General features: G+C 45.4%; 1 protein-coding gene across 1 annotated transcript; it reads left to right on the forward strand.

Annotated features, from left to right (window-relative positions):
• Positions 1 to 34,235: 34,235 nt before the first annotated feature.
• PDZK1IP1 (PDZK1 interacting protein 1) lies at positions 34,236 to 58,928 on the forward strand. Its single transcript, XM_033915369.1, has 4 exons — positions 34,236 to 34,385; positions 46,256 to 46,376; positions 51,095 to 51,193; positions 58,508 to 58,928. The coding sequence occupies exons 1-4, from the start codon at positions 34,319 to 34,321 to the stop codon at positions 58,581 to 58,583; spliced, it is 363 nt and encodes a 120-aa protein (XP_033771260.1). The 5' UTR covers positions 34,236 to 34,318; the 3' UTR covers positions 58,584 to 58,928.
• Positions 58,929 to 72,089: the final 13,161 nt, after the last annotated feature.

Here is a 72,089-nt window from a genome sequence, read left to right on the forward strand (position 1 = left end):
AAAGAGTAGTAACATTCCATTCAGAATCCTAAAGAGTAACAAAAGATTCCGGAACCCCAAAGAGTAGCAACATTCCATTCAGAATCCTAAAGAGTAACAAAAGATTCCGGAACCCCAAAGAGTAGCAACATTCCATTCAGAATCCTAAAGAGTAACAAAAGATTCCGGAACCCCAAAGAGCAGCAACATTCCATTCAGAATCCTAAAGAGTTACAAAAGATTCCGGAACCCCAAAGAGTAGCAACATTCCATTCAGAATCCTAAAGAGTAACAAAAGATTCCGGAACCCCAAAGAGTAGCAACATTCCATTCAGAATCCTAAAGAGTAACAAAAGATTCCGGAACCCCAAAGAGTAGCAACATTCCATTCAGAATCCTAAAAAGTTACAAAAGATTCTGGAACCCCAAAGAGTAGCAACATTCCATTCAGAATCCTAAAAAGTTACAAAAGATTCCGGAACCCCAAAGAGTAGCAACATTCCATTCAGAATCCTAAAGAGTAACAAAAGATTCCGGAACCCCAAAGAGTAGCAACATTCCATTCAGAATCCTAAAGAGTAACAAAAGATTCCGGAACCCCAAAAAGTAGCAACATTCCATTCAGAATCCTAAAAAGTTACAAAAGATTCCGGAACCCCAAAGAGTAGCAACATTCCATTCAGAATCCTAAAGAGTAACAAAAGATTCCGGAACCCCAAAGAGTAGCAATATTCCATTCAGAATCCTAAAGAGTAACAAAAGATTCCGGAACCCCAAAGAGTAGCAACATTCCATTCAGAATCCTAAAGAGTAACAAAAGATTCCGGAACTCCAAAGAGCAGCAACATTCCATTCAGAATCCTAAAGAGTAACAAAAGATTCTGGAACCCCAAAAAGTAGCAACATTCCATTCAGAATCCTAAAAAGTTACAAAAGATTCCGGAACCCCAAAGAGTAGCAACATTCCATTCAGAATCCTAAAGAGTAACAAAAGATTCCGGAACCCCAAAGAGTAGCAATATTCCATTCAGAATCCTAAAGAGTAACAAAAGATTCCGGAACCCCAAAGAGTAGCAACATTCCATTCAGAATCCTAAAGAGTAACAAAAGATTCCGGAACCCCAAAGAGTAGCAACATTCCATTCAGAATCCTAAAAAGTTACAAAAGATTCTGGAACCCCAAAGAGTAGCAACATTCCATTCAGAATCCTAAAAAGTTACAAAAGATTCCGGAACCCCAAAGAGTAGCAACATTCCATTCAGAATCCTAAAGAGTAACAAAAGATTCCGGAACCCCAAAGAGTAGCAACATTCCATTCAGAATCCTAAAGAGTAACAAAAGATTCCGGAACCCCAAAGAGTAGCAACATTCCATTCAGAATCCTAAAGAGTAACAAAAGATTCTGGAACTCCAAAGAGTAGCAACATTCCATTCAGCAAGTTTTATCTGACGCTTAAAATATTGGGCGCTGGAATCCTAAAGAGTAACAAAAGATTCCAGAACCCCAATAGTAGCATGCTACTGATCCAGGGCAAGCAGTGGCTTCCCCCATATCTATCTCAATATCAGACTATGCAATTTTCCTCCAGGAACTTGTCCAAACCTTTCTTAAAACCAGCTACGCTATCCGCTCTTACCACATCCTCTGGCAATGCGTTCCAAAGCTTTACTATTCTCTGAGTGAAAAAATATTTCCTCCTATTGGTTTTAAAAGTATTTCCCTGTACCTTCATCAAGTGTCCCCTACTCTTTGTAATTTTTGACAGTCATAACTTTATTAATGCATAATCATAAAAAAATCACCCTAGAAAGCACCTGAGATTTTAGCATTCATTGTTCACTTCTCTCTGCTTTGACTGCCAGCTAGGGAGCGTGCAAAATCCGGACACCCTAAACCCTCCCATCTCCGCCCCAGTCTGCTGCCTCCTGCCCAACATGATTGAGAGGAGGCTTTTGAAAACCTGGACAAAGTGCCGAGTTTGAAAAGCCGTCCGGACCCCATGTTCAGGGAAATCTGGCTGCCTGGTAACCCTAGCCATGTTGCCCTTTCCAGCTAGGCCCAGCACCAGTCCGTTCTGTGTCTGCCGTCAATTTATCAGTCCACCTTCTTTGCATGCCAACTAGGTGGACAGTTCATTGCCTGTAGGCATAGCAGGTTCTCACCCTGTGGGACCAATCTCTGTCCCATGGCAGAATGCTTCGGTGCTTCTACAGTTGTGACGATGAGGTACATTTAGATGCTCTAAGTTTCAAGTTTAATGAGATTTTTGTTTAATCGCTTAATCTTGTTTCTAAGCGATGAACATAATAAAATTACAATATTTAGGGAACAATACAATACTTAACAATGAAATAAGTCCAAGAGGACTTGTGACAAACTTAACATACCCATAAACACAAGGAAAGAAAGGAAAGTGAAATACAAAATCATTAAAGAAAGCAAAACAATCATGGAAAAAACATAAGGCAGGGAAAACAGAAAATAGCCATAATATTAAACAATAAAAATAAAATTGACCAGAGAACTTGCATCCTACACAGATAGGGCTGGCAGGGGGGGGAGCAATCCTGCATTTGGGGGAAAAGAGGGCAAGTCCTAACCCCAGTAGCTCTTGAAAACTGAATTTTGTGCCCTTCGTGACTTGTTCTGCCCCTTCTCCATCCCTTAGCTAATCAGCCTCGGGATTCCCCTCTGATGTCATCCAAGAGGCGGAGCCTGAGCCAGGCTCTCTTAGTGGCAGCTGCCATGTTACTGGTGGAATGATTGCTAAGGAGCTCGCGACGTGAACATAGGTAGATTGCGCACTTTAGTGCACCCTAGTAATACCAAGCGTACAACCCCCTAGTGGTGATATGATGCAATAACATTACAATTTCATCATTATAATGAACCCTTCCATTGACAAAACAGGAGCGCCGTTTTTAGCGCCAGCCGTGATGGTAACTGATCTGATGCTCATAGGAATTCTAGGAGTAGTGGAGCCGTTACCACCACAGCCAGTGCTAAAAACCGTGCTATGGTTTTGTAAAAAGGTATAGAAACATAGAAACATAGAAAAGTGATGGCAGAAAAGGGCCAAAACCCATCAAGCCTGCCCACTCTATTGACCCTCCCCCCTAGTTACCCTTTGAGAGATCACATTCTGATGACCCATCCCCTTAACTCTACCCTCTTAGAGATCTGACATAAGCATCCCATCTATGCTTAAAATCTGGCACGCTGGTGGCCTCGATCATCTCCACTGGAAGCCCATTCCAATTGTCAACCACTCTTTCGGTGAAGAAGTACTTCCTGGTGTCGCCATGAAACTTCCCGCCCTTGATTTTTAGTGGATGCCCTCTTGTGGCCGAGGGTCCTCTAAGAAAGAAAATATCATCTTCTACCTTGATACGACCAGTGATATATTTAAACGTCTCAATCATGTCTCCCCTCTCCCTACGTTCTTCGAGAGAGTATAACCACAATTTATTCAGCCTTTCTTCGTACGAGAGATCCTTGAGCCCCGAGACCATCCTGGTGGCCATTCGCTGAACCGACTCAACTCTCATCACATCCTTACGGTAATGTGGCCTCCAGAATTGTACACAGTACTCCAGATGAGGCCTCACCGTGGTTCTGTACAATGCTATAATCATGGTTAGATGTTTCAATAGGTTTCCCCTTCAAATATTGTAGTTCATCCTTTTTCCCCAATTGTGTGCAGTTAGTATACGTGTTTTATTAATGTCTACTAATCCAATATTGGTTTGTATAATATTTTAACTCTAATTTGTCTTGTTTCTTTTAAAGATATCTTTTTATTATTGCTGTACACCGCCTAGAAATTGGAATAAGCGGTATAAAAAATGTTTTAATAAACTTGAAACTTGAATTCACACCAATATAGAGGTGAAACATTTAAGTATTTCTATTTATTTGTTGCAACTAAAAAAAAAAAAAAGTGTGGTAGCCATTTTAGTGCAGGCTAAATGCTAACCTACGCGAACACGTCCATAGGATATCATAGATGCGTTAGCACGCCTTAGCGTTTAGCGCACGCTAAAACAGCTACCGCACCTTAGTAAAAGGACCCCCAAATAAGTATGTCCAACAACTGTTGCTATCAGATATTGTTTAAATAAGGTAAATTCAATTTAAATATAAATGAATAGCAAAGCTAATTTACCATTCACATATGATCAAATTTACGTTGATTGCATCATCTTAGTTAGTGATATACTTCAAACAAACACATCGTGCCTTTCAACTTAATACCAACTTTGATCTAAGATATCTAAAACCATAGGTAAGTATTTGACCAGGTGACTCTTTTCAAATCAGAATGTTTATGAGTCCCAAAGTTCAATAAAATGCAAAAAGTGTATATCTGTGTGCACACAAAAATAAAGTATTAAAAAGAACTGTTTTCACCAGTATCACCACTTTCTTGTGCTGGGTACTGCTGAATTGTTATCCTGTCACCTGTCTGGAACCAGCAGCTTTTCTGAAGATCTGCTTCTATCCTATCTGTAAACAAATAAAAGGAAAAAAAACCCTAATCTCCCTGGATGAATGCAGGCTAGTCAGTGCCATGTATTGCGAACTACATGTGCAAAAGAATAGATAATTCTTTTATCCCTATACTGACACCCCAAAAAAATGCTTCTGATATGAAATCAGCTCACAGAGTTTCAACACATACATTCACACAATATCTGAGCCGTTCTATAAGCTCAAAACATTAGGTTTTTACACATATGATTACCCCAATAATTGGTACACTTTCGTGTACAAGTGTTAGGCACTATTTGATAAGAACATAAGAATTGCCGCTGCTGGGTCAGACCAGTGGTCCATTGGGCCCAGCAGTCCGCTCACAAGGCAGCCCTTAGCCAAAGACCAGCACCCTAACTGAGACTAGCCCTACCTGCGTAAGTTCTGGTTCAGCAGGAACTTGTTTAACTTTGTCTTGAATCCCTGGAGGGTGTTTTCCCCTATAACAGCCTCCGGAAGAGCGTTCCAGTTTTCTATTACTCTCTGGGTGAAGAAGAACTTCCTTACGTTTGTACGGAATCTATGCCCTTTTAACTTTAGAGAGTGCCCTCTCGTTCTCTCTGCCTTGGAGAGGGTGAACAACCTGTCTTTATCTACCAAGTCTATTCCCTTCATTATCTTGCATCTAATCACTTACTCCCAGATTATATATAAGATGCCTAAATTTGGGTGTGTTGTCAAGAATGACATGTAACTTAGTTGCTTAACAAGCCAGTTATTGATAGCTGGGTGCTTACACTAATTATTGAAGTTTATCGGCAACAATTTGGTTTTGTGCATGTAACTGACCACACACTCTTCTGCAACTCTGGGCACCGAAATCCCATGGAGGGGCATAATAAAAACATCTATCTAAGTTCAATTTGGGCGTATGGTACTAAATGCCCAGTTGGCAGTGGGAAAATGCCCATTTTTTTAAAAAAAAAGTCTAGAATATATATATTTTTTAATTATCTATCTGGACATCCAGACTGCCAGGATGTCTGTGTTTAGATCACATTTTTGACCAAAATTTTGTCCAAGTCCCAAACGCCCAGAACAAGACCATTTGGACATGGGAGGGGCCAATCTTGTAATGGACATGGCAACAGAGCACTGGGGCACCTTACAGGGCACTGCTGTGAACTTCACAAAAAGGGTGCCAGATAAACATCTCAACAGAACTCCCTTATAGGTTATGGTGAGCCTGTCTACCACCCCAGTAGCCCTTATGGCTGCAGCTGGCACCTATATGGCAGTAGAGTAGGATTTGGTGGGGGTTTGGGTGGGCTCACATTTCCCACCATGAATTTAGTGGTTAGAGCGGCTTATGGGCCTGGGTCGTCTTCTCTATGGTTCACTAGCCCACCCCCCAGGCTACTTAAGACACCTGTGTGCAGCTCTACTAGGCTTTCCAATACCTGGTGCTGATGTTCTGGAGACAAGTATGCACTTTTTTATTCTGATCTTTACAGGGGAGTGAGGGGTCAGTGAACACTGGGGGAGTGTGTGTGGGCCTTTACTTTGTCTCTGTAGTGGTTATCTGGTCACTTTGGATCCCTTTTTGGCACTTTGTCTAACTCACGACGTTTAAGTTTCATCCAGGATGTCTAGTACAACATTCGATTGTCCCTGCAGGATGACTAAGTCTAGATCGGCCCCCATCCCGCCCAAATACTCCTCCAGATATGCCCCTTTCAGCTCTGGGCGCACAGCGGCATTCAGAGGCATAAAAAGTCCTGCGACACGTCCAGGAAGTTGGTTATATTATCGGCACGGACAACCTGTCTTTTAGGTCGTTCAAGTGCCGACTTGGGCGTATTTTTAAAATGTGTCTTAAGTTTTGATTATGAGCCCCATAGTGCATGACCCAAAAGGGGGCGTGTCCTTGGGAGGGGCATGAGCGTGTCAGGGGTGCTCCAAACAATTGTGTGCAGTGTTACAGAATACTGGCTCAGACCACCCAACTTGGGCACCAGCATTTACACCTGGTTTCAGCAAGTTTTATCTGACGCTTAAAATATTGGGTGCTGGAATTGGCACTATGTGCGATTCTAGAAAGCATGCATGCACTTTATAGAATTTCCCTTAGAACAAAAGAACTGCCTTCGGTCCATCAAGTCTGGCGATCCACATACGCGGAGGCCCAGCCAGGTGTACACCTGGCGTCATTTTAGTCACCCATATCCCTCTATGCCTCTCATAAGGAGATGTGCGTCTAGTTTGCTTTTAAATCCTAGAACGGTGGATTGCGCAATAACCTCCTCTGGGAGAGCATTCCAGGTGTCCACCACTCGTTGCATGAAGCAGAACTTCCTGATATTTGTCCTGGACTTGTCCCCCCTTAGCTTCAGTCCGTGTCCTCTTGTCTGTGTCACATTGGACATTGTAAATAATTTTTTTTTTCCTGCTCTATTTTGTCGATTCCTTTCAGTATTTTGAAAGTCTCCATCAGATCCCCTCGCAGTCTCCTTTTCTCAAGGGAGAACAATCCCAGTCTCTTAATGCAAATTTTTCCAGCACCCGTTTTTGAGCACAATTTATAGAATCGGTATGCAACTGTTAGAAGGACATGCATATGGGTGAAGCGTTAGAGAATGACACCATCCCTGCAGGATCTCAATATAGTGTAAGTCAGTGTCTCTTAAACTGTGTGCCACGGCACAGTGGTTTGTCCCGAAGAGATTCCAGGTGTGCATTGAGAGATCTCAGAATTTTGCTTTATTTTTAAACATTCCCTTCATAAGTATATACTAGAATAGATGACATGTGTGTCGCGTACGCAAGAGTCTCACCCCCTCTTCTACGAAACTGCGATAGCAGTTTCTAGCGCAGAGAACCGCACTGAATGGCCCGCTCCCGACATTCATAGGAACGCAACCAGCATCGGGAGCAGAGAAGGCCATTCAGCGTGGCTATCGCAGTTTCGTAGAAGAGGTGAGGGGGTCAATGTTATAAGTGTCTGTGTGCGTAAGGATACAACTGCCCAAACAAGCATCATTCTTTGACGTGATTGGTCCTTGAAAACTAATGGCAAGTCATTTTAGTTTTTGTTTTTAATGCAGTAGTTATCCTAACTTGAGCAAGAAAGCAATCAAGGCTTTGTTACCGTTTGGATCTTCTTATCTTTGTGAACTTGGATTTTCAGTTCTGACAGAAATTAAATCGAAAAAAAGAGAACCACTGCAGATGGTGGATGATGAAATGCGTGTCTGCTTGTCGACTATCGAGCTGCATTTTGAGTTCATGTTCACTCAACAACAAGCCCATCCATCGCATTGATTAGCAATTCGATTCTATCTACTTCAGTTCCACCATTGTTACAATTACATTACATTACATTACATTAGTGACTTCTATTCCGCCTGTACCTTGCAGTTCTAGGCGGATTACAACAGAAGAAAACCGGACATTTCCAGGAGAAATTACACACTAGAGGCTGGTTACATAGTTGAGTCTTAGAGGAGAGGTTACAAGAAGGGTAGCGAGCAGAGGAGAAATAACAATATAAGTAGAAATCAAGAGACAACTGGCCGGATATAGAATTATAACAATTTAGGGGCTGGTTTCGTAGTTGAAACTTTGAGGAGAAAATGCAAGCTGAGTATCAATTTGAGGGGGAGTTATTTTGAGGGGGGGTGGGGGGAAGGACATGGGGAGAGTTAGGATAGCTGGATGTGTTTTTTGAATAGCCGGGTTTTGATTTCCTTTCGGAATGATTTGTAGTCACTTGTTGCTGTCAGCAAGTTAGTAATGGAGAGGTCTAGCTTAAAGAGCTTTAAATAATTAATTTTTTTACTGGTTTTGCAATTTTATAATTTCAGTTATAATGTGCCATGAAAAACATTTGCTCCATTTACTGTGCCGGAGCTGAAAAAGAGACGGATCATCTACACCAAAAATTCTTGGGTGGATAATTGGTACTGATGGGCTCTTTTTTTTTAACTGACTAAACTGATAGAGAAACAATAAAGCTACTTCAAAACACTTTTAACCTTTGACGGTGTTCAGAATCCAAGGTGGAATTTAAGAACTCGGAGTGGGGACTGGACCCCTAACGAGACTCTTATGGTATCTATCATTGCACCATAGTGACTGTGAAAGGTAATTTGAAGTGCTTAATAAATTATTTCATAGTATTCAATCGTTGATAATTTGCAAGGTATAATCCAGCTTTAAAGTGACTTTCAACTAGTGAACTTCAGTTAAGTTACTATTTTTGAAGTTCACTAGTTGAAAGTCACTTTAAAGCTGGATTATACCTTGCAAATTATCAACGATTGAATACTATGAATTAATTTATTAAGCACTTCAAATTACCTTTCACAGTCACTATGGTGCAATTATAGATACCATAAGAGTCTCGTTAGGGGTCCAGTCCCCACTCCGAGTTCTTAAATTCCACCTTGGATTCTGAGCACCGTCAAAGGTTAAAAGTGTTTTGAAGTAGCTTTATTGTTTCTCTATCAGTTTAGTCAGTTGCCACTGTTCTTTAGGAACAATTTTTGTTTCTTTGACTATCACCCAGTCGTTTATATTGGGATTCAGCTCTTTTTTTTTAAGCCATACCAGCAATTCCCGTGCAGCAAATTCGATGATGCCCTTAGGAACTGAATGGGCATCAATGCATTTGTTACACAGGAATCGCTGGCGTGGCTTTGTAAAAGGAGCCCTATGACTTTAAGATAACCTATATGTGTCTGCTTTTAGCTAATATTTTTTTTTTTTTTTTGGTGCACTGAGTTGGTGCATGGTGGAAATGGAGCAGACAGTTCTGAATATATTCCTTTCTGAATTTGTCTAAATGTACTTGAACTTGAGGGCAATGCAGTCTTCATCAGCAAGTTTTCATCACGGAAAAAATGCTTGAGTACCTGAATAAATCCATGCAAACCGTCCTGAGCTCCCTTGAAAGAACAGTATAGAAAATTGAATGAATAAATACATTAAATAAATAAGACTTTTTCTACAGTTAACATGAGAAATATCTCTTTACCAGAGTTTCTTTCATTATGTAACATCTGTGGAACAATCCATCTAAAAGAAGCATAGAGGCAGCATAATCGAGCAGAAGAGGAGGTTGTCATGGGCATCTGACAGTCACTCACAAAAGAGGCTGGAAGTGATTTAATGAAACGTTAACTGTTAATGAAACCTTTTACCAGCTTCTCCCATCAGCACCACCTGGTGGCAACTCTCTGTATAGCACATCTTCCATTTATTTACAAGAGAGCTCTTTCAGGATATAGAGAGGCCTTGTAAACATTTATTTCAAAATAGACTAGTTCTGTTCATATCCTTGCTATACCAACTTTTGCCTGTAGCAACAAAACGGTTTACAAAGTAAATAAATGACAAGTAGTAACATAATAGTGAAGAACGTTTAAACAATTGGATCAACATGGAGGAGATAAAATTAAGATAACGATGAAGAAATAATCATGAAAGACAAAGGGGGGGATAAGCTAACAAGGGATAAACAAGGAGGGAAGAGAAATATTCAGACAATCAAAATGACGGATGCAGAAGAGAAGGTGACTTTGCCACAGGATGAATTTTCTAGTGGCTGAGGGTCCCTGTAGGAACAACGATCCTACAGCTTCACAAACATTTGATCACTGGGGGATCGTAGCACAGGGAATGTTTTGCAGAGTTTTGCATCTGACATTTGTACAGCTCGTCACGGAGCAGCATAACTCTCTAAGAGCCAGATTCACAAAACGCACCGATCGTATCCCGACCAGTTTGCGATCGTTCCCCGCCCCCGCCCCGATTCACTAACCTTTGCCCGATCCATCTCCCCCCCCCCCGATCCAATCCGCCCATGCAAATGGGGGGGAAATTGCCTGCATAAGTTGGAAGACATTGACTCACTAAACAGAAGAAGAAACACCGATTGGGTTTGCCGATCCAAAATGAAGCGACTGCTGAGGACTAGTCGCTTACGGTCCTTGACGACTCTCCTGCTCTCTGCCGCCCTGAAATCCCAGTACCAAGGTTACAAAACAATCCTCAAAATAAAAAATAAAACTGTACATTACTCCCCATATATTCTGAAAAAAGCGCAGTGCAGTGCGAGCCCGTGGTTTTAACCCGCGGGTTAAAAGCGTGTTCTGTTCCATAATCTGGCTAAAGCGTGTTCTGTTCCATTCAATTGAAATGTCCACTCAAGTAAACTGCAGCCACCCCTCCCCCTTTGCTTTGACCTCGCTTGTGCGGAGAGCAAGCGCACGCGTGGATCGCATCTACAGCCAACCAGGATGGTCTGCGCATGCGCCGCGATCGCTCTGCTGCGATCCGTGGGATCGCGGTGGGGCGTGCGTCTGATCAGATAATTTGCGTGCGGACTCTGTAGGGAATCGCTCGCCAGGCAAAACTCGGCCACGAATCGCCCGACAACAATCCATACCGATGAGTTTAGTGAATCTAATCTAGGCCTGAGAGGTTCACCTTTGCTTTTCTATGAAGTCGAGTAGAAATGACATTAGTGTAGCCTTTTCTTTCTTTCCTGGCACTTGACATGCTGCTAAGCAAGAGAAATGGGAGATCTCCAGTCTTCGAGATATTGTAATCACCTACCATATGATGTAAACTGAATCCGTAAGAACACTGATCATGGAAAAGAAACGACAGTGCTGGGGTCCTGAGGAAACCTTATATGTTTATAAGTTCTTTTTTTGTGGGAAAGTTTTCACACTAAGAAGACATTGAGCGTAGTGGTTTTTTTGAATATTTAAAAGGTTTTATGATATTTTGGAATAAAATTTAAGTATTAGGAAGGTGGAGGTTGAAGCATATGAGTCAGGAGGTTGAATTCATATGATATGGGCAAGTGACTTAATCCCCTCATTGCCCCAGGTACATTAGATGATTGTGAGCCCGCTGGGACAGAGAGGGAAAACTGCTTGAGTACCTGAATAAAAAATGCACGTAAACTGTTCTGAGCTCCCCTGGGAAAACGGTATAAAAAATTAAAGAAAATAAAATAAAATAAATAAATAAAAATATTTATAAGGATTGGTGAAACATAGAAACATGATGGCAGATAAAGGCCAAATGGCCCATCTACAGCATCCACTATCTCCTCCTCTCCCTACTGGCTACGGCTCTTAACATTTGCATCTCCTCTTCCTATAGGCTAAGGCTCTTTACACCTGCACCTCTCCCTATTGGCTAAGGCTCTTAACATTTGCATCTCCTCTTCCTATAGGCTAAGGCTCTTTACACCTGCATTGTGAGGTCATAGAGCTTTATAGCAATAGAAACATAGAAACATGATGGCAGATAAAGGCCAAATGGCCCATCCAGAGCATCCACTATCTCCTCCTCTCCCTATTGGCTAAGGCTCTTAACATTTGCATCTCCTCTTCCTATAGGCTAAGGCTGTTTACACCTGCATTGTGATGTCAGAAAACTTTATGGTTATAGAAACATTGTAACATGATGGCAGATAAAGGCCAAATGGCCCATCCAGAGCATCCACTATCTCCTCCTCTCCCTACTGGCTAAGGCTCTTAACATTTGCATCTCCTCTTCCTATAGGCTAAGGCTTTTAACACTTGCATTGTGAGGTCATAGAACTTTATGGTTATAGAAACATGTCAGGTCCGGTCCACAGGAATATTGGGACCAGCAGTTTACGTTTTTTGTTTTTGTTATTTTAATAAATTTCATAGAGTTTCCATCTAAAGAATATACATAAAAACAATTTTTCACTTGGGATTAGAGGTGGGCATATCATATATATTGGATAATCAGATCATAGGACCTCTTATGATCCATATATCATTTCAGATCCGCATCCTGAATTGAATGTTGTAATCATTTATGCTTCAATCCTCCTTCCCACCACTTAAATGCATTATCCACAAGTTCTGAACATTTTTTACTTCTTTTTTTTTTTTTTTTAATTATACAATATATAAGACAAAAAAAACCATTTTTATATATATTCTTTAGATGGAAACGCTATGAAATTGTCATCCAGAGAGATTTTTTGACAATCCTCATAAAGAATTTAAGTAAAATAGAATTTAAGGCAGTGGCTATTTTTAGCACTTTGAAAGAAATTCTTCGAGTTAAGGTTTATAAATTTGATTGTACGCATCGTGTTACCCGCATCTCCTCACAATCAATAAGTGTGTGCTAACAAGCCCTGCCATGCCCAATCGCCCCTTAGAGAAAATTCTGAAAAATATTTTTAGCACGTTATGTATGCATGCACCGACAAAGACAGGAGCGCACACCCTGCATTAAGGGCTAGATTCTCTAAACTCACCGATCACGGCCCGACCAGCTTGCGAGCCTTCTCCGACCCCGACCCGATTCACTAACCTTCTACCCGATCTGATCTGCACATGCAAATGAGGGGAAATGGCATTCATAAGTAGGAAGCCAGCGATTCACTAAACAGAAGATGGAACACCGATTGGGCTTACCGACTACTGAGGACCAGTCGCTCGCATCCCTGCCGACTCTCCCGCTCTCTGCCGCCCTGAAATCCCGGTAACATAAACAAAACCATCAAAACAAAACATCTCCCCTGTGCAAAAAGAGCCCTGCTCTCTGCCTCTCTGTGAGCCCCGTGGTTTTAACCCAGGGTTTAACCCGCGGGTTTAAAGCGGGGCCGCGCTATGGCGTGCTCTGTTCTGTGTTGTTCCAGTCTGGCTGCAAAGCGTGCTCTGTTCCATTGATTCTCGTGGGGCCAGCGAGTGCAGCCACCGCTCCCCCCCCCCCTTCCGTTTTGACCTCAAGCTCGTGCGGAGAGCAGGCGCGGATCACATCTACAGGCAAAGAGGATGGTCTGCGCATGCGTCCAGATTGCTCTGCAGTGATCCGTGGGGGGGTCGCCGTGGGGCGTACGTCCGACCACTTCATTTGCCCGAGGACGCTGTAGTGAATCGGTCGCCCAGATCGGTGAGCTTTAGTGAATCTAGGCCTAAGTATGTTTGATGCGTGCTAAGCTTACTGGCGTTTAATAAAAGGACTCCCGGGAAGCAGAGAGAGAGGCCTTGTGGTCCAGCAACAGATAAACAATAACTTTACGTAGCATGTGATTAGGTAGATGGCTGGGCTTTGGAAAGATTTTGTAATTCCACTTTGTAATATGCCCTGGATAATTGCCTGTAATTTGTCAAAGGCACCTAATTTATTTTAGGCCACTGGGGACTGCCAATAAAAATACGGTGGCATCCTTCAATGGAAAGCCTCGGTAATTTGTAATTCATAGCCGCTCTCTCTCCCGAATTATTGATCTCAGGCACCAGAGTCTCTCCGGGGGACTCACTTTTTCCTCTCTCTCCTTCATGTCTATTCACACAAACCAGTAAAAGAGCAGGCTGGTTCCCAGGGACCATGTGACCCAAAGCTCTTTCTGCCCTCTATTCAGACCATCCTCTCCCTTGGGATATTTATATATTCAATTTTCTATACCGTTTTCCCGGGGGGGGGGGGGGGGACGTCCAAACGGTTTACATGAATTTATTCAGGTACTGAAGCATTTTCCCTCCCCAGCAGCCTCCAGCTCAGCAGTGAGGATCAAGAAGCGTTTCTCATTTCAGATCCGACGCGCTCCTGTTCAGATACTGGGAATATGGGATCACTGCCTGCTCCAGCTGCCTTTTCACTGAGGAACTCATAATACCAAACACAACCCCCCTCCCCCCCCCACAGATTTCCATTCGAATCCTGGATGTACCTGCTGTTACATCTGTCTGCTTGGTGTCCAGCCAAAACAGTGACCTAATGCGTTTTATTTATTTTTGGTTGTTTTTTTTTATTTTTTATTTAATTGCTGCTGTTGTTTCTAAGTGCACCTTTGTGCCTTCTTTGCAGAACAAAGTGAAAGAAGTGGTGCCAAATTCTGCCCTCTGTTATGGTAATGATCGTCGCCACCAGGCAGATGCAGCCTGGCAAATAGGACCACTTGACAGAACACACAGGCAGAAAGAGGCATCCTTTTTGTGGGGTACTTGCTAGGGTGTGAGTGCACTTGTAAGAAAACCACAGTCTGTTACCCGGGGGGGGGGGGGGGGGGGGGGGGAGAGCTACTGAATGGCCGTACAGGCGATTCGCACCATTTCATTGGTTCCTCAGAGCCTCATTTTCTTAAAAAAAATGTTACAAACATGTTCGTACATCCATCAAGCTCTATCTCAAAGGTTTTGCACTTCAGTGGCTACGCTGAATGGGAGTTTGCACTGATAGGCTGTAGCGTGTGGTGTCTTACAGCTTAATAGGAAAATACAATACTGTATGTTGCAGTAGGCTCGGATCGTAAAACCCCAAGCCTGTGCCAAACATGAGCACATGAGATACAGGGCTTATAAAAAGTCTTCACACCCGTGTACGTTTTTTTCCCCCCAGTCTGCTTTCTAAAAAAACCCACACACACAATTCAAAATGTATTAAAAAGAACTTTGTTTCACTGACCTTCACAGCATAACCGCTATATACATACTTAAAATAATTAAATAAATATAAGAGGTCTATAAAATAATGAGTGGCATGAAAAGGGTAGATGTGAATCATTTGTTCACTCTTTCCAAAAATACTAGAACTAAGCGGCATGTGATGAAGCTACTAAGTAGTAGATTTAAAACAAACCGGAGAAAATATTTCTTTACACAATGTGTAATTAAACTCTGAAATTTGTTGCCGGAGAATGTGGTAAAATCAGTTAGCTTAGCGGGGTTTAAAAAAGGTCTGGATAATTTCCTTAAAGAGAAGTCCATAGGCCATTACTGGGATGGTTTGGGGGAATCCACTGCTTATTCCTAGGATAAGCAGCGTAAAATCTGTTTTATTACTTGGGATCTAGGTACATGGGACCTGGGTTGGCCACTGTTGGAAACAGGATACTGGGCTTGATGGACCTTTGGTCTGTCCCAGTACGGCAATTCTTATGTTCTTATGTGAGCCAGGTATAGGACAATGAAGCCATTGTGACATCACTGATGAGTTTGGCTTTTAGGCATTGGTGGAATGAGGCATTATGACATCACAATATAAGCTCTGGAATGTTGCTATTCTTTGGAGTTCTGTCTGGTACTTAGGACCTGGGTTGGCCACTGTTGGAACCAGGATACTGGGCTTGATGGACCTTTGGTCTGTCCCAGTACAGCAATTCTTATATCCTTATAACTGGACTCTTTCAGGATGATGGAACCCTCATAAAAGTACTCAAAAAGCGATGAAGAATAAGACACAAACCGGTGGGGAGAATGGCTCAGGGAATTCTTTCCAACCCTTCAGCTTGTGTTGTGTATGTGTGTGTGTGTAGTTGCATTTGTGGTGCTTCTGAATGGTTGCTGTCTATGTGTGTGTCTCTGACACAATAAGGAAAGGGGAGGAACAGTTTGAATCGAGTGATTCTCAAATATTTTGTTTAGGGCTCTTTTACTAGGGTTAGCAAACGTCTGGATTTCCCCGGACGTTGAGGACAAGTCTGGGGGTCTGGACAGCTTTTCAAAACCCAGCACTTTGTCCGGGTTTTGAAAAGCAACCTGTCAAAATCGTGTTGGGAGGGGGCAACGCGGTGATGTCACGTGCACACGTCATTGCGTCGTGTCCGCGGATGCCATCTGGGAGCTAGGCCGGGGGGGGGGGGGGGAAGGGGTGTGAAGCAGGTGGAATGGGACAGAACTGGGTGGGCCTGTGTAGAAAGAATTGCCACTCTGTGCACCCCTAATTTTCTCTGTCTCTCGAGTGACCCCCCAACCCCCACGTACTTCTTGAAATGTTTCCGCAACCAGGAAATGATGTCAGAAGGGAGCAGAAGCCGGCGTAAGCAGGAAGTAGAAGATGCTGCTCGCACCAGTACATGGGATGGAGAGGAGGTGAGGCGCTGGTACGAATCATCCTCGATCCCCAGTAGCTAACTTAGATGTGGACTGGCCATTCACATTCACAAGAGCCATACTTTGCTTTTGGTTTTACTAAATGTCCTGCCTGTCTGACCATATTAGACTGTAAGCTCTTCTGAGAAGGGACCAACATGTAAAGCGCTGTGTACCTCCTTTCAGCACTATAGAAATGAGAAATAGTATATACATGAGGATATACAAGGGCCTGCTGAAAAGTTCTCAGTCCAACCAAGAAAAGAATGATGTGGAGCCATGAAACTTACAAGTATATATAAGAACCTAAGAATAGGTCCATCAAGCCCAGTAGCCCGTTCTCACGGTGGCCAATCCAGGTCACTAGTACCTGGCCAAAACCCAAGGAGTAGCAATATTCCATTCGGAATCCTAAAGAGTAACAAAAGATTCCGGAACCCCAAAAAGTAGCAACATTCCATTCAGAATGCTAAAGAGTTACAAAAGAATCCGGAACCCCAAAGAGTAGCAACATTCCATTCAGAATCCTAAAGAGTAACAAAAGATTCCGGAACCCCAAAGAGTAGAAACATTCCATTCAGAATCTTAAAGAGTTACAAAAGATTCCGGAACCCCAAAGAGTAGCAACATCCATTCAGAATCTTAAAGAGTTACAAAAGATTCCGGAACCCCAAAGAGTAGCAACATCCATTCAGAATCTTAAAGAGTTACAAAAAAATCCGGAACCCCAAAGAGTAGCAACATTCCATTCAGAATCCTAAAGAGTAACAAAAGATTCCGGAACCCCAAAGAGTAGAAACATTCCATTCAGAATCTTAAAGAGTTACAAAAGATTCCGGAACCCCAAAGAGTAGCAACATCCATTCAGAATCTTAAAGAGTTACAAAAGATTCCGGAACCCCAAAGAGTAGCAACATTCCATTCAGAATCTTAAAGAGTTACAAAAAAATCCGGAACCCCAAAGAGTAGCAACATTCCATGCTACCGATCCAGGGCAAGCAGAGGCTTCCCCCATGTCTTTCTCAATAACACACTATGGACTTTTCCTCCTGGAAATTGTCCAAACCTTTCTTAAAACCAGCTACGCTATCCGCTCTTACCAGAGAGGGTAATTTGTGTTCACCCCCAATTGATTTCAAAATTTGGCTTCTCTGAGTTCATGATTCCCCTCTGTCTGTGTGATCTTGTGCAAGTCACTTTATCTCTGGGTCTCTGGGTCTCAGCTGAAAATAAGACATTTATCTTGATCTGATTTTCCTGGTTGACCGTTTGTACGAAGTTGGCTTAATGTACCCCTGCATTTTGGACCTATTCACCCCCAGCAGGTTAACACCGTACCAGCCCTTTTCCTTCTCCCCGGTGGCAGCCCCAGAGCTGTCTCTCACTGAACACCGGAATGGCTTCAATAGCTGTACAAAGGTTAGAAGAAAGTGCCAGTGATCGCTATTCAGGACAAAGTTATGATCCCTTTACCCTAACGGGCTTTGTTTAGCCAGGCTAAAAAAATGAATGAACAGGAAGCTGAACAAATCAGTCTCTCTCTTCCTTCCCTTGTCATTCTTGTCATATGCCAGACCACAGATCTGGGGTCCTTCAAATATCTCCAAGTCACTGAGGACTTGCTGAGCTAGTGTGGATTTTGCCTTCATTGTGCCTGATTTTTAAAATTGTCCCAGGGGTATTATAAACAGAGCCAGTGTAAGATGTTCTAGGCAATCTTTCAATATTGCTTCCCCCTCCCCACTCCCTGGGTTCCTTCCTCTTCTCCTCCCAGCAGTCCAACATTTTACCACTTCTGAAGTTCTGCTTATGCAGCAGTACCAGAATCTTGAAAACTGTAAACCGTTTAGGAATGCTTTTGCTAAATTGTAGATCAAAGACTAAAGAAACTTGTGCTCTACCTTTCAAGAAGGTCTTCAGGTTCCAGAACATAGAAGCATAGAAATATAGACATGACGGCAGATAAGACCAAATGGTCCAGTAGTGTAACAACAGGGGGGCCCTTGGGGTCTTGGGTCCCCCACTTTTGGCTCAGGCCTCGTCCAAAACTGCAGCCCCTGTTCATTGGCTGGTGGGGATGCCGAAGCCTCAATAGCCAAAGTGATGCCTGGCGGCAGGAGGAAACAGGCATCCCTCCCGCTGCCGGTAGGGGGTGTCGGGGGCTGTTACTTGGCAGCAGAAGAGAGTGGTCATCCCTCCTGCTGCTGGGGGGGGTATGTGTGTTGGGGGCTGTTGCTTGGCGGCAAGAGGGAGAAGGCATCCCTCCCACTGCCGGTGGATGGGGGGCTGTTGCTTGGTAGTGGGAGGGAGTGGGCATCCCTCCTGCTGCTGGAGGGTGTTGGGAGGCCATTGCTTGATAGTGGGAGGGAGTGGGCATCCCTCCTGCTGCTGGGAGGTGTTGGAAGGCCATTGCTTGGTAGTGGGAGGGAGTGGGCATCCCTCCTGCTGGTTGGAGGGTGTTGGGAGGCCATTGCTTGGTAGTGGGAGGGAGTGGGCATCCCTCCTGCTGCTGGGAGGTGTTGGAAGGCCATTGCTTGGTAGTGGGAGGGAGTGGGCATCCCTCCTGCTGCTGGGAGGTGTTGGAAGGCCATTGCTTGGTAGTGGGAGGGAGTGGGCATCCCTCCTGCTGGTTGGAGGGTGTTGGGAGGCCATTGCTTGGTAGTGGGAGGGAGTGGGCATCCCTCCTGCTGCTGGAGGGTGTTGGGAGGCCATTGCTTGATAGTGGGAGGGAGTGGGCATCCCTCCTGCTGGTTGGAGGGTGTTGGGAGGCCATTGCTTGGTAGTGGGAGGGAGTGGGCATCCCTCCTGCTGCTGGAGGGTGTTGGGGGGCTGTTGCTTGGTAGCGGGAGAGAGTGGCATCCTACCAAAGGGATTCTGTGAGTAGTGGCTCAGTGAGCTCAATACTTTGAACTAAATAATTGTAAATAGAATCCTCACTTGCTTTCCTCCCTGATTTAACTCACGCTTTTTGTCTGTAATAGCGCGAGGTGTATTCATTCAGGTACAGACAGTGGAGTAGTGAGGTTAAGTGGTGCCCCTCCCCCGCTCTCTTCTCCACTTTGTAACCCTCAAAAAGACAAAATAGTATCTGCTGTATGGAGCGCGATTGATAGGGCGCCATTGTCTTGCGAGCACTTGGTGCGTGCATTTGACAGGGCGCGATTGACGGGATGCAATTGTCCTGTGTGTATTTGTCGGGTCACAAAATAATGGAGACCTCACAGCATTTGGAAGGGACAAGGGTGATGCTGAAGAATCCACCATAGTTCTCGTTTAAATACCGATAAGCCTATTTGCATGGCAGAATCGGAGACCGCTAGCAAGCTCAGAAAAGACCGCGGTGAGCCTTTTTGATAATTCCGCCGCTAAAATACATGGACGCTAAATAGGCCTGCCCAGTTCCACCCATCCCCGCCCCCTGCTCTCATCGGGCAGGCCATCTGCGCATGCGCGGATGCCCTCCTGCAGGATGTGATGTGGAGGAAAGCTTTTCAAAACCTGGAGAAAGTGCCGGGTTTTGAAAAGCTGTCCGGACCCCTGGACGTGTCCTTAAAAGGAGGACATAGCCAGGGAAATCCGGACGTCTGGTAAGCCTACCCCAGAATCGCCTAATTGGCCGCCTGGAGATATCCGGCCCTGGCCTACGCCCAAGCTCTAGTGTGAATCAGTGAGTAACTGTAACTATTCCCCTCCCCCCCTCCCCCGTTGCTGCTGTTGCAAGCAAGTGCATACAGCTTTATTATTCTATTTTTTGTGAGCCTCGGTGTTCAGGTGGGCGACCCCTGACCCAACGAGCTGGCCGGAGCCCTGTGCCTTGTGACGGGGATGAGCCCGGGATTACACTTACCATGTTTCCCTGAAAATAAGACCTACTCCGAAAATAAGCCCTAGCATGATTTTAAGGGTAGGTCCTAATATAAGCCCTACCCTAGTTCGATCGACCCCCAAAGCCCCTCCCAAATGTCCGTGATGCTCCCCGATTTGCCGGCGGCAGCACTTTCTCCCCCCTCCCCCCCTCATGTGCAGCATCCTTCCATCCCTCCTTCCCATCCCACACAGCAGAACCCTGCCAACCCTCTCACCACGAGGCCAACATACCTCCGTTCCAAACAGCAACGGCGGCAGCACTGAACAGGCTGCTTCGTGACCTTCCCCCTGCCGCGTCACTGATGATGTCAGAAATGTTATGACATCTGAAATTCAGTTTGTTTAACGATGATCTGTAATTTGTTTATTTGTTAACCATTTAAAGCTCTATTTTATAGGGAAGATGTGGCATACAAGAACAATGCTTAGATTAGATCTAACGCAACACAATGAAATTGCTTTCGGGGTTCTGCTGCATGGGGGGATGGGAGGGAGGGATAGAAAGATGCTGCACAAGGGGATGGGTGAAAGATGATCGTTGTACACACACACACACACAAAAAAAGACATCCCCGAAAATAAGCTCTAGCACGTTTTTTGGACCCAAAATTAATATGACAGTGTCTTATTTTCAGGGAAACGTGGTATAATCTGAGTTTGTACCTACAGCAATGGAAGGTTGTGATGTGCCCAAGATCACACGGAGTCAGAGCAGGATTTGAACCTGTTTATCAGTCCAATACTGTTTCTACTAGGTTTCTTCTCTACTTAGGGGAGTGTGTGGTGCAGTGGTTAGAGCCACAGCCTGAACACCCTGAGGTTGGGGAGTTCAAATCCCACACTGCTCCTTGTAATCCCCCATTGCTCCAGGTACATTAGACAGAGTGTGAGCCCACCAGGACAGACAGGAAAAAATGCTTGAGTGCCTGAATGTAAACCACTTAGGCTACAAGTGGCATATAAATACTTAAATTAATAAAATACAGTAAAACCTTGGTTTGCGAGCATAATTCTTTCCAGAAACATGCATGTAATCCAAAACAGTCACTTCAAAGCAAATTTCCCCATAGGAAATAATGGAAACTCAGCTGATTCATTCCACAACTGAAAAGCTTTAATAAAAAATACTATACATACTCGTATTGCAAGACCTCGCTCATTTAGAACAGTCACTACACTCTTGCAGCGTCAGAGAGAGAAGAACCATCGGCTCAGTTGTGATGATGATGTGACGCGTGTATACCGTATGTACTCGCATTGCAAGACCTTGCTTGTATATCAAATTAAAATGTAATCAAATGTTTTGCTTGTCTTGCAAACCAAGTTACTTGCAATCTAAGGTTTTTCCTGTATTTGAAAAGAACAAGGCAAAAATCCAAACTTCTCCAGGCAAATCTAAGCACTTTCTAGGGGATGTAGCTAGGAATATGCCCCTTGGCTGCACCCCTTAGTTAGGGTTGGGAGGTTGCCAATGACATCACACATTGCTCACCAGGATCACACCACACTGCTTTTGATCATCCTCATATTCAGGAAGGCAGAGTCACAGTTTCTCCCAGCAATGGGCATGGCCAAACCTTTCATTGCGCACGTGGTCCCATTTTTCAGTTCCAACTTTCAGCCTCTACAGACTTATGCAAATGAGGTCCCACAGTGAATCTCTGCTTGAGTACCTGAATAATTTGTAGTTTGCAGAGAACTGTAGGATATGCAGAATATAAATAAAATATGGACCCAAATACAAAATAGGTGTTGGTCAGGACTCACATGCTAATGGCCACACGCTAATGGGAAGTTTAGCATGTGGCCATTAATAGAGTACATTGATATTACGCCCATTTTAGAGCTGCGCTAAAAGTCGTCTCAGCATGCGGGAAACCCACACGCTAATTATTGTGCAGGCCACCTTTTAGCGCAGCTTAGTAAAAGGGCCCCTTAATTAATTACTATACGAATATAACACTGGCAAGAGAGTTAAGCCAGAGGAAAGCAGAAACCAAAGTCTGGGACCAACACAATTAGAAAAATAAAATGACCAGACAACAATGGTAGATAAAGGAATTTTATGTTCTATTGATTGATTGATTGATTAGAATATGTCAGGTTTTGGAATGCACGTCTGCCAAACTGGTGTATCATATGGGTTGGAACCCATATGAAAATTGGCTTCAGTTTCATTCTTTAGTGTCTTACAATATTAGAGCTGGAGCCTATCTAAGAGCAATGGTTCCCAAATCTGTCACAAGAGACTCTTGGGGAATGGGACAGGAAGAGGGCTCAACTGATATACATGAATAATAATAATAATAATAATAACTTTATTCTTCTATACCGCCCTAGTCGTGTGACTTGAAGAGAGCTGGACAGTCAGCGAGTTACAATATGTAGATAGTCAGTGAATTATAGTATGCAGAATCTTAAAAAGCAGCGAATTACAATATACAGATTGTTAAAAATTGTTAAAAATCTCAGACTTATACGCAGGAGTGGACATATTAGAAATAATAGAATTTGATTTAGTGTTTAGGTGATATTTCTGTCGAATGAGATGTATTTGCATGCATTGACCCTATTGTATGCAAATGTCTCTCACTTAAATTTGTTAGGGATGCAGTGAACAATCAACTGAAAGGGTTCCCAAGGGCAAATTTAGGTTCGCTTGTCTGGGGGAATCTCCTAAACCAGATACCAATTCAAACCACTAGGCTACCATTTAAGGCTACATAAGAATGCTATCATATAATGTTATGTTCATCAGGTTTTCTATTCTGCCTTTACCTATTCAGTTCAAGAAGTTACAATGGACATTCAATAGAGTTGATTTTTCTTATTACATAGAGCTTTCTGGACCCCTGTTCGTCTACACAAATTAGACAGTTCCAAGTCTAAAAGATTCTGGCATTGTCATCTTGAAGCTGGGACTTTGGATCATTTACTTTACTCTGTCCTTTGATACTGCAGTTTTGGAGGTCTATTTGGGACCAAGTAAATAATATGTTAGAGAATCCGGTGGCTTTTTATCTTATGATACTCTTTTATTTGGTACACTTATGAGAGCTAAAAGCCAATTATCAATGAGAAATAACAAACTTCTATTAGTAATGACAGGGGTTGCCATGCAGCTTATTTTAAGAAATTGGAAAAACTGGGATAACTTGAACTATACATTCTGGTGGGAATCCCTGGGTTATACATATAAAATGGAGCGTTGCATGGCCGTGCAACAGGGACGATTTAAGAATTTTATGGATGTTTGGGAGCCATTGGCTAAATACTGTAAAGAGAAATAATGAATTTTATTTTAGAGACGAGTAAACATACACATCCTGGGGGGAAAGGGGGGTAAGGGAAGGGAGTAGAATTGGAATTGATCCGGGGATTTTATGAATAGTTTCCTGAAGGTTTGATATATTTGTTTTTTAGATGGGAGGTTGGGGGAAATTTCTTTGTGTAGTAATATTTGTAAGTTTTGTTCCGCTTATTATATAATGTACAAATATGTGGATCATTTATTGCGCATTTGTAGTTTGAAAATCTACAAATATGTGGATCATTTATTGCGCATTTGTAGTTTGAAAATCAATAAAGATTTAAAAAAAATAAAATAAAATAGAGTTGCTAGTACAGGTAGATCAGTACAATTACTAATACAGTTATGTGATAGTTAGAAAGTTCAAATAGGTCATCGTTATGTCCCAGGAGTCACATTAGACCAGGGGTCTCAAAGTCCCTCCTTGAGGGCCGCAATCCAGTCGGGTTTTCAGGATTTCCCCAATGAATATGCATGAGATCTATGTGCATGCACTGCTTTCAATGCATATTCATTGGGGAAATCCTGAAAACCCGACTGGAATATGGCTCTCGAGGACCGGAGTTCCCTACTCCTGCTCTAGGGTATACATCAGGGGTAGGGAACTCCGGTACTCGAGAGCCGTATTCCAGTCGGGTTTTCAGGATTTCCCCAATGAATATGCATGAGATCTATGTGCATGCACTGCTTTCAATGCATATTCATTGGGGAAATCCTGAAAACTCGACTGGATTGCGGCCCTCAAGGAGGGACTTTGAGATCCCTGCATTAGACAGTTTAGAAATGGGCTTTTACAATTACCATTTCAGTTACTTCAGGGCTGGCTCCCTATCTTGGTAAAGAAAGGCTTTAAAAAGTTTTCTGAACCTGAGACCGTGGTCACAAGATCGTAGCGTCAGTGGTAGTTGGTTCCAGCATTTTGCTAATTGATATTGGATGGATCAGGCCATTTGCCTGGTAGACTTCCTATTGTCTTCTTTATGTTAACTTTCACATGCAGGTATCAGTTCCACATGATCCTGACCAGTTTTCCAATTTCTGGAGGCTCCCTGAAAACTCAAAGAACCCTCCAGCTATCAAACTGTGCATGTTCTTACCCTGGTACCTCTACCATAGTCTGCCGCCTGAGGACTTGCTATAGAGGAGAATCTAGCGTGGAACACCAGGATGGTCTCGGGGCTCAAGGATCTCCCGTATGAAGTAAGGATGAATAAATTGCAGCTGTACTCTCTCGAGGAACGAAGAGAGAGAGGAGACATGATTGAGACGTTTAAATATATCACAGGCAAGATCAAGGTGGAAGAGGATATCTTCTGTCTTATAGGACCCTCGTCCACCAGAGGGCATCCGCTGAAAATCAGGGGAGGGAAATTTCATAGTGATTCCAGAAAGTATTTCTTCACAGAACGGGTGGTCGATCGCTGGAACGAACTCCCACTGCAGATGATTGAGGCCAACAACGTGTCAGAATTTAAAAGTAAATGGGATTTTCACGTAGGATCTCTAAATATGTAAAGGGGGTGGGTCTGTAAAATCAAAGGGGTGGGTCATGAGAGTGGGCAGAATTGATGAGCTATGGCCCTTTTCTGCCGTCATCTTCTATGTTTCTATGTTACACCAGGGGTGTCAAAGTCCCTCCTTGAGGGCTGCAATCCAGTCGGGTTTTCAGGATTTCCCCATTGAATATGCATGAGATCTATTTGCATGCACTGCTTTCATTGTATGCTAATGAATCTCATGCATATTCGTTGGGGGGAATCCTGAAAACCCGACTGGATTGCGGCCCTCGAGGAGGGACTTTGACACCCCTGCTTCTTTGTGATGCAAAATATAGGACATTCTGCACCAAACCAAAACATCAAATGATTATTTTTCCAGGTCACCTTCAGCAAATCACTAACTCTAACATGGACCACCGCGAAGATGCGCAGAAAACCCTAATCTACAAGAGCATTAGAATGTGGGAAACAATAAACTTAGATGAATCCCATTATCGGGCCTTGTCACTTTACAAAGTCATCTGAATTCATTTTCCCCCGAGGGCCTAGGGCCCTGGCCGCCGGGCCTTGCCTATTCTCTCCAGCTAATGAAGCCTTTCCAGCTCCTGCTACCAAATTCTTATTAAGAGCCCATTTTGGAGGTTAGAGGGTGAAACAGTCCCTGCTCCTGGGAAAGAGGTCTATGAATTTCTAATTTTAAATCCATGTTTGACAGGGATTAGCATCTGAATGGAAAGGTGGGGGGAGGAGGGGGGAAACATGATTTCAATTAGCGGAAGGCAACAACTTAACATCTGATTACAATTATTCTCGTATTTGGAGATAGTCTGTCGGACCGTCCCAATTAGCCCTGGTGTCTGTATCTCTCTTAAATGCTTTCAGGATGAATGATGGGAAGGAGGGTTTTCATTTCTGGCTCTAACTCCCCAGGGGCAAACTCCTGGCTGGGGAGACTGATAATGTGTGGGAATAGGAATACCAGGGATTCCCTCCATTCCCTGTGCACCTAGGATCCACACTGCAGAGGTGAAAAGGGTTTCAGAGGTTGTTGCAATCCCATGATTTTTTTTTTAAATTTAATTCATTAAGAAATGGCAGATGAAACATTAACATAATGGCACAATTAAAGCCAAAAAGTCCTGAAGGCAACCACATACCATTCTTTTAGAACATAAGAATAGCCTGACTGGGTCAGATCAAGCCCAGTAGCCTGTTCTCACGGTGGCCAATCCAGGTCCCTAGTGCCTGGCCAAAACCGAAGGTGTAGCAATATTCCATGTGGCTTCCCCCATGTCCTCCTCAATACAGACTATGGACTTTTCCTCCAGGAACTTGTCCAAACCTTATTTGACAAGTTTATCTGATCCTTCAATTCCGCTCTTCTCTCACCTCTTCGCACCCTACCACCCCTTTCTCTCAACTGACTCCCACTCCTTCCCAATCCTTTCTGATCTGATGTAACCCCGCTGTCCTTACAGCATCTCTTGTACACCGTCTTCAACTGAAAAGGTATGACGGCATATAAATAAAGCTATTATTATTATTACTCTACAAACATCTAGACCATGGACGTTTTTTAAAAATCTTTTTACTGAAATATTTCAAACAATTTTTTCTCAAAATGATTAAAATCATGATGTGTCATTGTGTTAATTTATTAGGGCTCCTTTTACAAAGCTGCGGTAACGATTTCCGGTTCCTATGGGCTGCATCGCATTTGCTGCGCCACTACTCACGACTGCGGCTTTGTAAAAGGGGCAATTATTATGTTAAAATTTTTATGAAAGTATACCCAAAGACATAGGCCCGGATACTTGAACCGGCGCTGATGTTTTGCGCATCAGTAGGCTGTTTCAAATTAATAACGCCATTCAAATGACATTTTTAACCAAGTGTTTTAAGGTGCCTACCAGTGCCTAAAACAATCGGTGCCAGAATTGTGCCTATGGAGTCATTTAGGCCAGTGTTTTTCAACCGCTGTTCCGCGGCACACTAGTGTGCCGCGAGATGTTGCCTGGTGTGCCGTACGGTCAGGGCCGCCATCAGGGCAGTACCACCAGTCTAGGGAGAGGGGCGGTCCGCCCCACGTGGACATGAGAGAGCTGGACGGGGGACCCGCGAAGTTCAATACATCTCGAGCCGCGAAGCTCGTCTTCTGTTCCTGCCTGCCCTGCAGCTAACATATAGCCGATCGCAAGCGTTCCCCGATGTCAGCGCTGACGTCGGAGGGAGGGCTTAAGCCAAGCCTGCCCTCCGACGTCAGTGCTGACGTCGGAGAATACTTCCGTTCGGCTATTTGTGCGCGGCAGGGCAGGCAGGAAGCAGAAGACAAGCCTCGCGGCTTGAGCTTCGTTTTGCTGAGAAAGTTGCAAAGATGGGCTGGGAGGCAAACACGGAACACAAAAGGGGGGAGGGAGTGCGTTTTGGACACAAGGCATGAACTTGGGAGAGAGGAAGGGAGGGAAAGAGATGCTGAGGTGGGGGAGGGAATGGGTTTTTGGACACAGAAGGCATGGACTTTGGAGAGAGGAAGGGAGGGAAAGAGATACTGAGGTGGGGGAGGGAATGCGTTTTTGGACACAGAAGAAATGGACTTGGGAGAGAGGAAGGGAGGGAAAGAGATGCTGAGGTGGGGGAGGGAATGCGTTTTTGGACACAGAAGAAATGGACTTGGGAGAGAGGAAGGGAGGGAAAGAGATGCTGAGGTGGGGGAGGGAATGCGTTTTTGGACACAGAAGAAATGGACTTGGGAGAGAGGAAGGGAGGGAAAGAGATGCTGAGGTGGGGGAGGGAATGCGTTTTTGGACACAGAAGAAATGGACTTGGGAGAGAGGAAGGGAGGGAAAGAGATGCTGAGGTGGGGGAGGGAATGCGTTTTTGGACACAGAAGAAATGGACTTGGGAGAGAGGAAGGGAGGGAAAGAGATGCTGAGGTGGGGGAGGGAATGAGTGTTTGGACACAGAAGGCATGGACTTTGGAGAGAGGAAGGGAGGGAAAGAGATGGTTGTGTACACGGGGAATAGAAGAAAGGAGAATTTTTGGTCATAGGGAGGGAGTGAGGTACAGATAGTGGTATACCAGGGTGGGGGGGGCGGTCTGCCCCACCCCGGGTTTACGTCCCAAGGGGGTGCACAGCTGGCCACCCTCCAGTGTTGTCCCTAGGCCGGCAAACTGCGGCTCTTTAGCCACTTGAGTGCCACCGCCGCAGCATTATAAAATACTTTCTTTGTGTTTATTTGATTCCTATTCAAGAGAATTACTTTATATATAGTCAATATAGGCACAGAGTTAAATTTTTTAACATTTTCTAATGGTGGTGTGCCTCGTGATTTTTTTCATGAAACAAGTGTGCCTTTGCCCAAAAAAGGTTGAAAAACACTGATTTAGGCTGCTGAATGACACTGTGGGCGTGGCTAGTGCCAGACGTGGCATTAGGCAGCCTACAGCATCTCCTTAGGCGCAATTCACTTTATAGATAGGTGCTGGCAATGTAGGCCAGGAAAACCCTGTTGTGTGATTGGCGTGCAATCATTGGCTGCTTTTAAGGTGGCCGCTGACCCAGTTACAGAATCCAGGCCATGTTGACCAGCCCAGAAATCAAACATAAAATGCCTGCAGTGGCGTAGTGAGGGTAAGATGCGCCCCACCCCTCCCTCATTTCCACCCGTTCCTTCCCCTATCGCCCTGCCGCGTGTGCGACCCCTTCCCCCATACCTCTAGCTGCTCGCCGCCGTAACAGCTCCAGCGCACTCCTCGTGACCCCCAGCGGCTCTCCCACTGACGCCACTTCCCACGCGTGGCACCCGGAAGTGCTGCTGGCGGGAGAGCTGACGAGGTTGCGAGAAACACGTTGAAGTTGTTTCTTGTGCTGGCAAGCATCTAGAGGTTACGGGGGAAGGGAAGGTGGGACGCACGCATGGCGAGGGGAGGAGTGGGAAGAGGCGAAGGGAACGGAGAGGAGGAGGGGGGCCGGTGCTCCCACCAGCATTGCGCCTAGGGTGGACCGCCCCTTCACCCCCCCCCCCCACTTACTACACCACTGAATGCAAGCCATCACAGATACAAGACAGATGATAGAGGCAGGATGCTGGGCTCAATGGACCTTGGTTTGATTCAAAAACAAAAGAAACGGTGGAAAAGATGTTCGTGACGCAGGCGTTTATTTAGTGCATTGAAAGTTGCAATAATAATCCAGATATGCATAAGAGAATCTCGGACAGAACGAGAACTAGAAGGCCTTGAGCATGTGCAGATGCTCAAGGCCCAGCACAAGCAACAGGGAGGATCTGCGGGCACCGGCACCGGCATGTCCTGTGCGTTGGTGCTGGTGCCAGAGCAGGGTAAGTGACTGTGTTTGGGTGGGTGAGTGAGTGAGTGGGGGATGCCGGTCAAGGGGGGATGTTGGATTGCAGGGGGGGTGGAGCAGCGCAGGTGACCTCAGGGTGGGGGATAAAGTGGAGCAGCGCCGGTGGCCTCGGGGGGGGGGGAGGGGGGAGGAGGGGAGGTGGAATGAATCAAGCAAGTTTCCATTACTTCCTATGGGGAAACTCGCTTTGATATACAAGCAATTTGGTTTACGAGCATGCTTCTGGAACGAATTATGCTCGGAAACCAAGGTTCCACTGTGTACACTTCCCCCTCCCTATTCATGGTTTCAATGTTTGCGGTTTTAATTATCTACTTTTTTTCCCCCAGGCCCCTCCCCTCAGATTTGTTCAATGGCATCGAAAAAGAATGGCCCCGGGACTTGGAGGGAGGCAATTAGAGGCGGCGAGGGGGGGCGATCAGAGGTGGAGGGAGGTGATCAGAGGCGGTGAGGGGGGGCGATCGGAGGCAGAGGGAGGTGATCAGAGGCGGCGACGGGGAGGGCGATTGGAGGCGGAGGGAGGTAATCAGAGGCAGCGATGGGGGGGCGATCGGAGGCAGAGGGAGGTGATCAGAGGCAGTGGGGGGGGCGATCGGAGGCAGAGGGAGGTGATCAGAGGCAGCGACGGGGAGGGCGATTGGAGGCGGAGAGAGGTAATCAGAGGCAGCGATGGGGGGGGCGATCGGAGGCGGAGGGAGGTGATCAGAGGTGGCGAGAGGGGCCATCGGAGGTGGAGGGAGGTGATCAGAGTCGGCGATGGGGGGAGGGCGATCGGAGGCGGAGGAAGGTGATCAGAGGCGGTGAGGGAGGGCAATCAGAGGCGATCAGAGGCGGCGGGGAATTGATCGGAGGCAGCGGGGGGGGGGTGTGTGCGATTAGAGGTGGCGACGGAGGAGGGGGGGGGCGATCGGAGATGATCAGAGGCGGCGGGGAGTTGATCGGAGGCGGCAGGGGGGGCGATCAGAGGTGGCATGGGGCGATCATAGCATGGACCTTACCTGGTGGTCTAGCAGTGACAAGGGGCAGGAGCGCTCTTCCTACACTCCTGCCCCATGCAGAGCCGTGCTGCGAGCTCCTGTTGTAGTCTCGCGAGACCACGGGAACTCAGCAGCACGGTTCTGCACGGGGCAGGAGTTTAGGAAGACCGCTCCTGCCCTGTGTCACCACCAGGTAAGGTCCGGGGGTGGGTCAAAGCCGACCAAAAGTTATTCATGATTTTTCCCTATTCACAGGTCAGCTCTGCCCCTAACCCCCGCGAATAGGGAGGGAGAAGTGTACATTCTATTTACTGGATCAATTAAGGGCTTTCTTAGATATGAAGAAATTGGTGACTGGAACTGTTTAGCTAGATCAGCATTCGAGATATTGGGACCTTCTGTTAAGCCAATACCGCTTTACTTAATACGTTGTATAATTGAAGTTCTCCTCTTTCTCTTTTGGGAAATCTTCTTTAAGTTTGTGGTCTAAGAAGGGAAAATATTCCTAACTTTGTAAATGTATTAATCTCTTTAATTTCCTTTTTCTTTCCACATTTCTGGAACAAGAGTATTCTTGTGTATTTGTACAAAATCAATAAAATATTTATTTATTTATTTTTTTTTAAATGAAGGCGCTGGTGTCATACTTAGTGAAGTGCTTAGGGGTGCGTAAGGACGCCAGCGTGGGTGCGGTTTGTGCCGGAAGTGGCCTTAAGCATCCTTACGTGCCCCCTAGATGCTTCTGTAAGTGTAACACTGGCGCCTTAAATGTACGCTTCGAAAATGCTGGCGTTCATTTAAGGCGCCAGTGTAAAAACAAAGCGAAATTCTATAATCAGTGCCGCATCGTGGTTGACATGCTATCGGTGGCCGATTATAGAATTCCCTCCTATGTTATACCTCTGGGCCACAAGGCAAGTAGCCCCATATTCTAAAAAGTGCACTTAAAGATAGGCACCTACGTTGGCATGCCTAGCCGATGTAGGACCCTACCTTGAGCAATAGGCCAAATCGGAACTGATAATCGGCGTTCGACACCTCTTAATTGGAACTTAGTGGAGTTAATTGAAAGTTAGACACCTAACTTGGCATAGGCGTGATTCTACAACAGTTAGGTGCCTAGCGTAAAGCGTATAATTAAGGTTCATAGTCAGTGGCGCGCAAGACACCAGCGCACCGACAATCCAGCGCTGACAAAAGCGCGCCGCCGAAAAACTTATTTTTAAAGAGCTACGACGGGGGATGTGACTTTAATGCATAGTGTTTGCGCTGCCGTTGGAGGGAGTGTGGGGTGTGCAACCCCTCCCCCCCACATTGTAGAGAAAACGGAACTTTTTCCGATTTTTTTCAGGAAAAGTTCAGTTTTCTCTACAATGTGGGGAGTTGCACCCCCCACGCTCCCCCCCCCCAACGGCAGCATGAATAATATGCATTAAAGTGGGGTTCCCCCCCACACCCTCCCCCGTCGTAGCTCTTTAAAAACAAGTTTTTTGGCGGCTTTCGGCGGCGCGCTTCTTTCTTGCGCTGGATTGTCAGCGCACTGGTGTCTGGCGCGTGATTATCCCGTCACCACAATTAAAGGTAGGCACAATTAGGAGCGGATTGTGGGTGCATTTTTGAGTTGGCTGCTTAACTTGGTGCAGGCATTATGTATGCTATAATGGGCATCTAACTTTTACAGACTCGAGCTTAGTACCACACGTTGGCCCTGATTTTTTTGAGTGTCATATAAAGAACTGAAAGAAATCTTGGTGAACCTAGAAGATGTACTAAGCCAAATGAACAAGTTAAAGAGTGATAAATCACTGGACCAGATGGTAAACATCCCAGGGTACTGAAAGAACTCAAACATGAAATTGCTGGTCTCCTGTAGTTAAAATCAAGGGTAGTACCTGAAGAGTGGAGGGTAACCAATGTTATGCTGAATTTTAAAAAAGGTTCCAGGGGAGATAGAACATAATGGCAGATAAAGGCCAATTGGCCCATCTAGTCTGCCCATCCGCTATAACTATTATCTCTTTCTCTCTCTGAGAGATCCCACGTGCTTATCCCAGGCCCTCTTGAATTCAGACAGTCTCTGTCTCCACCACCTCTTCCGGGAGACTGTTCCAGGCATCTACCACCCTTTCTGTAAAAAAGTATTTCCTTAGGTTAGCAGTCAAAGACCCTCCTCAAGGGCCACAATCCAGTCGGGTTTTCAGGATTTCCCCAATGAATATGTATGAGATCTATTTGCATGCACTGCTTTCATTGAATGCTAATAGATCTCATGCATATTCATTGGGGGAAATCCTGAAAACCCGACTGGATTGCGGCCCTCGAAGGCCTGCTCCAGAGCCTCTCACCTCTTAACTTCATCCTATGCCCTCTCATTGCAGAGTTTCCTTTCAAATGAAAGCGACTCGACTCCTGCACATTTACATGACATAGGTATTTAAATGTCTCTATCATATCTCCCCTCTCCCGCTTTTCCTCCAAAATATACAGCAGAGCTGCTCAAGTCCAGTCCTCGAGATCTACTAGCAGGCCAGGTTTTCAGGATCTCCACAATGAATAGGCATGAGAGAGATTTGCATATCAAGAAAGCAATGCAGGCAAAGCTCTCTCATGCTCTCTCAGGTGGATATCCTGAAAACCTGGCTTGCCAGTAGATCTCAAGGATTGGACTTCGGCAGCCCTGATATACAGATTGTGATCTTTAAGTCTGTCCCCATACACCTTATGATGAATACCACACACCATTTTAGTAGCCTTCCTCTGGACCGGCTCCATCCTTTTTATATCTTTTTGAAGGTGAGGCCTCCAGAATTGTACACAATATTCTTAGTTAGTGGGTCCCAACCCTGTCCTGGAGGACCACCAGCCAGTTGGATTTTGGGGATAATCCTAATGAATATGCATGAGAGAGATTTGCATATAATGGAGGTGAAAGACATGAATATGCATGAGAGAGATTTGCATATAATGGAGGTGAAAGACATGCAAATCTGCTCCATGCATATTCATTAGGGCTATCCTGAAAACCTGACTGGTCCTCCAGGACCGGGTTGGGAACTACTGTTCTAAGTGAGGTCTCACCAGTGTCTTTAGCAGGGATCTCAAAGTCCCTCCTTGAGGGCTGCAATCCAGTCGGGTTTTCAGGATTTCCCCAATGAATATGCATTGAAAGCAGTGCAATGCACATAGATCTCATGCATATTCATTGGGGAAATCCTGAAAACCCGACTGGATTGCGGCCCTCAAGGAGGGAGTTTGAGACCCCTGGTCTTTAGTCACTCCTTCTCTTTTAAACTGAGAGAGCTCTGTGTGACCATATGGCTCCAGAAAAAAGCCATAAAAACGGATTGAGACATCCGGGTTTTACTTCCATTGAAAGCAATGGAAGTAAGGAGAACAGATTGAGACATCTTGGTTGCTTTCAATGGAAGTAAAACGCGGATGTCTCAATCCGTCCCCTTTTTTTCTGGAGCCATATGGTCACACTACAAGTTGGGACAACTTTGCTCTCACTAAGAAGCTTAGGTCCCTTCTTATCTTTTAGGATAGTTCTGAAAACTACTCTCTTCGCCAAACATTATGGAAATTAACTATTCCTACATCTCCCAAACCAGTTTCTTCTCTGTCTTGTTATTTGATCCTAGTCGTGGTCCATATGGACGACCCGGTTTATAAAACGAAGTTTTAGTTTGGTTTCACCAAATCATCTCCTTCAGAGAGTTCCAAGGCAGGAGCTGCATTGTCACTTTGGCCAAGGACGTGTAAGAAACTGGTTGGGACTCAGCCAGCGAATTTGCATTTTTTCAATGACTACAGCTCGCCATAGAGGAGTTTGGTAATTCCCCGGCGTTGTTCCAAGGGAAAGGAGGCGGGTTGTGGCTTTGTTGCTCTCAGATTTCACTCGGTGCAAGGGAAGGTCCCACTTCCTGGCAGCTTATTCTGCTCTGATTCAGCTCAGGAAGGCGTCTAACATGTTCATCCCTCCAGTCTCTCTGCTGGGGGTTTTGCTAATTTTGGGATCTGTCAGCTGCCAGCAAGGTAAATGGGATATTTCTTGGGGGGGGGGGGGGGGGGTATCAGTCTTAATAGATTAAGTAACATAGTAACATAGTAGATGACGGCAGATAAAGACCCGAATGGTCCATCCAGTCTGCCCAACCTGATTCAATTTAAATTTTTTTTTTTTCTTCTTAGCTATTTCTGGCCGAGAATCCAAAGCTTTACCCGGTACTGTGCTTGGGTTCCAACTGCCAAAATCTCTGTTAAGACTTACTCCAGCCCATCTACACCCTCCCCAGCCATTGAAGCCCTCCCCAGCCCATCCTCCACCAAACGGCCATACACAGACCTGTTTGTTTGGTTGGTTTTTTTGCCCGAACACTTGCAGGTAGTTAAACTTTCTGTTTCGTTGAAGAGTCGAGATTAAACTATCTGATTGTTAGGCTGCGATTAAAAAAACCGGTGTTAGGAAATGCACAAGGACTTTTTTTTTTCTGAGTTTGGCCACAAGCCTGCCAGGTTCTCAGAGTTTGGGTGGATTTTTTTTTTTTTTTTAACAAAACGTTTATTCAGCGTTTATCTGCCTATGGAGTAATGCCCTCTAAATCTCGGCCGCATGAAAAGGTGCCAGGGTGGTGGGGGCGTTAGGAATGGATGAAGGTAACGCGCAGGGATATTTTTCGCACGTATTTACTTAGACCAACGCGCTTGCGGCGGGTGCAGCTTCCGCCATTTTTAAACAACGCGATGAATGATAAACTTGAAAACTAGCACATCACCGAGGCAATCTGATAAAATTAAAAAAGAAGCATTGTTACCCATCTCTGCAAGAGAAAGAAGAACAATCTTAGGTCTACAAATGAGCATTCTCGGTCCACAGTGGGAAGAATCCGAGCTCGAAATGCAGAAGGGGTTTGAAGCTTTGATCCTGGGTAGTCTCAGAAAATTAAAAAAGGGAAAAAAATCTGTCTCGGGATATCAGCTGGCCCGGCCTTTAGGTAGGACTAGGCAATCGCCTAGGGCAGTAGCTTCTGTGGGGTGGCAAAGACCAGCTGGAGGCAGAGGCAAAACGAAGTGGGGATTTTTCTAATACCCATTAACCAGATTTATTCTGGGAGGTGGGTGCTGTGCTCATCATGGATGTTAAGGTAACCAGGGAGCTAAAAAGTTAATTGGAAGGCGGTTGCCTAGGGTGCTTACTACACTTGCACTGGTCCTGGATACTAAACCCCTTCCTTGAGGTCATTCAGGGTCCATACTCAGGGAAGGATTAATTCGTCGAGGGCCCCTAGGCACCCAAGTACACTGGGCTCCCCTGCCCCGCCCTACCCTACCATGCGCCCAGGCGGAAAGAGGAAGCTACGTCGGAGGGAAGCTTTGGGCAAGCAGCACCGCTTGCACAATTATAGTTCCCGTTGCCTTTCTTACCCGCGTTGCTTGCTTGTCTTACTTTCCGTCGATGCGGGGGACCGCATTGCCGATTGGGTGGGGGGGGGGCTCGTGTTGCCGATCGATACTGGAGGGGTCCATCGCCGTTTGGAAAAACAATGTTGATGCCCTCCTTCATCGGGCCCCCCTGACCATTTCGGGCCCTAGGCACGTGCCTACTTGTCCTATTGCTTAATCCTGCCCTGTCCATACTGACTCACTGCAGCTGGATTAGCTTTGTCTCTGTGGCAGAAAGTTCTCAAGCCAGAGCGGCCTACAGAGAATGTAGTATTTCCCAACTTCTCCTGATGTTTATAGGAAAGTGAAGCGTGACGGTTGCTCTGCTACAGGGGTGTCCTTGAGAGCTGCTACCTAGTCGGATTTTCAGGACCGCTCCAATGAATAGACATAAGATCTTATTTGCATGTACCAGCAGCAGTGTAGCATGGGTAGGAGCCACCTGGGAGGGGAATGGTGGCTGGCATCACCGTGTCATGCACCCCTCTACCTTGTACACCTCTTCCAATCTTCATCAGCAGCAAGTAGCTGGCTCAGCTCTTTCTCTGATGCATTTCATGGTCCTCCGAGCAGGAAGTGATGTCGGAAGGAGAGCTGAAGCCGCAGGTAGGAGACGCTGCCAGCAGAGATCTGAAGAGGTGCCGTTACTCCCGCCAAGATGGCGCATGGGGCTGTCCACGCCCGCCTCCCCTCACTATATCGTTGTGTACTAACTCCAAAGTATGCAAATAGATCTCATGCATATTCATTGTGGACACCAAGGGAGTAGCTACGGGTCGGCCCAGGCCCACCCGATCCCAGTGACTACCAGTCTGTGACACTCTGCACAGCTGCATTCAGTCATGCATTGCAGCCTCTGAGCTCAGCAAGCAAGCAGCACAGCAGCCTTCCTGCCTACTCGGGACTGGGAGTTGGGCTTTGGGGCAGGAACCTGCTCTGGCGATTTGGTGAGAGGAAGCAAACACATTCCTCATCTCTCCACGGGCAATCGTGCATGTTTTTTTTTTCTCTCCCACCTCCTATGGTCCAGTGTGTTTCTCTCTTCCCTCCTCCCCGTGGTCTGGCATCTCTTTCATTCCCCCCCCCCCCTACATGGTGCCGCTGCAGTTCTCCCACATCAGCTCTCAAAGTAGCCTTGCCTTTTGTTAGACCTGGAAGTTTTCTCTCTGCAGAGACTGACAGGAAGTTATAAGAACAGCCTTACTGGGTCAGACCAATGGTCCATCAAGCCCAGTAGCCTATTCTCACGGTGGCCAATCCAGGCCCCTAGTAACTGGCCAAATCCCAAGGGCTAGCAACATTCCAGCATCTCAAAGAATAGCAAGATTCCGGAACCCCAATGAGAGCAACATGCCAGAGCTGAGATTGTGATGTCATAATGCCTCATTCCACAGTGCCTCAGAGCCAACCTCATCAGTGATGTCACAATAGCTTATTTTTTCTATACTTGGCTTATGTAAGAATATAAGAAGTGCCTCTGATGGGTCAGACCAGAGGTCCATCAAGCCCAGCAATCCGCTCACGCGGCAGCCAAACAGGTCCAGGACCTGTATAGCCTTACTGGGTCAGACCAATGGTCCATCAAGCCCAGTAGCCCGTTCTCACAGTGGCCAATCCAGGTCACTGGTACCTAGCCAAAACCCAAAGAGTAGCAACATTCCAGCATCTCAAAGAATTCCGGAACCCCAATGAGAGCGACTTTGCCAGAGCTGAGACTGTGATGTCATAATGCCTCATTCCATAGTACCTCAGAGCCAACCTCATCAGTGATGTCACAATGGCTTAATTGTCCTATACTTGGCTTATGTAAGAACATTGGAAAAAGAATATAAGAATTACTGCTGCTGGGTCAGACCAGTGGTCCATTGTGCCCAGCAGTCCGCTCACGCGGTGGCCCTTAGGTCAAAGACCAGTGCCTTAACTGAGACTAGCCTTAACTGAGACTAGCCTTACCTGAGTACGTTCTGGTTCAGCAGGAACTTGTCTAACTTTGTCTTGAATCCATGGAGGGTGTTTCCCTTATTTGAATCCCTGGAGGGTGTTTTCCCCTATAATAGCCTCCAGAAGAGTATTCCAGATTTCTACCACTTTCTGGGTGAAGAAGAACTTCCTTACGTTTGTACGGAATCAATCCCTTTTTAACTTTAGAGAGTGCCCTCTCGTTCTCCCTATCTTGGAGAGGGTGAACAACCTGTCTTTATCTACTAAGTCTTTTCCCTTCATTATCTTGAATGTTTCGATCATGTCCCCTCTCAGTGTCCTCTTTTCAAGGGAGAAGAGGCCCAGTTTCTCTAATCTCTCACTGTACGGCAACTCCTCCAGCCCCTTAACCAGTTTAGTTGCTCTTCTCTGGACCCTTTCGAGTAGTACCGTGTCCTTTGTGTATGGCGACCAATGCTGGACACAGTATTCCAGGTGAGGGCGTACCATGGCTCGGTACAGCGGCATGATAACCTTCTCTGATCTGTTTGTGATCCCCTTCTTACTCATTCCTAGCATTCTGTTCGCCATTTTCGCTGCCGCCACACATTGTGCGGACAGATTCATTGACTTGTTGACCAGTATTCCCAAGTCTCTTTCCTGGGGTCTCTCTCCGAGTACTGCACCGGACATCCTGTATTCGTGTATAAGATTTTTGTTACCGACATGTATCACCTTACACTTATCCACGTTAAACTAGAGAATGACACGGTGGTTGTTACCCGCGGCTAGCCGCGGGTAACCCGCCAAAACGGTGACCAAAAAACAGGTCACGGCGAGTTTAGGGACAAGGCCATTCACCGCCCCATGGAGTGGTGAATGGTAGCACGGGGCGGTGAACAAGTAGTGAACGCGCGGTGAACGAGGGTTCGATCCGGTTTATATATTAATAATACTTAATTTTCCATTAGACATAACTTTATCTAATGTCTGAATACCTGCTTGCATCCAATTCTTCCAGGAGATCCCAGCACTGCCTACTTGGATCTTGGAGTTTAACCATAAGGACTGTAAAGTAGATTTTATTATAGGAACATCTGTTAATTTATCAATAAATGTAATTGTTTTCCATGTATCCATTGTTCCTAGCATAACTTGGTAATCTGATACTTAATACATGTGATAACCGCATAGGGGACATAATTTTCCATTCTAGGTATAACCAATCTGGAAGATGTTCCATGAGCTCGGGGAGGATCCTATACATTACCTGGTGCATTATATCAGCCTGATGATACCTATAAAAATTGGGAAAATTTACTCTATCTTCCGGAATCGGCTTTTGTAGAGATACTAAAGCAATTCTAGTTTTTTTACCCAGCCAAATAAAATAATAAGAATACTATTTAGTTTTTTTTTTATAGAAAGACCCCTGAAAGTAATCGGTACCATACCCATTTGGTAAAAAACAACAGGCAAAATCATCATTTTTACTGTCTGTACTCTCCCCCACCAAGACGGATGCAATGGGTTTCAATGTTCACACATTTCTGATACTTTTAATAATATGGACTTTTCTTTTACCTGTAACGTTTCTTCCAATGTCTTCTGGATCCAAATACCTAAATATTTTATACCCCCCTCTCTCCAAAGAAAAGGGAACGTATCAAATAAACTCTTGGAACAATTAACATTTTAAAGGATTTACTCCAATTTATCTTATAACCTGAAAATGTTCCAAATTTATCAATCAGCTCAAGTAGATGTGGAATGGTTGTTTCCGGATTCCTCAAACGAAGCAAAATATCATCTGCATAAGCAGAGACTTTATATTCCCGACCTGCGTAAGGAATACCCTGACTCTCCCCTTCCTGTTGAATAGCTAATAACAAGGGTTCCAAAACAATATCAAACGGTGAAGGAGATAATGGACATCCCTGTCTAACTCCCCTCCTCAGACAAAAACGTTCCGAAAAAGTATTATTAATACCGTGTTTCCCCGATGATAAGGCAGGGCCATCAAATAAGACAGCCCCCCCTTTTTAGAAAAAAATGTAAAATAAGGCACCCCCCCGCAAATAAGCCACCCACCGATACCTGCGCTTACCCGAATCGGGTGGTACGGTGGGTGACTCCGTGTGGTCCCTCCGTCTACCGTATTTGCCTCCATGGCTGCGTGCCGCGCCTCGTCATGAAGTGAAGAGGAGGAAGTGACAGGACTGCAGCGCGCGCACGTGACTCCGCGCAAGGAAACACAGGCAGCTTCCCTCATCCCTCCCTAACGGAGACTGCAGGAGTTTGTTCACGGCCAGAACATCCAAAAGTGAGACACGCAGACAGGTTTCTTTTGCTGTGAGCAATACCACTTACTGTATATAAAGCCTGTTTAAATTGCATACGGTATATAAACAATGGTTTCACATTGTCAAGTCCCCTCTGATGCTGCACTACAGAATAATCTCTTTACTGTGTTTCCCTGATGGAGAACATTGGGGACATTAAATGGTACAATATATGGTATGATGGATAAAGCTGGCCATACACGGTACGATTTTTCAGCCGACCGTTTTCTTCCTCCAACGAACGCATTGCGAACGTACCTATCGCGAACGTAATAAAATTCTGTTTTTTTTCAACAATAACTGTGTACTGTAGTCTTCTTCATGGGTAAATAAGGCATCCCCCCGAAAATAAGCCCTAGAGCATATTTTGGCCTTCCAAAAAAAATAAGACAGTGTCTTACCATCGGGGAAACAGGGTATATAATCTGGCAAAAGGGGAGCTATACAAAGTTTGAATCATCTGAATAAATCCAGAACCAATAGCAAACCATTCCATCACCTAAAGGTCCATTACACTCGATCAAATGCCTTCTCTGCATCCAAAGATACAGAGAAGGCCGGATCATTCATGGAAAGCCAATCTGGTGTTATTTGAAGACTGTCTCTGAGCAACGAACTCCGTTTGGTGCATACCAATAATATAAGGGAGAGCCTTAGCCAAGCGTAGAGCCAATAACTTAGGGCTCCTTTTATGAAGGTGCGCTATGGGGGTTGGCGCGTCGGACATGTCACCACACACTGACATGTCCTAACACCTCATCAATGGAGGCATTAGGTACTAGCGCGGCAGACGGTTTAAAGCGCCTTTGTAAAAGCACCCCTTAGCCAGAAGTTTACCATCCATATTTATCAAAGAAATAGGCCTGTAATTTGAAACCAACATAGGATCTTTATTTGGCTTCGGCAAAACTATAGTTAAAGATTCTGCCATAGTACCTAATGTGCAACCTTTAGTCAGTTGAGCCTTAATTTGGTTTTTAATGATGTAATTATTAACTTCCCCTCCCCCTTTACCCTCAAGTAGAGAATGACACGGGGAAAATTTCTGTCCCCGTCACTGCCCCGTCCCCGGACCTCCATCCTCTTCACCTCCCCGTCTCTGCCGTCCCCTTCACCGCCCCGTCACCGTACCCGTTATCCCTTTCACGGCCCCGTCCCTGTCTCTGCCGTCCCCTTCACCGCCCCGTCCTTGTCTCTGCCGTCCCCTTCACCGCCCCGTCACCGTCCCCGCTCTCCCTTTCACCGCCCCGTCCCCGTCTTCAGCGTCTTCTCCTCTCCACCCCCAGCACCTTTCACGCAGTCCAGCAACTTCCTCCCGCCGGCCAGCTGTGCATTTCTCTCCCTCCCTCCCTCTTACCTTCTCTTGTGGCGAAACTGGCAATTTCTATAAGGCTATGAGCTGTATTACAGCCGAAGCCTTGAAGTCGCGTCGGGTTGCCTGCTAGAAAAGTCTCCTCCGATGCAACCGGAAACAGGAAGTTGCATCGGAGATTTTTCCAGCAGGCAACATGACGCAACTTCAAGGCTCCGACTGTAATACAGCTCATAGCCTTATAGAAATCGCCAGTTTCAACAAGAAAAGGTAAGGGAAAAGGAGGGAGGGAGGGAGATGCATGGCCAGCGGGAGAGAGGGAGCTGCTGGATCGAACGCTCGTTCACCGCGCATGCTAACCATTCACCGCTCCACGGGGCAGTGAATGGCCTTGCCCCCGATCTCGCAGTGACCTTTTTTTTTATCACTGTTTTGGCGGGTTACCCGCGGCTAGCCGCGGGTAACAACCACCATGTCATTCTCTATCCTCAAGCTCATGTTTGTATTTGTAATTTTTCTATTTAATGTTCACATTTTCCCCCCTACAAAAATTTATTTTAACCTTTCATTTTTAGCACCGTAAACCGGCCAGGTGCACGTCGACGGTCGGTATATTAAAATTAATTAAACTTGAAACTTATGTTATTTGCTGCAAACGCTGCATCGTCTGCTGTAGGACCTGCAATGTCCTAGAAAAATAAAAATAAACTTAATCCCTCTTAAGAAAATTGCAAGGGTGTGTTGGTTGGCTTAAGCTTGTTTTGCAATTGTTTCAGGAGTTACGAGCTGAGTTCTGCCAGGAACAAGTTTCTTAATATGTCATGATGTGCTATTGTTTTGGTTTTTCATTGCTTTCTGTGTGTGTTTTGTTAACTCATTGCACCCCCCCCCTCTCTTTTTCAAAACCGTAGCGCGGTTTTCAGCACCGGCCGCGACAGTAACAGCGTCAGCGCTCCTAGGAATTTTAGGAGCATCGGAGCTGTTATTGCCGTGGCCGGCACAAAAAAAAACCACGCTACTGTTTTGTGAATGGGGGGGGGGGGGGAGCAGGTTACAAATCAAGGGGCCCTTTTACAAAGCTGTACTAAAAAGTAGCCAATGCTGTTAGCACGTGGGTTTCCGCACGCGGAGGCCACTTTTTAGCGTGGCTCTTTAGGTGGCCACAATTTGCTTTCTCCTGATAATAGCCATGGACTAATTTTGAAATTTGAACATGGTCATGGCTTATTACGTAGGCAGGAAGGGCTCCTATGCTAACCATGTGCTAATTTGGTTAGCCTGCAGCGATGTATGTGTCCTGACCTATTAGCACAGGGCATGCCTACTCTCTGCCCCCTTCTCCCCCCACCCAATAAGTCTATTTTTTAGTGTGTGAGAGCCGTACACTGATCCCAAAACGACATTAGAAAGTAAATAAATACATAGATGTAAATGTCTAATGAAATTGCTCTGCTTGCTTTAATTGTAATCTCTAACCTGTATGGAGCTTGGCTAGTTAATAGGTTTTTTTATAAACTTGGAAAATCCAGTGAAACGTTTACCCGGGCAACTTATTATCTAGGTCCAACCATTATCACACGGATAGACATTGCTGACTCCAGCTTTGCTGTGGAAAAACCCATCGGATGTATTGCTAATGAATGGCTAAGAGAAGGACCAGATAAGGAAAAATACTTCGGCTTAAAATCTAGTCCTGGACTTCTGTAAATTCTTTTTCTATTCTTTTATGCTGGGTTTTACTAAACGGCGCGAGAGGCCGGTGAGGTAAATGCCGCGATGCTCGTAGGAATTCTATGAGCGTTTCAGCATTTACCTGGCCGGCCTGCACTAAAAAAACTCTAGCGCCGTTTAGTAAAAGGAGCCCTTAGTAACCGGCTGGTCCTGCATGTTGGCGCAGAGGTCTCGCGGACCTCGGGGCCAGATGCACAGAGCTCCGGCAACCCAGTAAAAAAATAACAGCTTGGGAGCAATTTTGCTTTTCTGGACTATGCTCTGCATGCTATTTGTACTGAGCAGCCTGGTAAGACGAGGAGGAACTGTTCCTAGTGCTCGCAAGCAATTTTCTTTTTTTTTATTGTATTTGTGACTTGCCTAGGATCAAATCCACATACTTAGGTTGTTGAGGCAGGAGCTCTAATCCCACTTCTGCATCTAGAGGATGACACAGGGACAGAATATGTCCCTGTCTCTGCGGCTAACCTTGGGAAACCAGCCCCATGTCATTCTTTAAGAAGAGAGGGAAGAATCAGAGTCTGAATGGGCCCAGCCACTGACCCTAAAGCCTTGCATTGAAGAATACTGGTGTACAAGGACTGAGGTTGAGAGAGACATTAAAGAATGACAGTCTCTGTATCCAGAGCAGATATTGTGATGTCATAATGCCTCATTCCACCAATAAGAGCCAGCCTCATCAGTGATGTCACAATGGCTTGATTGTCCTAGACTTGGCTCACATAAGAATCAGAGTCTGAATGGGCCCAGCCACTGACCCTCAAGCCTTGTATTAAAGAATGCTGATGTAGAATGACTGAGGTTGAGACAGACACTAAAGAATGACACTGGATGGCTTCCTGTGGTTATCTGCGTGGACAGGGACAAATTGTCCCTGTGGCATTCTCTACGTACTGTGTATGGTTGTACCTGAGCTCTGATAATCAGCAGAAGCTTAAAAAAAGTTGTCTGAGACTGAAAGTTTTTTTGTTTGTTTGCTTCTTCCTCAGAACTTGAGCATAGGAGGATTGGCTTAGTGGTTCAAGCTCCTGCCTCAACAGTCCAAGGTTGTGGGTTTGATCAAGTTTATTAAAATTTGATATCCCACTTATCAAATTTCTAAGCGCTGTACAAAGGTAAAATAGCTAAAATGTAGGGGAAGCTCATAAAAATCTCATAAACAGATATATATTATCATACAATAGGTAAGGGGTGAAATACAATACAGTAAAACCTTGGATTGCAAGTAACTTGGTTTGCAAGACAAGCAAAACATTTGATTAAATTTTAACTTGATATACAACCAATGTCTTGCAATACAAGTACATACAGTATACACACATCACAACTGATCTGATGGTTCTTTTCTCTCTCTCTCTCTTCTCTTTCTCCTCTTTCCTCTCTCCTCTTTTTCTCTCTCTCTCTTCTCTCTCCTCTCTCTTTCTCTCTATCTATCTATCTTCTTTCTCCTCTCTCTTTCTCTCTCTCTCCTCTCTTTTTCTCTCTCTCTCTCTCCTATCTCTCTTCTCTCTCATCTCTCCCCTCTCTTTCTCTTTCTCTCTGACACCACAGGAGTGTAGTGACTGTTCTAAATGAGTGAGGTTTTGCTATACAAGTACGTATAGATTTTGTATTAAAGTTTTTAGGTTGTGGAACGAATCGTCTGAGTTTCCATTCTTTCCTATGGGGAAATTCACTTTGATATACAGGTGCTTTGGATTGCAAGCATGCTTCCGGAACGAATTATGCTCACTAACTAAAGTTTGACTGTATTTGATATGATAATAAGACATGGTTATTCAGTTTAAAAGTTGTTGGGAGATTATAAATCAAATGCGTCTTTAAAGAAAAAACGTTTTTAGGTTCGATCCTGAGCAAGTTTTAGGTTTGGACACAACTGTTGTGCATGGGTTATGCGAGTGTAGGTCCCTTGCCTAACAGACGCAGCTCCAGACCTCCTGTAAAATTGTACCTGGCAAGCGGTGGGCATTCCCTTCTGTGCATCACAAGGAAAGCTCATGTAAACACTAACGGGTTCCTTTTCATGCATTTGCATAAGTTCCTGGTGGCTGCTACGGCAATTGGTAACAGCTCCTTTGTGAGGACATGTCCGGGGGGCTGGATGGGTTTTCAAACCCGGGCACTTTGTCTGGGTTTTGAAAAGCTTCTAAGAAATCACCGTTGGGTAGGAGAGCATCCGTGCATGCATGGATGCCATGTGATGATGTCATGCTCGCACATGATGTCATCGCTGCGCATGCGCGGATGGTCTCCTGCCCGATGGGAGCGGGGATGGGTGGAGCTGGGCCTAGGGGGGGTCTGGATTTTCCAAACAGAAAACCTGGTAACCCGATCCCGAGAACCCTTTTGTGCGTTGGAGGCTGAGCTGCCGTGCAAGTCAGACCAGGCTACAATCAGACTTTTGGGCATTCCCCACTCGGTAACTTTTCTGTCTTCTCTGCCCCATCTTTCCCTTTTTCCATTTAGTCGTATGAGTGCATATTTTGTCCTGTCATAGTAACATAGTAACATAGTAGATGACGGCAGATAAAGACCCGAATGGTCCATCCAGTCTGCCCAACCTGATTCAATTAAAATTTTTATTTATTTATTTTTTTTTAATTTTAATTTTTTTTAAATTTTTCTTCTTAGCTATTTCTGGGCAAGAATCCAAAGCTTTACCCTGTACTGTGCTTGGGTTCCAACTGCCGAAATCTCTGTTAAGACTTACTCCAGCCCATCTACACCCTCCCAGCCATTGAAGCCCTCCCCTGCCCATCCTCCACCAAACATCCATACACAGACACAGACCTGCAAGTCTGACCAGTAACTGGCCTAGTTCAATATTTAATCTTATTTTCTGATTCTAAATCTTCTGTGTTCATCCCATGCTTCTTTGAACTCAGTCACAGTTTTACTCTCCACCACCTCTCTCGGGAGCGCATTCCAGGCATCCACCACCCTCTCCGTAAAGTAGAATTTCCTAACATTGCCTTTGAATCTACCACCCCTCAACCTCAAATTATGTCCTCTGGTTTTACCATTTTCCTTTCTCTGGAAAAGATTTTGTAGTTGCTTTATATATTGTAAACCAAGTTTAGCTTTTATAAGACAAAGCGGTATGTCAATTTTTTTTTTTAACCTAATTGCTAGTGCTTCTATCCCCCTTTTCTCATCAGGAAATGCTTCCATCCAGAGACGCTTCCCCCAGTGGCTGACTGGACTGATCTCGGTGTCTGTTTTCCTCTTTCTTGTCCTGGCTGTCTTCGTTGTAAATCGGGTCTGGTGCAAGGATAAGAAGTAAGATCTGCTTTATTGTTTAATTGCGACAAACGCAACAGAAACGGCCTTCTCACATCGGAGAGACAAAGAAAACAGTGAAGGTGACCACAAAATGCTAAAATTTTTTATTCATCCAAATAAACACTCGGCATGTATGTGTTTCGGCCCAAACGGCCTGCGTCAGGAGTCTGAATACAAATTCGGAACCCGATAGCCAATTCTTTATGATCATATCCTTGTAGTTGCATAATTAATTTTTACTTTTATTAATCTCTACTTTTTTTTTTAGTAGTTATATACCACTTATAGCCTAAGTGGTTTTCATTCAGGTACTCAAACATTTTCCCTATCTGTCCGGACAGGCTCACAATCTATCAAATGTACCTGGAGCAATGGTGGGGATTAAGTGTCTTGCCCAGGGTCACAAGGAGCAGTGTGGATTTGAACCCACAACCTCAGGGTGTTAAGATTGTAGCTTTAACCACTGCGCTACACTCTTCCCATTCTCTCCTTGTTTGGGCTGAGAACCTTTCGGTGGCCCCTCCTATTGTGATGTCATAATGCCTCATTCCACCAATGCCTAAGAGCCAGCCTCATCGGTTATGTCACAATGGCTTGGTTTCCCTAAACTTTCACTTTCAGTACAGCACTGCAAAGGAGCTTACCGTATTTGTTTTTCTGTCCACTAAATCAGTGTTTTTTAACCTTTTTACACCTATGGACCGGCAGAAATAAAAAAATTATTCTGTAGACTGGCATCGGTCTGTGGACCAGCGGTTGAAGAACACTGGGCTAAGTCGTGGGCCAGACCCCGCCCATCTCTACCCGATGTTCACCCCAGAATCCGCCTCCATAATAGTACTAATTGCACCTTGCATGTCCCTCATCTGGAAGCCTTCCCTCCGACGTTGCAACGGCAGAGAGAAGGCTTCCAGTTCAGGCGCAGGATGCCCGTAGGATCCACTGCCCTTGGCTTTGTGCACTGAATCAGTTAGGAAGAGGGAGCTGGCTCGAAGATACCGCCACATCGATCGCACCGTGGACCGGCGATTGAAGAACATTGTTTTGGGCCTGATGCACGTGCTGGCCCTGTGGACCGGCAGGAAATTTCTGTGGACCGGCACTGGTCCATGGACCGGTGATTGAAGAACACTGCACTAAATTACACTTTTTTATCCAGTTGTATGCCACATGGTTCCCTAGAATGTGGTTTTAATACTTTTAGAACCCCTGAGGAAGGAGTGTTTTTTGAAACATGGACCGTGTCAGGTCCTGGTTTATAACCCTAGGTGGACCATATTCTTTGGATACAAATTGCTTATTTATTGAGTAGGTCCCTTCATCTTGTAAAAGAGACAGACGGCTGACAGGAGATAGGATCGAAGTCTACAAAATCTTGAATTGAGTAGAACGGGTAGAAGTGGATCGATTTTTCACTAGGGGACACTCGATGAAGTTACAGGGAAATACTTTGAAAACCAATAGGAGGAATTTTTTTTTCACTCAGAGAATAGTTAAGCTCTGGAACACGTTGCCAGAGGATGTGGTAAGAGCGGATAGCGTAACTGGTTTTAAGAAAGGTTTGGACAAGTTTCTGGAGGAAAAGTCCATAGTCCGTTATTAAGAAAGACACGGGGGAAGCCACTGCTTGCCCTGGATCGGTAGCATGAAATGTTGCTACACCTTGAGTTTTGGCCAGGTACTAGTGACCTGGATTGGCCACCGTGAGAATGAACCACTAGGCTTGATGGCCATTGGTCTGACCCAGTAAGGGCTAGTCTTATGTTCTTATGTACATCATGATCTGCAGTTCTCGTTAGCTGTTTGAACCCACAACCTCAGGGTGCTAAGACTGTAGCTCCAACCACTGCGCCATGCACCCACTCTTTCCACTCTAAACTCAAGTTCATGTGGAGTGAACTTGAGTTTAGAAACGCGTACTTGTTGAGTCTTTATTTGGATAAGTAAAGAATTAACAGGGGAACTGAACAAGTTCACAGTCAGTAACCCTGGAGCTGAATAAGTTGGGAGTTGTGGCCAAAACTAGAAGGCTGGGATTGTTGGAAATTATTGTAATCCCCGATTTTTAGGGTTTTGTAGACGCCTACAAATTAAATCATGTGAAACTGACTCTGCTTACTTTACGTTCTTGCACACATACGATGAATGCTGAAAAAAAATAGGCGAATCCATGAAAAATGCCTGAAAGATGTGAAAAATTTGTATAAAAATGAACAGGAATCAAACGGGTCCATCTGTAACACTGTGCCTAACTTTATTTCAGTATTGAAAATCAAAACTGAATATTGAAACTGTAAATTTGCGCATTATGGTCACTGGGCCTAAGCCATAACGTTCGGTTCTCCACTTATCGACATCTGGGTTGCAGTTTGTTGGCATGTGCATCGTCGTTACCCTTTTCAATATTCAGTTTCAGGCTTCAATACATTGAGATTATGTTTGGACCTCTGAGGCAGGCTGTTTTGGCCGAAACACAATTCATACCATTGTTGCACACTATCCTTGCCAGCTAACATTCACACCTAAGGTTAGGCATGTAAATACAGCCCCCTCCCTCTTTTTTTTTTTTTAAACCATAATGTGGTTTTTAGCGCCGGCTAAGGCGGTAACGGCTTCGACGATCATACGTTGGCACTGTTACTGCTATGACCAGCACTAAAAACGCTAGCATGGTTTTGTAAAAGGGGGCAGAGTTATTCCATAACAAAAGTTGTGCACATAACTATTATTATCCCAGGACAAGCAGGCATGACATTCTCACATGTGGGTGACGTCATTTACGGAGCCCCGATGCGGACAGCTTTTCAAGCAAACTTGATTGAAGATTTAAGTTTGCTCTGCTGGACCACGCATGCGTGCCTTCCTGCTCCACTAGAGGGCGCATCCCCTCCTCGTGGTCTCCAGTTCGTTTTTTTCCGCGGAGCCTAGAAGTCGTGTATTTTTAGGCTCTGCCCCAAGTGCCTTCTAGCACCGCGTTTTTTCTTATTTTTCTTATTTTTAGTGTTTAAAGTCGCTGTGCGCCTCTTTTTCCCTGCTCATCTTCGTTTTGAGGCAACCCGGAGGCCTCCGGGTTGTCGCGGCCGGTTTCATTTTCTATGTCCCGGCCTTTGACCGGTTTCAAAAAGTGCACCCGGTGCGAGCGGCTTCTCTCCATCACAGACCCGCATCGCCGGTGCATTCTCTGCCTAGGGGCCGACCATCCAACCGATTCCTGCCCCCAGTGCGCTACTTTCCAGAACCGGGCCCTCCGTCGAAGAAAAGCCCGCATGGCAGATCTTTTCGCCGCCGACCAGCCCTCTATTATTATAGAATCCATGCTTAATGCACTCCATTTCAGCAGCCTTTTGAGAATTACCCCCTGCACTGTCCGCACAACATTTGGGAGGGCTTACTATCTTCTTTCATGTTCACTATATATAACCTATGGTTTTATGTTTGCAGTGGTAGAAAAGCAACTGCTGCAAACAAGTCTTTTGAGACGCCTTTTGTAGGAAGAGAATGATACGGTGACAAAATTCATCACCGTCCCCACGGATAACCATGGGAAACCATCTCCATGTCATTCTTTAGGGAGAGAGGGAAGAATCAGAGTATGATTGGACACAGCCACTGACCCTCAAGCCTTGCATCGAAGAATGCTGGTGTAGAAGGACTGAGGTTGAGAGAGACACTAAAGAATGACAGTCTCTGGTATCCAGAGCAGATATTGTGATGCCATAATGCCTCATTCCACCAATAAGAGCCAGCCTCATCAGTGATGTCACAATGGCTTGATTGTCCTAGACTTGGCTCACATAAGAATCAGAGTCTGAATGGGCCCAGCCACTGACCCTCAAGCCTTGCATCGAAGACTGCTGGTATAGAAGGACTGAGGTTGACAGTCTCTGGTATCCAGAGCAGATACTGTGATGTCATAAAGCCTCATTCCATCAATAAGAGCCAGCCCCGTCAGTGATGTCACAATGGCTTGATTGTCCTAGACTTGGCTCACATAAGAATCAGAGTATGAATGGGCCCAGCCACTGACTCTCAAGCCTTGCATCAAAGATTGCTGGTATAGAAAGACTGAGGTTGACAGTCTCTGGTATTCAGAGCAGATATTGTGATGTCGTAATGCCTATGAGCCAATTTCATCGGTGATGTCACACAGGCTTGATTGTCTTAGACTTGGCTCATGTAAGAATCAGAGTCTGAATGCTGGTGTAGAAGGACCGAGGTTGAGAGAGACACTAAAGAATGACACAGGTTGGTTTCCCGCAGTTATCCATGGGGACGGGAATGGTGATGAATTTTGTCACTGTGTCACTTGTCCCTTTTGTTGTTTTGCCATGGGTAATGTATCCCGTTGGAGATTGACGTTGCTTGGTTCAATTGTAAGGTATACAATACTTTTGAAAAGTCATTTTTCCAACATACTGGAAATTAACCCACTACTTGCAGGTCTTGTGATTTCAAGAGTTTTGACGTTGTACAGTTACAAATAGGCTGCTAATTTTATTAGAAAACCCCCCAATATCAGCATGGTTTATGGTTTTTAATTATACATACATAGTAAAACCACCCCCCCACAAAACCCACATTACAAAACACATACATGCAAGCACGAACTTGCCTTAACCGCCTTGTTCTACATAAAATCCACATCAAAAACAATCCACCCCACCCACATGCACGGGTTTTTTAATGGCTTATTTTTTCTGTGCATTTTGTATTAGGGAAAGGGGACCTTCTGAAGTGGGCGAGAGATTCACGGAGAAAGGCGAAGCGATTGGTAACGGAACAGAGGGCCGAGATTCAGGAGCTGACAACTTCAGGTCAGTGACAAATTCAGGAGCTGATTGTGTCGATCTGTTCTCTTAGGAAAGACACGTCACACTTAGGGTCCAAAAATTACAGAATGGGGGGACTCGGGCCCAGGACCAGCCCTGTTTTCCTTGGCTCTGAGAACGTGGAGACAAACTTCCTGGAAGATCCATATTTAATGTTAAGGCCTTTGAAGCTCTTCTTGGCGTGAGACTGCTGAGAGAAAGCTTGCCTTGGATCTGCAAAATACAAGTGTTCATTAAATATAAAGCAGAAAGAAACATGTGACCATTATGCATCTAAATAATTACATACAAAGGCTTAGCCCCTCCCCCAGCCTCTTCTCTGCCCCCCATCTCCACATACTCCTTATTCCTTCTCTGCCTCCTTCTGTCATGCGTGTACTATTTCCCTTCCCCCATACCTCTGTAACGTTCTGGGCGCGAACAGGAACCCCCAAGCAGCTGTCGCGCCAGCTTCCTAGGTGCGTGTCCAGGAAATGATGTCAGAGGAAGCGCCGATGCTGGCGCGGCAGCAGCTTGGGGGTTTCTGCTTGCGCCAAGAATGTTACAGAGGTGCCGGGAAGGGAAACGGCGCACACGCAGAGCTGGAAGGGGGGGGGTGGCTGAGAGAAGGACACCCCCTCCCTTTACTACACCACTGTACACACGTGCTCATATGTGTATAAGTGTAAATATTCGAAGCAATCTAATGCAAATACAGTACTCCCCCCGAAATACGCAGGGGTTCCGTTCTAGGAATCCCCTTGAATTTGAGAGAGCAGCTGGAGCGCCGGCGGGTGAAGAAAATCACTCGCGGTCTGCTCCAACCGCCTCTTCCTGTAGTAAAGTTGGGCTACACCAATCAGGAGCTGCTTTTGACATGCGGCTCCTGATTGGTGTAGCTCAACTTTACTACAGGAAGAGGCGGCCGGAGCAGACCGCGAATGAGCGTGTCCGTGAATTCGTGGGGGAACACTTTACCCATTGGAAACCGTATATTTGCAAAGGGGGCAGTACATGGGTAGGATTAAAATGGCCTTGCACACCTAAGGGGAATTCCTGAATGGGCCCTGATGATTAGCTTGCACTAAACACTAAAGACACCCATAGGAATATGATAATAATAATAACTTTATTCTTCTATACTACTATAATCGTGCGACTTCTAGGGGGTTCACAACTGAAGAGAGCTGGACAATCAGTGAGTTACAGTATGCAGATAGTCGGTGAAATTACAGTATACAGAACATAAGAAATGCCTTCACCAGATCAGACCCCGGGTCCATCTAGTCCGGCGACCCACACACGCGGAGGCCAATTCAGGTGTTCCCTGCTGAAGACCTTGTCTAACCGTATCCCTCAATGTGTTTTGCAAGAAGGTGTGCATCCAACTTGCCCTTGAATCCTGGAATAGTGGTCTCCGACACAACCTCCTCCGGGAGAGCATTCCAAGCGTCCACCACTCGCTGTGTGAAACAGAACTTCCTGATATTTGTCCTTAAAATTGAAGCAAATTACAATATGCAGTTTGTTTAGAATTTCAGAAGGGCCCTTTTAGAAAAAGTGGCAAAATACAAAATACAGGCAAAGAGCTAACAGTAGTAAAAAATGATCAAGACTCACTGGTTGAAGATAATATAATTTTGAGGAGGAAATTGGAAGCTCTGGAGAACAATGGTCGAGCTAACAATTTGAGGATTAAAATTTCCCTAAGATCTTATCAATTTCTCCTCAAGAAATGGTGAAGCGTTACTTTATGGAAATATTGGAAATTCCTGAAAGCTCTCTACCTCCTCTTACCCTTGTACAATATACAGTTTGTTTAGAATTTCAGAAGGGCCCTTTTAGAAAAAGTGGCAAGGGTTACAAGGGTATATTATCTTCCTGTTAAATCCCAAATCAAAGAAAAAGAAAAAGTTGAGGAATCTCGGGAAAGACCATTGGACATTTCCGCAATATTGGAACAATCGGATAGAGAATTGGCTGTTCCAGCCACTCTCTTGTTGTCTGGCTTTGGCTCCAGACAAGGATTGGATATTAAAACTTTTCTTTAAAAATAGATCCAAGGACTTCCTGGGACATCATGTTCAGATAATTCCTGATGTCTCTAGAGAGACTCAAAAAAGAAGAAAAGTATTCTTAATTTTGAAACCTGGAGTGACTCAAATAGGGGGTATTTTCTTTCTGAGATATCCCTGCAAATGTGTAGTCAGATACCGTTCTTTGAAGTATATCTTTATGGATCCATCTCATTTGATAAGTTTTCTCTCAGTGAAGCGTCTTGAGAAAGGAATAGCTGTACCTAATGAAGTTTAGCTCTCTGTACTGCAGTAGACCTACGCTTTTTCTTAAAAAATGTTCTTGATTAATTTTGCTCTACTCTTTAAATCTTGATTCCAGTTATTGAGGACTAGTGTGTGATCCAAAGAAGGTTTGGATAGGTACCTGGAAGACAAAGGGATTGAGGGGTACAGATAGGAGTGGAGGTAGGTTTAGGGATAGGATTAGAGGTAAGTTACAAAATTAGTCTGGGACCACTGTTCAGGCAATAGGCCTGATGGGCCGCCGCGGGAGTGGACCGCTGGGCAAGATGGACCTCTGGTCTGCCTCAGCGGAGGCAGCTTCTTATGTTCTTATGAGTCTGTTTTATGTACAGTATTTTTATATTTCTAAGTTTAGATGTGTTTTTCAATTTTGGAAATTAAGTTAATTTGGTTACTGATCACACTTTTCTGCACAAGATTTCTATGCTTGGCAAATATTATAAAATTGTATGAATAAAAAAATTTAAAAAAGAAAAATAAAGTTATGTTATGATATCAACGGCCGCCATAAAAGTGGCCACTGATCGTGTGGCAACCACGTGACGGTGTCATGTAGAGAATTGCACCTCTGGCAAAGGTAGGTGCGGGTTTTCAAGGCCTACCTTTGACATGAATTGCGCCTCTGGAGGTATCGACTGACATCTAATTCCAGTTCTGGCGTTAGCCACACCTGCAGTGGCATTAGGCGCTGGTAGGCAACTCCAGAGGTGCCGTGCAGGTGCCGTTTTTCAGGGCGCCTTGACATTTCATTTAAGTGCCATTTTAAATGGCATGGTTGGACTTTACTTAGGGCGCCTGTCTGTGCTTGAGTTAAGGCACCATCTAGAGAACATGGGTCTTGGTGTGCTCTAACGCAGTTAGCGCCTGTTGATGAATTCCCCCTTAAATGAGCACTAAGTGCTACTCCGTGAAAGACGCTCTGAGTTGGGGGTGCCTTTTAAAGAACGCGCTTGGCTCCAAGATCCATGTACAGTTTTGGGGAACGAGGATTACGACTCTCAAAAATAAGGATATGAAAGGCCCCACGTGAAACGCTATATCAAAAGCAGCATTTGAGCTTGTGGGGTTGAATGACAAATTTGCCCCAAAGTTACTTTTGACCCCTGACGAAGCTGGTTTATTTTCCAGTGAAATGCGTCCCATTAAGTGTTGCAAGCTAAGTATAATATATGTATTGAATTTTGGTTTATTAAGAATTCTTATGCCGTATTATCATATAGATGATTGGTTATTTTGGTTGTCTTTTTGGATTAATGAAAGATACCATCAACCAGGTATCACGGGCACCATGTTATGTTAGGTGCATTGTTATGGTTTCTGAGATCCTTTTCTCTCCCATTAATGTGGTGTGAATTTTTTTCACAGTTTTAATAATTGACTTCTGATTTTGATATCATACGAGAATTTAAGCCAACTGAAACCTAGCGTCAATCCTCCGCCTCCATGAGGCACAGATCTGTCATATTCTATAACCCACAATATATCCATTGCAATGATTTAGTTATAATCCAGACCAAAAATAAGTTGTGAGTTATTGCCTATCGATGTTGGCTGGATGAAGATATTTGTTAAGGCCAATATTAATAGAGGCTTTAAGTGAAATTGTTGAATTGGCCTGTGAATCACCACAGTTTGAAGGCTATACGGATGAGCAGTTTAGGAAGACTATACTAAGACCTGCTCTCCTTGATGATCAATCTGCTCCCCCTGCTGATTCATCTTGGCTGGAGCTCGAGAATTTAATGAAAAGAGCGATTAGGGCGGAACTACATTGTAGCATGCTGGTACATATTCTATAACCCTGCATGCAAAACGTAGGAATGCCCCTGCCCCGCCCCTTTTTGGATCCACACTATTAAAAAAACATGTATGCACGCATCTTTATAGAATACCTACTAGGAAGATGCATGCGTAAATTCAAATGAGTACAAAATAAAACCAATGATTGATGGCGCCCAAGGATTGGCTTATTCTTCAACCAAACTGTGTGCCAAAATTTGTGCGTGCAGTTTTGAGCGCCATCTGTCGAATTTGCTGGATCATTTACAGAATACTATAAGTTACTGGTACCTGCTGCATTCGGGCCCACACGGTGGCGTAGTGAGGGGGGAGGTCTGCCCTGGGTGTGGTCGTCTTCGGGCTCCAGCACCCCCCTCCTCTCCAACCCCATTCCCACTCCTCTCCCTGCCTTGTGCACGCCCCTTCCTTTCCCCTGTACCTTTTTAATTTCGGCGTGAGCAGCCATAAAGTTGCTGCCTGCGTCAGCTTCGGTGCTTTCTCTAACATCACTTTCGGGATCCGCGCCTAGGAGGTGACATAGTAACATAGTAGATGACGGCAGATAAAGACCCGAATGGTCCATCCAGTCTGCCCAACCTGATTCAATTTAAATTTTTAAATTTTTTCTTCTTAGCTATTTCTGGGCAAGAATCCAAAACTCTACCCGGAACTGTGCTTGGGTTCCTACTGCCGAAATCTCCGTTAAAACCTACTTCAGCCCATCTACACCCTCCCAGCCATTGAAGCCCTCCCCAGCCCATCCTCCACCAAACGGCCATATACAGACACAGACCATGCAAGTCTGCCCAGAACTGGCCTTAGTTCAATTTTTAATATTATTTTCTGATTCTAGTTAGTCGGAGAGAGCGCCAAAAGTGATGCAGGCAACGACAACTTTGTGGTTGCTTGCACTGAAGTTTAAGAAAGGTACGGGGGAAGGGGCACATGTGCAGCGAGGGGGGGGGGGGGCACAGGGAAAAAGAATGGAGAGGGGCGCTGGTTACCATTGCTGGGCCATTGACACCACTAAGAATATAAGAATAGTCTTACTGGATCAGACCAAAGGTCCATCAAGGCCAGTAGCCCATTCTCACGGTGGCCATTCCAGGTCCCGAGTACTTGGTCAAAACCCAAGGAGTAGCAACATTCCATTCAGAATCCTAAAGAGTAGCAAGATTCCAATCTACCGATCCAGGGCAAGCAGAGGCTTCCCCCATGTCTTTCTCAATAACAGTCCAATTTGTTTGGCTTTTCCGGTATGAGCTGCTTTGAATGTACAGCCTTTCAGTGCTACAAAAATGATAAAACGTTCCCTATCTGTAGCGCAGGTGCAGTACTTGGTATTTGTGCCTTGAGAGTTGATGCTCTTGTGTTATGGATGCATAATATGCGGGGATTTGTGTTCCCATTCCGGAGACCACACCTTCCAAAAGATATAGACAGGATGAAGTCAGTCCAGAGAGTGGCTACTATAATGGTCGATGGTATTTGTTATCAACTTTATTGGGACAGACTGAATGATCTCAATATGTATACTTTTGAAGAAAGGTGGGAACGAGAGAGCGAAAAAAGACATTCAAATAAATCTCTTTCAGTTGAAAAGAAGCTTTGGAATGAGGAGGCATAGGATGAAGGTGAAAGGGGCCAGACTCAGGAGTACTTCTTCATGGAAAGGGTGATAGATGCAGTGGTCCCCAACCCTATCCTGGAGGACCACCAGGCCAATCGGGTTTTCAGGATAGCCCTAATGAAAATGCATGAGAGCCATTTGCATATTCTGGAAGTGACAAATGTGCTCCATGCATATTCATTAGGGCAGGGGTGTCCAATGTCGGTCCTCGAGGGCCGCAGTCCAGTTGGGTTTTCAGGATTTCCCCAATGAATATGCATGAGATCTATTTGCATGCACTGCTTTCAATGCATATTCATTGTGGATATCCTGAAAACCTGACCTGGCTCCGGCTCTCGAGGACTGGAATTGCCTACCTACCCCTGGACTAGGATGTGGGGAAGGTTCAGTATATGAGTAGACTGTATGCTTTGTATGTTACTTTGGTGACATCCTCTGTGACTATAGTAAATGCCTGACAGTGACCATATGGTTACAAGTCATAAAGAGCAGGTAAGTAATTTTCCAACTTAATTTCGAAGCGCTATTCCACCAGGTAGGTAGACCATTGAAATACTGCCCACCCTGTACAAGGGAGTGTTAAAATGTTCTCAGCCCAACCAAGAAGAGAATGATCAATGATCGGAAGCAATGTCAAAACATAGAATTTTGTTTCTGTAAATTGGTACTTAACGAAGCAAGATAGCACTCTTTCCAGCCACAGTGGCAAAATAATGCTCAGAATTCAGGAAGTTGATGGGTGGGTTATGTGTAAAAGTTGGTTCATAGACAAAACTGCCAAAGACAAAGGTGCGCGCCGACAACTGAGCGCAAGACGGAAGCACGCGCCGAAGAAAAAGAGTTTTTAGGGGCTCCGACGGGGGTTTTGTTGGGGGACCCCCCCCCCCACTTTACTTAATACAGATCGCGCCGGCGTGGTGGGGGGGTTTGGGGGATTGTAAGCACCCTCATTATACTGGAAACTTAACTGTTTCCCTGTGTTTTAGGGAAAAAGTGAAGTTTTCAGTAAAATGTGGGGGGTTACAACCCCCCAAACGCCCCCACAACGCGGCGCGATCTGTATAAAGTAAAGTGGGGGGGTTCCCCCCCACACCCCCCGTCGGAGCCCTTTAAAACAGTCATTTTCTTTGGCGCGCGCCTCCGCGTTGCGCTCAGTTGTCTGCGCGCGCCTTTGTCCCGGTGCGCTTTTGACCTGACACCGTAAAAGTTATGTCTAGGGATCAACACCGGCTCTTTTCCAGGGAGAAACTATCTGCAGACAAAGCAGGGGCAAATCTCAGCAGGAATTTTTTTTTTTCTGGGCAGTTTTCAATGGGAAAATCCAGGAGCAAAAGGACTTTTGCAGTGAGCCACATTGTTTGGAAATGGTTCCTTCAATATGCGCCCGCTCAACGCTAACGCGCCCGTTATAACTCTATGGCCGCGTTAGCGTTGAGCGGGCGCTGAAACGGCTAACGCGCCTTTGTAAAAGTGGGCCTTAGACAGAGTTACTGCTAGATTGCGACTCAAAGCGCCCTTCTTGAAGTTACTGCAGGTGATGAGGCCTAGAGGATTAGCCTAAGATTGACCGCCTCTCGTCTTTTTTTCCAGGAGCCCAGACCATGAGAACGCATACGAGAACCATATTGAATGGGAAGAACAGGTCGTCCAGACCACTGCCATGTAATAATTCTCTCTGGACATGGCGGCTTGAGCTATTCTCCCTTCTCTGCAAAACCACACACTGTTAATGTCTTGGGCTTGCTTTTTCTTGGTGGCATCCACGTGTCTTCTGGCTAACCGCCTCTAAATAATGTGAAAAAATACGCGAGGATTGTTATTGAGTCTCAACCTAGCCATTGGAATTTCCAGATTTAAAGCAGAGGTAGTGTGGCACAGTGTTTATAGCTATAGCCTCAGCACCCTGAGGTTGTGGGTTCAAATCCTGTACTGCTCTTTGTGACCCTGGGCAAATCACTTAATCCTCCACTCCCCAGATAGATTGTGAGCCCACTGGGACAGACGGGGAAAATGATTGAGTACCTGTATGTGAACTGCTTTGAGTGTGGGTGTAAAACTAGAAAAAGTCCCAATCCCTTTCCCTGATTGGCAGAAATCCAAAGAGCTGAGATTGTGATGTCATAATGCCTCATTCCACCAATGCCTAAGAGCCAGCCTTGACAGTGATGTCACAATGGCTTCACTGTTCTAGACTTGGCTCACTCCTGATATTGTGTTGGAGGAGAGTGTGGGGTGCAGTGATTAGAGCACAATATAATCACTCCAGTAGTTTGCTGGGGATATCTGCCTATTGTAATTCAAACCTTTTGCCAAAAATGCTTTAAAGAACAGGCTAGACTGGCCTCAGAAGCCTCGGGGCAAAGCATTGCTCCGGAGCTATGGGAGGGAACTTAAAAGACTGTGTTAGCTCCCTCCCAAACTTCTATCATTGTTTATTTTGTGATTTTTACTTCAGTACCTGCACTGGGGGGTTTTTTTTGTTGTTGTTTTTTGTCATAGTGGTTAGAGCTCCAGCCTCAGCACCCTGAGGTTGTGGGTTCAAAACCTGGCGCTGCGCCCCGTGACCCTGGGAAAGTTGCTTAATCCTCTATTGCCCCAGGTGCATTAGATAGATTGTGAGCCCATCGGGACAGGGAGGAAAACGGCTAGAAGTGCCTTTAAGTAGCCCACTTTGAGTGTGATTGTAAAACTACAAAAAGGCAATGCACAAATCCCTTTCCCTGATGTCATAATGCCTCATTCCACCAATAAGAGCCAACCTCATCAGTGATGTCACAATGGCTTCATTGTTCTATACTTGGCTCACTTCCGATATTGTATTGGAGGAGAGGGTGGTGCAGTGGTTAGAGCTCCAGCCTCAGCCTCCCTGAGGTTTGTGGGTTCAAACCCTGGCGCTGGGCAGGTCACTTAATCCCCCACTGCCCCAGGTACATTAGATAGATTGTGAGCCCACCAGGACAGACAGGGAAAATGCTTGAAGCACCTGTATGGAAACCGCTTTGAGTGTGGTTATATTACTACAAAAAGGCGGTATACAAGCCCCAATCCCGTTCCCTTACGATGGTGTCAAATTAGGGTGAGTCCTTCTTCAAGGTCCTCTGGCTAAAGTAATCCACTCGGTTCTTTCCCTCGCTTTGTTTGTCTGAATTGGTGGGAAAAATGCTGCTAAAGATCATTTTTGAGGATCCATTTTAAATATGATTTTCAGCTCATTTCTGAGATTCCTCCCCCTCTCTCCCCAGTAGAAGGTGAAGCCTTCTCTTCTGTACCATGGAATATGAATTCTCATTGACTGAGGAACAGGGATGAACGGAGAGGGTGGGAGAGAGCGTAGATGCGCAAAGAGTGGCTGATTCCAGACCCAGGTTAGGCTGACCATGAAAAGAAAAGCTTTCAAATGATATGGAAAAAGAAGCCCTAGGATGCAGGAATGTTTGGATGGAAATGAGGTATAGCATACTTATCGTCTGTACTGGCCAATGTGTTTCTGTTTTTCCTGAAATAAAATGTTCAAATTTTTGTATTCTTGTCAGCAGCTTTATGACCAGAGCTGGGCGAGATGTTAAAAGGTTCTACATCCTTGACTGTCTCTTCCACCACTGCCCTAGTTTGAGATGATTCTGGCAGAAAAAGGGTCATGAGGAGAGTATGGTGCAGTGGTTAGAGCTTATAGCCTCAGCACCCTGAGGTTGTGGGTTCAAGTCCACGCTCCTTGTGACCCTGGGCTAGAGAATGACACATGACAAAATTCATCCCGTCCCCGTGGGGAAACCATCTCCATGTCATTTTTTTTTAAGTAGAGAGGGAAGAATCAGAGTTTGAGTGGACTCAGCCACTGACCTTCAAGCCTTGCATTGAAGAATGCTGGTGTAGAAGGACTGAGGTTGAGGCAGATACTAAAGAATGTCAGATATTGTGATGTCATAATGCCTCATTCCACCAATAAGAGCCAGCCTTATCAGTGATGTCACAATGGCTTGATTGTCCTAGACTTGGCTCTCATAAGAATCAGAGTATGAATGGGCCCAGCCACTGACCCTCAAGCCTTGCATTGAAGAATGCTGGTGTAGAAGGACTGAGGTTCAGATAAGAACATAAGAATTGACACAGGATGGTCCATCAAGCCCTGTTTCCAACAGTGGCCAACCCAGGTCCCCAGTACCTGGCAGAAACCCATAGAGTAGCAACATTCCAGAGCTCATATTGTGATGTCATAACACCTCATTCCACCAATGCCTATGAGGCAACCTCATCAGTGATGTCACAATGGGTTCATTATCCTATACATGACTCACATAAGAATCAGAGTATGCACGGACACAGCCACTGACCCTCAAGCCTTGCATCAAAGAATGCTGATGTAGAAGGATTGAGGTTGAGATAGACACTAAAGAATGACAGTCTCTGGTATCCAGAGCAGATACTGTGATGTCACAATGCCTCATTCCACCAATAAGAGCCAGCCTCATCAGTGATATCACAATGGCTTGATTGTCCTAGACTTGGCTCTCATAAGAATCAGAGTCTGAATGGGCCCAGCCACTGACCCTGGCATTGAAGAATGCTGGTGTAGAAGGACTGAGGTTGAGAGAGACACTAAAGAATGACAGTCTCTGGTATCCAGAGCAGATATTGTGATGTCATAATGCCTCATTCCACCAATAAGAGCCAGCCTTATCAGTGATGTCACAATGGCTTGATTGTCCTAGACTTGGCTCATATAAGAATCAGAGTCTGAATGGGCCCAGCCACTGACCCTCAAGCCTTGCATTGAAGAATGCTTGTGTAGGACTGAGGTTGAGAGAGACACTAAAGAATGGCACAGGATTGTTTCTCGCGGTTATCCGTGCGGACAGGAACGGTGATGAATTTTGTCACTGGGTCATTCTCTACCCTATTCTTCGTCGTTTGCCCATGACCCACCCTATATTTATGTGAGGGTAACCTCAGAGAGGTACACAAAATAAAAATAATTTAAAAAAGAATCACAAAAACTAAGGGATTCATAATTGGAACGGAAATATATCTTAAAAACAGCCTAAATTGGCACTTGCACGATCAGTAAGACAAGTTATCCAAGTGCCGATAATCGAACTGGGGTTTTACAGGTACTTAAAAATGACTTAGGCCTTTTCAGTGCTGCTGTAGGCCCAGAGCTAAAACAGGCGTTTTAGGAGGAGTGGTGAGGGCGGGATGTGGGCCGACCTAGACTTAGACGTACTACAAGTATAACCGAAAGTTTAACAAGGCTGTCCAGATGGAACTTGTACGTAGCAACTTAGGCGATTGAAAACCAGGTCTGAGTGGCAAAAAGGTATCCAAAGTGACCAGACAACCACTGCAAACACAAAGTACAGTCCCCCACACACTCCCCCAGTGATCACTGACCCTCCCTCCTCACCGCCATAAAAATCATAATAAAAACTTTACATATCTGCCTCCAGAGCATCAGCACCTGGCATAGGAAAACCTGGTAGGGCAGCACAGAAGTGGCTTAAGTAGTCTGGTGCTATTGGGGTTGTAGACAGGTGGGTCTAGTAGGTTTTGGGGGGCTCACCATGACCTATAAGGAGTTCTGGTGAGATGTTTATGTGGCACCCTTTTTGTGAAGTTCGCAGCAGTGCTTTAAGGTGCCCCACTACTGTGCTGCCATGTCTGGGTGTCCAGTCCATCACTTTGCTGGCTCCTCCCACGTCCAAAAGGTCTTGTTCTAGGCGTTTTTGACTTGGATGAATTTTTGGACGAGAATGGGGTATAAAGATAGACGTCTCAGCGGTGTGGCCGACCAAACGGTTGGACGTATACTTAGACGATTTTCAAAGACCCAAAATATTTTGGACGTATTTTTCGGGAATGGACTTTTGGCACTGCCGACTTTGAGCGATTAGTGACTTAGACCCAAAACGGACTTAGACGCTTCTTTTGATTATGCCCCTCGGCACGGGCCGTGATGGACAGTGGAAGGCAAAATGCCCCAGGCCTTCCCAGGAAGACGGAATTCATAATGGTGCTCAAAACATCTTGACAGAAAGCTGTGTCCACATTTTGGGTACTTTTAATAAAAATCAACACTGTTTGGACTATCCCCCCCAAATTGAAGTATATACAGGGCAAGTATCAACAGGGAAAATGCTAAGAAAAATAATGTCCTGGATGTTTCTTATCTAAAATTGTGCAGAAAACTGGCCAATGTAAGTGCCAGTTTTCTGCCAACCACCATGGAATTCAAGGGCAGCTTCCTACTGCAGCTGTACTCTTCCCCCCCCCCCCCCTTCCTTTTGCACTGGCTGAGGTGCCCTGTGTCCATAAGAACATAAGAATTGCCGCTGCTGGGCCAGACCAGTGGTCCATCATGTCCAGCAGTCCGCTCACACGGCGGCCCTCTGGTCAAAGACCAGCGCTCCAGATCAGAAACAGTTGCACGTGGCCAGTCTTCAGCACATGTGCCCTGACAGCGGTGCCAGTCCCACCCTCTCCGATACTGCAAGACAGGATTGGCATCATTGTCAGTATGTGTGTGTGTGTGTGCTGAATACAAAACCTACAGTCATGCAAAAAAAATGAGGGTCCCCCATGAAATATTCCGGTCGCTCTTAAGAAATGTTCACATATCGCTGTCAGATCTTTTCTTTTTTTTTAATCTATCTCTGGAAAAGAAAGTGATATAATTGCAGGTAAACAACAAACATTTTCCTTGATTTACTCATGAAACAAAAGATATCCATAAAAATGTGTATTCTAACTGAGGACAGATGGAAAAAATGCTTGAGCACCATGCCTTAAATTTTGGGCCTAACATTTTTATCTCCTCTGCCAGGAGTGTTCAGAGTCCACAGCAGAAGAAAATGTTCTTTTGGATTGAGACTTGGTTCTCGGTTCACTCCGCCTCTCATGCGAGACATCTGTTGATTTTGAAAACTCATGCAAAGGGCAGACCTGTGGTTACGAGATATTCCCACAAGCCAAGCGTTTATTAACCTGCTGTCTCTGAACTATTTTGCTTACATGGGTGAACAGGACAACTGCCGACTGGCACACTCGTAAATGAGACCGGCGGGCACAACGTCACAAGGCGCAGCGGTGTCGCTGGAGAACATTTAAATTCTGTTCTAGCACTTTCACGGGCTGCCTCTCTATAGGCAAGAGTGATATTGCTAGGTTTGATCACAGAAACCCGCGTATTCAAATCCAGACTGAAAGCCCACCTTTTTGAGGCTGCTCCGAACGCCTAACCCCCATGCCTGAGAAGCTCCCTCTCTCTCTGCTTGTCTGGTTGATCAGATTGTAAGCTCTACTGAGCAGGGACTGTCTTTTGAATGTTTTAATGTGCAATGCTGTGTATGCACGGGGGTGCTCCATATTTTCAGGTTTTGAAAATATTCCCCTGCAATGACCAAACTTCCCTTGTTGCGGCAAAAGCAGGGGGAGTGTCCTTTTTGCCCGTGGTTTTTGCACCGCTGTTAAAAGTGAAATCGCACACATATTTTGAAAGCACCTGAAGAAATTGCCACCTGCTACTTTGTGGGTATTTGTTGCACACGGGGGGGAAAAAAAGCATGTACATTTAAAAATACCATTCTGAAAATTGTTATGTGTAATGGAGTCAGATGACAGCTATGGTTTGATCACGCCACTGAAGAATCCAAACGGAGTTTATTTGGCTACAACAGTCATGATTTTGCCAGCATTAGTAACTCAGGAACAGAGTATTACTTCAGCTTCTTCATAGCAAACATGAGATAAGGATACATATCTGTCGGGGCTGTTTCTGCTCTTTAAAGAGGCCGAGAAGAAGCTAGATTCACTAAGCAAACCGATCGTGTACCGATCGGTTTGTGACCCCTTTGCTACCTGATTTCCCTCCAGCCCGATTCACTAACCTCTGTCCCGCTCATTCTCTGATCCGCGCATGCAAATGAGGGGGGAACGGCAATCAAATGTAGGCACTAACTAGAAACTGCAACACCGACTGGGCTAGCCGATCAGAAAACAAGCGATTGCCGGGGACCAGTCGTTCACTGCTTTTCGACTGCATCTCCTGCTCTCTGCCCCGACTTTGCAGCTCTGTGCCCCAGACGGTCCTGCTCTCTGTGCCCCGACTGCAGCTTTGTGCTCCGGACTCTCCTGCTCTCTGTGCCCCTGACTCTCCTGCTCTCTGCCCCGGCCTTCCCCTGCAGTGGGAGCCCGTGGTTTTAACCCACGGGTTTAAAGCGGGTTAAAACCATGGGCTGGCTAAAAAGTTTTAAAAAGTGGGGGAAAAAAGGGGGTCACTGCTCTTTAAGCATACGCAGACCATCTACAGATGGTCTGCCCATGCTTCGGGATCGCTACAAAGCGATCCTGGCGGTCGGTTGAGGGCGTGATTCCGATCCGTGAATCAACCTCACGGATCGGATCTGTGCCCTTAGTGAATCTAGGCCTCTGTCTCTAATCAAATGAGCATGGCTTCTTAAGGGAGTTCCTTCACTAGGAAAGTGCCAGTGCCAGCTCCACCCTGCTGCCTCTACTTGTCTTTTGTTCTCGGCCATTTTAAATATTAAGTGAAAATAGAGTATCATTTATTTACCACTTTTTTTTTTTTTTTTTTGAAGGAATTCACCCCAGGCATTGTAAAGCAAGATGTGATGCCAGGAAGGCCATGTTATGTTGGTTGATTGACAGATGATGTCACTGTTTTTAAGTTTAGGCTGAGGTTTCTCAGGAATTGTTAATTGGATTAAATAATAAAAAAGATAGCTCAGCCGCTTGTTTTTATAATTTAATCCACAAGCCTGCATATAGGATCTATAGGGACCCCTGAAGAAGACCTTAGTGTCGAAACACAGACCGTGTTGGGTCCAATGTTTGCAGCGGTTCAGGCCCTTGACATTTTTATGTGGATTATCTATTCTGTTTCAATAAAAGTCTTCATCTTGGACATCAACTCTACACAAGTTCTTTGGTTTCCGGTTTAGTCCCCTTTGGTAGAGGGATTCGGGTCAACTTTCTTGTTGTATCGATGTGATCATGTACAGATAATTTCTGTAAAAGCAATTTGGATTGAACCGCGATCGTGTGCAAGGTGAACAAGGTTTCGGGGCATAGGCAATAGCGGGTGCCTACCATCTCAAGCCGCTGGAAGCTCAGCACCGTGAATATATTGGCTTGGCCAAATCCCAGCGCATTGTTAATTGCAGCATTGGAACGACATTATGTCACTGTGTTTTAGCTCAAACTTTTCTACGGTGCTAAAATGGCGAGGTAGGAACACTAGGTCAGTAACACCAACATAGCCTCAGATAAATTAAATGTTGTTTAATAGTAATAGATAAAATATGATGTCTGAACAAGTACGTTAAATTTCTCATTAAAATTCCAAACGGTTGCAAAAAAACTGAAGGGAGCTCCTTTCTTTGGCTCAATCTGTAGATGCAGCATGCTGAGCGCTAATTCTGGACCGGGTTCCATTATGGAATACAAGTGTAAGGTGGGTCTAAGCAGTTGCAATTAGGGGCCCACTTACGCCATGCCAGTACCAGGTGTCATGCTTAAAAGTAGCACTCTAGCACATAAAAATGCTTTGTGTGTTAACTAGAAACAGAAAAATGAAGGCGGATAAAGACCATATGGTATAAGAACTGATGTACTGGGACAGACCAAAGGTCCATCAAGCCCAGTATCCTGTTTTCAACAGTGGGCAACCTAGTCACAAGTACCTGGCAGAAACCCGATTAATAGCAATATTCCAGAGCTGAGATTGTGATGTCATAATGCCTCATTCCACCAATGCCTAAGAGCCAAACTCATCAGTGATGTCATAATGGTTTGATCATCCTATACTTAGCTCATATAAGAATTACCATTCTGGGACAGACCGATGGTCCATCAAGCCCAGTATCCTGTTTCCAGCAGGTCCCAAGTACTTAGCTAGATCCCAAGTAATAAAACAGATTTTATGCTACTTATCCTAGGAATAAGTAGTGTATTTCCCTAAGTCATCTCAATAATAGCCTATGGACATTTTTTTAAGGAAAGTATCCAAACCATTTTTAAACCCTGCTAAGCTAACTGATTTCACCACATTCTCGGAAAACAAATTCCAGACTTTAATTACACCTTGAGTAAAGAAACACAGTGGTACCTTGGTTTATGAGCATAATTCGTTCCAGAAGCATGCTCGTAATTCAAAGCACATGTCCCCATAGGCCACAATGTAAACTGAAACAATTCATTCCACAACCAAGGTTTACTATGGTGGCCCAGGGGTGGGTACCTGCCTGTGCGTGCTTGTACGTGGTGCGCGTGTTGTTGGAGCGGCGCCGGCTTGAAGGGGGAGTTCAGAGGTCCTGCGCATGCGTCTGGAGGATGGCCGGCTTGAATCGGAAGCCGGGAGGCGCTGATGAACAGCGGAGGCATCGGCCGAAGAGGGAGGGGAGCCGCATGGGGACCCCGGGGAAAGGAAGCCACCACGCTACAAGGGCTACAGCACCCACAGGCAGGTACCCACCCATGGGCCACCATAATGAGAGCTCGTGGAGCAAATTAACACTCGCTATGCTCGAGATGAAAGTTTGCTGAGTGTTTTGCTCGTCTTGCAAAACACTCGCAAACCGAGGTTCCACTTACCCTTTCCACTCCACTCAGTATTTTATACACCTCTATCATATCATTCCTGAGCTATCTCTTCAAGCTGAAGAGCCCTTTGCCGCTTTAGCCTTTCCTGACAGGGAAGTCACCCCAACCCATCACTTTTCTCACCCTTCTCTGTACCTTTTCTGCTTAACCATGCCATCTACTATCCCCTCCTCTCCCTTAGAGATCCAAAGTAGAGAATGACACGGTGACAAAATTCAGCACCGTCCCCGTCCCCGCGGATAACCGCAGGAAATAAACCCATGTCATTTTTTAGTGTCTGTTTCAACCTCAGTCCTTCTACACCAGCATTCTTCAAAGCAAAGCTTGAGGGTCAGTGGTTGTGGCCATTCATACTCTGATTCTTATGTGAGCCAAGGATAATGAAGCCATTGTGACATCACTGATGTGATTGGCTCTTAGGCACTTTGGAATGAGGCATTATGACATCACAATATCTGCTCTGGATACCAGAGACTGTCATTCTGTAGTGTCTGTTTCAACCTCGGTCCTTCTACACCAGCATTCTTCAACGCAAAGCTTGCGGGTCAGTGGTTGTGGCCATTCATACTCTGATTCTTATGTGAGCCAAGGATAATGAAGCCATTGTGACATCACTGATGTGATTGGCTCTTAGGCACTTTGGAATGAGGCATTATGACATCACAATATCTGCTCTGGATACCAGAGAATGTCATTCTGTAGTGTCTATTTCAACATCGGTCCTTCTACACCAGCATTCTTCAAAGCAAAGCTTGCGGGGCAGTGGTTGTGGCCATTCACACTCTGATTCTTCCCTCTCTCCTTAAAGAATGACATGAAGATGGTTTACCGCGGTTATCCGCGGGGACGGGGATGGTGATGAATTTTGTCACCGTGTCATTCTCTAATCCAAAGTACTTATCCCAAATGTTGGACACACTCATGCCCTGCCCATGCACTTCCCCCTGTGTACACCCCCTTCATTTATGCACCGAGTTGCACACTAATGGGATGGAATCCCACTTCGCCTCCAACCAGCACTTATGCATGTAAATGCAGTTGCCAAGCGTAGCGTTAATATTCAGGTCAAGGAGATGAGTGTCTTATAAGCCTCTTCCAGCCACGGGTTGATCTAACCCTGGGAATTCAATGGCGGAGATGACACGGATTCCAACATTCAATATCTAGGTATTCAGACCAGTGCCTTGTTAACTCACTGTACAGTTAGGACTAGGGTTTCCTAGGACATGTCCAGGGGTCCTTTTGAGGACACGCCCGGGGGTCCAGACAGCTTTTCAAAACCCGGCACTTTGTCCACGTTCTGAAAAGCTTTCCCCCACATAGCGTCGGGCAGGAAGGCCTCTGCGCCTGCACGCGTGATGTCATCGCATCCATGGATGTCCTCCTGGCGGGGCATGTGGGGTGGAACATCTGGTAACCCTAGTTAGGACAGCTGTTTTGCTGTCTTAATTTTACACTCTTACCAGGTTAAGGGACTGAATTTCGCTGTTACCTGGCTAAGTTGCTTCTCCACCCAAACTGCCTCGACCTGCTCTTAATCTAGCTGGTTAGGGGTGGCCAGTCAGCGGTGATATTCAGCAGCACTTCCTGGTTGAGTGTCATAAACAGGGAGCCATGACGCCGCCGGCCAGGCCCGCCCAGGCCCGCCCAGCCCCGCCCCCTCAACCTGTTCTCGTGCTCGGAGCCACATCAGGAGGGCATTTCCCCGTGCACGAGGTGTCGCACAACATCGCATGCATGTGCGCGCGCGTGTGTGGTGATACTGCCTTGCAACTGCGCAGACGCGGTCCCGAGCGGGAAGCGTTTCAAAACCCGGCCAAAGCGCTGGGTTTTGGAAAAGCGGTCCGGATGCCCGAACAGTCCTTCAAAAAGAGGACACGTCCGGGGACACCCGGACGTCTGGTATCCCTAGCCCTGAGATTCAGTGGCCATCCAGCCCACTCAATGCCGTTTAACTGGGCAGAAGCCTTTCCTGCCCATTTAAACCCTTTTGAATATCGACGCCTTCCTTTCCGCGGGCATGCTTCAATAGCGCAGCATAGGGTCATGTTTCAGTGGCTGTAGCATCAGCTGTTGATGACAAACAGCACAGGGCCACCCACGGATTTCCTTTTAGCTCTGAAACAATGGTGAAATCAGCTAACGAGCACTTTTTGAGACCTGTGTTTTTCCTCACGGATAAAATGAAAGAGGTCAGAAAAAAAAAATGAGTCTGTTGCACTATTTACCTGAGCTGAATTTTTATTGGAGCTACTTGTGATTTTAAACTTCTGGAATGAGGTAGGCCACGAGCCCGTCAGTGTTTGACCAGGGCTGGAGAACAGCATAGACAGAAATACAACATCTAAGAAGATTTGTGGGCTCAGATAAAGGACGTGAAGGGAACTTGGCCTAATAAGAATAAAACCCCAGATCCCTCTTCTGCGGGTTTGTACACAAACCTGAGGAATAAACAGCTCCCAGAGCCCATCCTTATCACTAAATTACACCTGCTAGAATGAATAGATTAAGCAAGAGAGGGAAAACTGCCAGCAGAAGGATCCCAGGGAAATGTGGGAGTGTAGGACTGTTAATTATTCTCTGGGGACCCTAATCTTCAACTGGCAACCCAGCATCACTGAGCGTGTCAGGGCTGCTCCTGTGGCTGCCTGATAATGACCCTGCGTTATCTGCCCCTGTGCAGCTCCGTGCTGGGAGCTGATAAAGGCTGCGGGAACTCCTCGGAATCCCACCATCTCGGATCTGCTCCTTGCCTGTCGCAGCTTCACACAGCCTCCTCGCCGCTCAGGGCCTGGTCCCCGCTGCTGTGGATAGAAGAGACATACAGGGCTGTGTGTATATGTATTTGCACATGCGGGCGTATGTATGTCAGTGTGCCGCAAACGTTGTAAGCTGCGGCACACAAATCTCGGGGGCTGCGGCTGAAGGCACCCAGAAATGTGCAGCCGTCGCTATGATGACACCGACCGCGTGCGTGATAGAAACATAGAAACATAGAAACATGACGGCAGAAAAGGGCTATAGCCCATCAAGTCTGCCCACTCTACTGACCCACCCCATTAAGTCTGAATACTAATGACCTAGTTCCTTAACTCGACTCTCGTAAGGATCCTACTAGGGCATCCCATTTATTCTTAAAGTCAATAACGCTGGTGGCCTTGATCACCTGCTCTGGAAGCTTGTTCCAGTGATCTACAACCCTTTCTGTGAAGAAATACTTCCTTATGTCACTATTGAATTTCCCTCCTCTGAGTTTGAACGGATGCCCCCTTGTGACCGAGGGTCCCTTGAGAAAGAAGATGTCTTCTTCCACTTCGACACGTCCCATGATGTATTTAAATGTCTCAATCATGTCCCCCCTCTCCCTGCGCTCCTCTAGAGTGTAGAGCTGCAATTTGTTTAGTCTTTCTTCGTACGAGAGACCCTTGAGCCCCGAGATCATCCTAGTGGCCATTCGCTGAACCGACTCAACTCTAAGCACGTCTTTACGGTAATGTGGCCTCCAGAATTGTACACAGTACTCCAGATGAGGTCTCACCATGGTTCTGTACAGTGGCATTATGACTTCAGATTTGCGGCTAACGAAGCTTCTGTTGATACATCCCATAAGTTGCCTTGCTTTGGATGAGGCCTTCTCTACTTGTTTGGCGGCCTTCATGTCTGCACTGATGATTACTCCCAAGTCCCTTTCTTCTGAAGTCCTAGCTAGTGTTTCTCCATTTAAGGTGTAAGGTTTGCATGGATTTCTGCTACCGAGATGCATAACCTTACATTTCTTAGCGTTGAAGCCCAGCTGCCATGTCGAGGACCAGTTTTCCAACGTAATCAGATCCTGCGTCATACTATCCTGCAGATTGCTTTCACTTACTATATTACATAGTTTGGCGTCATCAGCGAATAGAGTTACTTTACCCTGAAGCCCTTGGGTCAAGTCCCTTATGAATATGTTAAAAAGGAGTGGACCCAGGACCGAGCCCTGTGGCACTCCACTGGTCACCTCCGATGTCTCAGAGAGGGTGCCGTTGACCACCACCCTCTGACGTCTTCCACTTAGCCAATCATTGATCCATGCAATTAGTGTCTCACCTAACCCCATCGATTTCATCTTGTTTAATAGTCTACGGTGTGGGACGCTGTCGAAAGCCTTACTGAAATCCAAGTACACTATGTCTAGAGACTCTCCCGAGTCTAGCTTTCCTGTTACCCAATCAAAGAAGCTGATAAGATTGGATTGGCATGACCTACCCTTAGTGAATCCATGTTGACTAGGATCCCTTAGATTCCCCTCATCCAAAATTGTATCTAATTTGCATTTAAGTAATGTTTCCATGAGTTTACACACTATTGATGTGAGACTCACTGGTCTGTAATTCGCAGCCTCCGCTCTGCAACCCTTTTTGTGCAGAGGAACGACGTTAGCTGTCTTCCAGTCTAGGGGGACTCTTCCCATACTTAGGGAGAGATTGAAGAGCATGGTTAACGGTTCCGCCAGGACATCGCACAGCTCCCTGAGCACTCGTGGGTGCAATTCGTCTGGTCCCATGGCTTTGCTCACCTT

The sequence above is a fragment of the Geotrypetes seraphini genome, chromosome 12 (genome assembly GCF_902459505.1).
Source record: "Geotrypetes seraphini chromosome 12, aGeoSer1.1, whole genome shotgun sequence".
Lineage (NCBI taxonomy): Eukaryota > Metazoa > Chordata > Amphibia > Gymnophiona > Dermophiidae > Geotrypetes > Geotrypetes seraphini.

Excerpts from the sequence above, each read along its gene's own strand:
- PDZK1IP1 (XM_033915369.1), top strand. The coding sequence starts at position 34,319 with ATGTTCATCCCTCCAGTCTCTCTGCTGGGGGTTTTGCTAATTTTGGGA. Across the intron at positions 34,386-46,255 it reads ATCTGTCAGCTGCCAGCAAG|GAAATGCTTCCATCCAGAGA; the intron begins GTAAATGGGATA and ends TTTTCTCATCAG. Across the intron at positions 46,377-51,094 it reads GTCTGGTGCAAGGATAAGAA|GGAAAGGGGACCTTCTGAAG; the intron begins GTAAGATCTGCT and ends ATTTTGTATTAG.